Genomic DNA, 72,089 nt, shown 5'->3' on the forward strand with positions numbered 1-72,089 from the left:
CACAATCAACAGTCTGATCAATTCTATGTGAAGGAGATGTCTCGCTGCATGAGGCAAATGGTGGTCACACCAGATACTGACTGGTTTTCTGATCCATCTTTTTTTAAAGGTATCTGTGATCAACAAATGCATATCTGTATTCCCAATCATGTGAAATCCATAGATTAGGGCCTAATTAATTCATTTAAATTGACTAATTTCCTTATATGAACTTTAACTCAGTAACTCAATTGTTGCATTTATTTTTGTTCAGTGTAATACACATCCTAGTGGTCCTCATCAATCACGTTCCTCTCACAATGTACATCCTGGCCATAATGTGTTGGCTTTGGGCTGTGAGGACAGCTTCACCACAGTGAGTGGGGCTAGACTGTGATTTATGCTGATAAAGGCCTGGGAGTCATTTATGTTATCTGGAGAAGTGCTGCCAGCCTCCGGCCAAAACCTCATCCCTTATCAGCAATGCGTTCTCTCACCCCCGGGAGAGGAGGGGCATGGCCCTGGCCTGCACCCTCTTCCACATCTCCTGTAGTTTAAAAAAATATGTATATATTTAACCAGGCAAGTCAGTTAAGGACAAATTCTTATTTACATTGATGGCCAAACCCAGATAACACTGGGCCAATTGTGTGCCGCCCTATGGGACTCCCAATCACGGCCAGATGTGATGCAGCCTGGATTTGAACCAGGTACTGCAGTGACTGACACCTCTTGCACTGAGATGCAGTGTTTTAGACCACTGTGCCACTCGGGAGCCCCGAGAGTTCTGCGAGACTATAATGCAATTATATAGCTGTAACTGCTTATTGCGCAATATTCCCAAGAAGGGATTTCATTTTGATGATGACTATTCCCATAGCCGTAGACCAGCATGAACAATACGTTTTCTGGTCCGAAATGTCTTCTGATCTTCATGAGAAAATAATAATTGTGTAATTAGCTGGAAGTACAATTACACATGTAAACAAAGTTGGATAGCACATTGCTTGGTTAAAGTTGGGTGGAAGTTATCATTCTTTTTGGTATACAATTGAAGCTCTGAATGAATATGCGGTCCTTGACAAATTAGATGTTCCAAGGTTACACAAACAACCTCTTTGGGCCCTGTGACATGTGACATGTGACATGTGACCACAACTCCATATCATAGTTATCTAAATGACATAGTGACATACAGAAGCTGCTGAATGTGTGTGTGTGTGTGGCAGAAGTAGAGGGTGGGCCAGTCCCTGGGGAGGCCTGCCTCTCTTTACAGATGTCTCCTATCCAAATGTTCTGGGTGGAGCACCAAAGAGTGTGTTCAAATGGGGTCAGTGACTGCTTCTTTTACAACACAGAGCCTCTCATAATTCCCATCATTTAAAGGCTTGCTGTATTTCATTGTACTTTACATAGTTTGTTGGCACAGTCTGAGAATGATCCTATATGCGTCATCTGTCTGGGGTGAGAGAACTGTCTACAGCATTGTGGTACGTTAAGCTTATTACCTGCTCTGTTTGACGGTGTAATAAAACTCACAATCACTGCAGTAGAAGACATTTCAACAAGTGTCTGTAGTATTACTGGTGTATCAGTAACAACGTTGTAAATATTTCTTCCCTCCATAGTGGTGCTCTCCCTGCTGGCCTGTCTGTGAGGTGAGGAGGGCAGCCACAGCCACCCTACAGACCCTGGCCCAGGTGGACAGCTCTCCCTTTCACCCCACCATCGACAGGCGGGTGAGGACCACCGAGGAGCATCATCGACCTCATTCCAGCACCATCGCTGACCTCACTCACCTCAGCCAGGTCTCTCTCCCTCTCCCACACTCCATAATTCATATACTGTCCACACACACACACACACATGCACACACACGTGCGCACACACAGTCCATAATTAATATACTGTCATATACTGCCCATAATGTCCATATACATATATATTTATATTCTGGACTCTGACATTACTCGTTCTAATATTTCTTAATTCCTTTCTTTACATTTTTCAGATTGCGCGTATTGTTTTATGAACATTGGCATTTAGCCAAACCCACGAGAACTTCTGCAAAATATGTGTACGCAACCAATAACATTTTTCATTGGATTTTGACACACACACACATAAAACCAACCCATTAGTCACATATAAAAGCCTGGAAGTCAACCTTTATTAATACTTGTTAAAAAAAAACATTGAACACATGAATGTCTTTCCATACTTGTTTCAGTACTCCCATTAATACATGAAAAACAATGGTTAACATGTAAAACAATGGTTAACATGTAAAACAATGGCTAACATTTAGCATCTCAGAGTTTTTTTTTCTCTCAGAACACCACTCCACAAAGGTCCTAATGGTCATTCTGAAGCATAGAGATAAAAAAAAAAAAACGACATAATAATGAGGTGTATATAATGTTGTTGCTTGCTCCTCTAACTAGTATATGTCATTGCTTGAGTGGGGTGATGTACTAATAAAAGCCATCAATCCAGTCAATGAAATGGAGGGCTTTCATCATTGTCAAAAAGCAGAACTTTTATCTTACACTTGGGTGCCTTTTTAGTTTTATTTGTGCTATTGTACCAATAAAAACAAAGTAAATGTATGCACCTCTCAATCATCATCATCATCATCCTCCCGCTTTCAGCAGTGCTACAAGATATCAAAGGAATATAGTAACACAATGGTATTATAGTACATAATCGAATGAAGTACATTATACAAAGAGAGTAGAAAAATCTAAGTACAAAAATCCTGAAAGGTACCGAGTGTAAAACGTTTCTAATTGGTGTTCCTCAACCTTTGTCTGTACCAAGGACTGGCATGCTGTAGTTTTTCCTCCTTTGGGGACTTGATTGAATCGGTGTTGGTTCGTAGAAAAATCCCTCAGATTTCATCATGTTTTAATAGCCTTTTGATAAAGTACAGTTGCACTAAGGAAGCAATATTCCATGACCTAGTGCCGGACTATAGACCAATGGGGTTGAGAAACGCTGTCGTATGAAGTTGCGTGAATAGTTTGTTTACATGCACAGTGTGTCAGTGGACACCTTTGTCGTATTCAAGTACCCTCCTCTAGGTCTGGGGGTTAATAAATTAGAGACGTGGTGAACTGCCCTGCAGTTGCAATGTGATTGTGGTCAAAAACAAAAGGTAAACGATACAAGGTATCAAATTAGTGTAGTTTTGGGAATGTAAAAACATGATGACAGAACAATGACCTCACTTTGGTTGTTTCATTTGAGAGGTTCATGAGTCAAAAGGGATAAAAAACTAAAATAATGCCATATCTGAACTGCATTCAATGTGCACAATTACCAATATTAACTTAGGTAAACCTGGGTTCACTCTCAGATATTGACCAACAAAGTGTTTAAAAATGCCAGATTTTGTCAATACACATCTCCTACGCTATGTATAATTTTCCATTTACTAATCAAAGCAAATATACACATTTTACACGTTCAGTCCATATCAAAAGTATCTCAGTGTCAACTTATGCTTATACGCTTATGGCTTCCGGCAACACTACCAAATGGGAGTAATGAGAATCGGTTTCTCAATGGGAATATGGACTAACTCACATGGGCTAAAACCAGTGGTGTAAAGTCCTTATGTAAAAATACTTTAAAGTACTACTTAAGTAGTTTTCTTTAGGGGTATCTGTACTTTACTTTACTGTTTATATTTTTGACAACTTTTACTTTTACTCCACTACATTCCTTATGAAAATAATGTACTTTTTACTCCATTCATTTTCCCTGTCACCCATAAGTACTAATTACATTTCGAATGCTTAGGAGGACAGAAAAAATGGCCAATTCACACACTTATCAATCCCTACTGTCTCTGATCTGGGACTGACTAAACTCGATTGATTCTTTTGTAAATTATGTTGGAGTGTTGGAGTGTGCCCCTGGCTAGCCGTAAAATAATAAAACAAGAAAATCATCAAAAGTAAAACATTTACTTTTGATACTTAAGTATATTTAAAACCAAATACTTTTAGACTTTTACTCAAGTAGTATTTTACTGGATGACTTTCACTTTTACTTGAGTCATTTTCTATTAAGGTCTCTTTACTTTTACTCAAGTATGACTTCGTTACTTTTTCCACCACTGGCTAAAACTGAGTTTAACTAATTTGGACATCAGAGAAAAAAACATAATCAAGCCCTGTTGTGTCACCCCCTAAACAATTTGCCCTTATGAAATATTCCAATGTACAAAAGAGAGATCTAAAAAGCTATATGTAAATATTCACAAAAGAGAGATGCAAAAAGCTAATCTAGATTGGTTTGACAGCAGGTTACGTCATACTAGAAAAAATCCAATCCTTGTGGTTGAAAGTAAATCGACTCAGTGATAACTAAAGCCACACAAAGGCCTAGTCTACTCTACTGTCACCTTGACACTTACCATCATCGGATACTCAGTAGTTGATAAACAAATTTCACCCATTGTAGTATTTTTCCTCCTATGACTAAATCTTTTGCTGTCCAGCAACAAACCATTACATCTCCTGCTAAATTCACCCCAACTCAAATAAATACTATGTTTATTTTTGGTTGAGGGAGCATCTTTGGCAGCGGGGACTATTGCTTTATTGGAGTGGGGTCCCTAAATCGCTTTCATGGTCTGTTGTTGGGGCACGGTGGGGGGCGCGAGGGAGGGGGGCAGGGGGGCCCTGGGGGGGTGCGGGAGGGGGGTGGCCCCGGGGGTAGCTGGCTGACGGGCGGTGCCCGCGGGGGCGAGCTGGTCTGTGCTGGCGGCGGTGTAGTGGGGCGGATCAGGGGACGGTAGTCTGGAGCAGGGGGACTATGGGCCCGAGGAGGGGCCTTGGCTGCTGCCGCTGCCTCGTCCTTCACCCGGGTGAAGTTGATGCATCGACCCTGGGGGGAAAGAGACCGTAACATCCAATTACATGGTGATCAATGTCCTAAAAGTCAGGAGGAATACAGAACCACATTAAGCTACAGTAAAGACATAACTCAGATTACATTGCAACCCCCTCCCCTCCCCCACATGGTCCAGCTCACCTCCCACGTACAGTACACAGGTGTCTTACCCATCAGCCCCTGCTGTGACCTCTGTACCCTCTCCTCCCAGCCCAATGTCCTGTTCCAATGAAACTGTTCCAATGTTCTGTTACCAATGAAACTGTGGCCGCTTTCCAATAACCCCAAGTTGTTTATAGCACCATATGGAGAATGAGAGAGAGAGAAATGTAGAGACAGAGGGGGGTGGGGGGGTTGCTGTGATTTGAGTCAATTCAAAGCAATACGTTCCTTTTGCAGCATAAACTTTTGCTCCTTATTCTCGTCCACCACAGCTACTTCCCTACATAGTGAGAACCCCTAACTTCGACCACAGTGGTGTCTTACAGTGCACTCTCGCGGTATATGGTCTAACTCAGATTTATGCCCTTAACAGACAGACATCCCAGTGGCCCTTTTTCCATTCCCCACGCAGCTAGGCAGACATGGACTTACTAGGTCATACTGGAGAGCCATTTAACATATGCACGCACGCACGCACGCACGCACGCACGCACACACACACACACACACACACACACACACACACACACACACACACACACACACACACACACACACACACACACACCCCCTGAGTGGCTGCAATGAAAACAACAGAGGACACATTCCATTCATCTTGACTTGTAAATGATATATGAGGGTAGAAAAAATACAGAAATCCTCTGGTAAACAAACTCGGTCTCTGACATTCAATCAAGTCAATAACAGGATGAGAACATGAGAAGGGTCATGGATTCTAATCAAATATTCTTTCATTCTCAGTGCATACGTTCTCTGCAGACCCTTTGAGAGAGGCTCATTTTAGCAACCTTTCTGCGAGTTCATAACATTGAACCACTGTGGTCAAATCAAATCAAGCTTTATTTATACAGCACATTTCAGACATGGAACACAAGCATTTTGCTAAACCCGCAAAAACATCTGCTAAAGATGTGTATGTGACCAATAAAATTTGATTTGATTTGAATGTACTTCACAGGAAAAAATCTAATGAAAACAATAAATAAAAACTGAAATATTTACTACACAACAAACATAAGAGGATAAAAACAAAATAATTACAATAAAACTGAAGGAATAAAAGGCACCCTAAGGAAAAGCAAAAAATGTGTTTTAAGATCTCTTTTAAATATGTCCACAGTTTCAGCCCCCCTCAGGTTCTCTGGCAGGCTGTTCCTGAGGCTGGGGGCATAATAGCTAATGGATGCCTCTCCATGCATCTTGGTCCTAGGCTTTAGGATAATTAAAAGGCCAGTGCCAGAGGACCTGAGGGACCTACTGGGTACATAACTTAAAAACATGTCTGATGTATTGGGGTGCACAAGCATGGATTGATTGAAAAACCAATAGAAGAATCTGGTGCGAGACTTTACAAAGGCAAAACAACGATGCCCCTTCAAACCTCCCTCTTCTAACGTCTACCATTAAAACCCAGAGCTCATAAAACAGACTAGCCTGTGTTACGTCAGAATGGTTGTCATGTGCCCCCCCACTGGTTGAGACGACTCTCGCGGTCATCTCTGCTCGCTATTACATCATGTCGTTTGCATTGCGAACACTCTGTCAGACGTTAAATCAAAGCCTCTAATGTAACCTCAGGAGGCGATCTGCTCGAACACATGATGTTCTATGTAGGAGCTCGCTGAGAAGTTGAGAGTATTTGGAGACATAGCTGTGGTCCTATGTAGCGGTGTGGAGCCAGCGAATTAAGACTAGGGCTGCACAAAGAGAGAGGGATATGACTAAACCAGACTATGCACAGATAATCATACCCTGTAGGGCTGTGCTCACAGTACACAAGCGCACACACACTGCACTATACCACACTCAACCGAAACTAAGCAAACAAGGAGTGTGTCTGGGTGTCCTAAACCAGCACAGAGAATCCCACAGTAAAGCTGGGGAGGAAGTTAGAGAGAGGGAGGGAGGGAGGAAGAGAGGGAGGGAGGGGGGAAGAGAGGGAGGGGGAGAGAGGGGGAGAGAGAGAGGGAGAAAGAGGGAGGGAGAGAGAGAGGGGGGGGGTAGAGAAGGGGAGATCACACTCTACTTGAACAGAGCTATGCTCAATCATGAGGCATCAAAGCCAAAGAAATTGCACAATATTAAGAAATAGTATAGATGGAAGGAAAGTAGTATAGAAATATACCAAAAAATAGTTAGGCAGCAACAAATTCAATCCCTTCTAGACAATTTCCTGGACAAAATGTTTCACTGTAATAGTGAAGGAGTAAACTTGGCAGTAGAAAACCTAACCACTCTCAGCTTCCCTATCAAATCCCAAAATGTCAAGCAGACAACCTAAGGAAATGAACAACAATGACAAATGGTTTGATGAAGAATGCCTAAGAAATAAATTGAGAAACCTACCCAACCAAAAACATAGGGACCCAGAAAACCTGAGCCTACGCCTTCACTATTGTGAATCACTAAAACAATACAGAAATACACTACGGGAAAACAGCACGTCAGAAATCTAACTACTTCTGGGAAAATTGGAAAACTCTAAACAAACAACAACATGAAGGATTATCCATCCAAAATGGAGATTTATGGATAAACCACTTCTCCAATGTTTTTGGCTCTATAACAACGAACAAACTTATACATGATCAAATACGAATCTTAGAATCATCTCTTAAAGACAACCAGAACCCACTGGATTCTCCAATTACATTGAATGAACTACAGGACAAAATACAACCCCCCCAACCTGTGGGGTCGATGGTATCCAAAATTAAATGATAAAATATACAGACCACAAATTCCAATTGGCTATACTTAAACTCTTTAACATCATCTTCAGCTATGGGATCTTTCCCAATATTTGGAACCAAGGACTGATCACCCGAATACACAAAAGTGGAGACAAATTTGATCCCAATAACTACTGGGGGATATGCGTCAACAGCAACCTTGGGAAAATCCTCTGCATTATCAATAACAGTAGATTCGTACATTTCCTCAGCGAAAACAATGTACTGAGCAAATGTCAAATTGGATTTTTACCAAATGACCGTACGACAGACCACGGATTCACCCTGCACACCCTAATTGACAAACAAACAAACCAAAACAAAGGCAAAGTCTTCTCATGCTTTGTTGATTTAAAAAAAGTTTTCACCTCAATTTGGTATCAGGGTCTGCTATACAAATTGATCGAAAGTGGTGTTGGGGTAAAAATATACAACAGTATAAAATACATGTACACAAACAACAAGTGTGCAGTGAAAATTTGCAAAACACACATACATTTCTTTCCACAGGGCCGGGGATGAGACAGGGATGCAGCTTAAGCACCACCCTCTTCAACATATATATCAACAAATTGGCTCAGGCACTAGAATCATCTGCAGCACCCGGCCTCACCTTACTATAATCTGAAGTCAAATGTCTATTGATGATCTGGTGCTTCTGTCCCCAACCAAGGAGTGCCTACAGCAGCCCCTAGATCTTCTGCACAGATTCTGTTAGACCTAGATCTTCTGCACAGAGTCTGTTAGACCTAGATCTTCTGCACAGATTCTGTTAGACCTAGATCTTCTGCACAGATTCTGTTAGACCTAGATTTTCTGCACAGATTCTGTTAGACCTGGTTGGGAGGTCTGGGGTCCGCTCACCAACCAAGAATTCACAAAATGGGACAAACACCAAATTGAGACTCTGCATGTACAATTCTGCAAAAATATAATATGTGTACGACATAAAACAGCAAATAATGCATGCAGAGCAGAATTAAGCCGATACCCACTAATGATCAAAATCCAGAAAATAACTGATAAATTCTACATCCACCTAAAAGGAAGCGATTCCCAAACCTTCCATAACAAAGCCATCACCTACAAAGAAATTAACCTGGAGAGAAGCTGGTCCTGGGGCTCGATTCACAAACACAAACAGACCCCACAGAGCCCCAGGACCGCAACACAATTAGACCCAACCAAATCACGAGAAAACAAAAGATAATTAGACACATTGGAAAGAATTAACAAAAAAACTGAGCAAACTAGAAAGCTGAAAACCTGACCACTGGGACTGACCCAAACTTAAGGAAAGCTTTGACTATGTACACTCAGTGAGCATAGCCTTGCTATTGAGAAAGGCCGCCGAATGCAGACCTGGCTATGGCACACTGCCCACAAAATGAGGTGGAAACTGAGATGCACTTCCTAACCTCCTGCCAAATGTATGACCATATTAGAGAGACACATATTTCCCTCAGATTACACAGACCTTACAAAGAATTCGAAAACAAGTCCATTTTCGATCAACTCCCATATCTATTAGGTGAAATACCACTGTTGTCATCACAGCAACAAGATCTGTGACCTGTTGCCACAAGAAAAGGGCAACCAGTGAAAAACAAACACCATTGTAAATACAACCTATATTTATGTTTATTTATTTTCCCTTGAACTATTTTCACATCATTACAACACTGCATTAATACATAATATGACATTTGAAATGTCTATTCTTTTGGAACCTTTGTGATTGCAATGTTTACTGTTCATTTTCTATTGTTTATTTCACTTTTGTATATTATCTACTTCACTTGCTTTGGCAATGTAAACATATGTTTCCCATGCCAACAAAGCCTCATGAGTTGAAATTGAAAGAAAGAGAGAGCAACAGATGCTGCCTTTCTGTTTTTCAGTAGTCATGGAGTTAGATCAATAGCTACGTGAGTTGTATTCATAGGATGCATAGACTAGGGGACATAGCAGGTCCATTGTAAACTGATGAAATCAAAGGAAACTGGGCTTGATAGATCAGCCTTTCTACTGTGGATACGAGGAGCATTCAGTCGTGTTTTATGGAATTGTACTGGAAAGGCTTTTAGCCAAAGCTTCTCTCAATAGTGCCATTCAGGATACAGGCGTCGTCATAGCAATCTGCGTGGTGATAAAATGCAACATAGCAACAGACTGAAATATGTCTGCCGGGAAACCAGATCTGACCTTGGCCAAATGGATCCAATGGAACACACAAGGCCTGTACATGTTCTGTGAACACCAATATGGCCTGTGTGTGTGTGAGAGTGAAAGAGCTGTGTTACCAACAAGCATGGCCCGGTCTCCTCAGGTAACACTTTACACAGGAAAGAAAAGAGCTCCTCTGCCTTGTATGTGTGTTCATTCCTCCCTGAAGGAAAAAATACATATTACACCAGTACAAGTAGGCCTGCCTCTGAATTTTTGTGCTTCTTCGTAACCGACCGCAAATTACTAAAGTAGGCGACGCCATTACACGGAAAGATGGAAACGATTCCGCTGGAGTAAGCATTGCGTCACGTAACCCTTTGCAGGTGGCGATCGTTAAAAGCTTTCCTGGGTCAAACCCTTTGAACAAAGTATCGACATCTTTTTGTCCGAGAGAAATCTGAAGGACGCTAATCATCATTGTTCCTCTTTGCGGTCGAAAGCTGACTTCCCGTGTCGTTGTTGAGAGCTTGTCTGGCAGTACAGTCATGTCTTCTCAGTTCCTATTTTTGGCCGAGAGAATACTCTTTAAATGTGGAATTCCAGTTAAAAAGGGCTATTGAAGATTTTCTGCAAATAACGCATGATTTTAACTAGGACCTGGAGAGGTGCCATCTCAACAGGCTAGCTGCAGCTCTCAAAGGAAAGAGATCTATGGGATACAGTCCCTCAGATAGTCCAGCCCTCCAAAGTGCATATCTAGAGCAAAACCAACTTCAATCCAAACTCCAATCTCCATTTTGATACTAAGGGTCAGCATTGCAAAGTTAAAACATGTGAAAGTAGAGATTTTAAAACATTAAGAGGAACTTCCTGGAGTGTGTCCACAGTCCTGGTTTATTTCCCTTTTATGGCTGATTTGAAGCAGGTGTTGGGTTCTGCCTGGTCATGAATCTTGGCACTGGTGAGGTGTCGGCCACTGCAGGGGCGTTTTTGGGGGATTGGACTGTCTGATGAGGGATTGGACTAAGGCTGGGCTCCCAGGGTTTTTTAAGGCTTTAGTACTCACATGTTCTCCTGGCTGAGGCCTCATGAGAGAGACCTGGTCGTAACCGCGGCGAAACAGGGCCCAAATGGCGTCCAGTTTACCCTGCCGACAAGAGACAGAGAAACGACTACAGTGAATACTGTCAAAAATACATTCTAGCTAGCAAACTGGTAAGTGTGCATGGCCAATATGTTCTTTCATACTACACAGTACTCTATTATAAAAGTAGCGGTAGTGAGGAAGAGAGTGTACATACTAGTCTTAGAAAGAAACGAAGAAAGGAAAGAGAAGATAAGTGTGTTTCTACCTGTATGGGAGTGTACCACTTCCTATCCGCGGCTGGCTTCCTGTTGTGGGCCTTCTTGGGCTTGGGCTCGTAAGGCTCAAACTCCTGCTCGGGCATTTTCACCACAGCGTTCTTGGGCATCTCCAGTTTAGCCCCCTCCTCCGTTGAACCCTTCCCTCCCCAGCGCACCTGTAGGAGTGGAACACAGCTTATATGACCTACAGTACCCGCAGAAGGGGTTTTACATACTACACACGGGCAGTGATGTAGTCTATAATAAAGTTCCAACTTTGGTGTGTTTGTGAGGAAATATGGAGGATAAAGACTTGACAATTTCAATGTCAAAAGTGGATTAGATCCAACTCGCCTCCATTCTTTTGATTCCTCCGACTCCTCTTCCTCCATAGTAGGATGCATCCACGGTGGGCCACTTCTTCTTGGGCATGCCATCTTCATCATCTGATTCCTTGCGGAGAGAAAATATAGGAGACAGTAGATCTAGCTGGTCTGTCATAGTATAATAGATACAGTAGATCTAGCTGGTCTGTCATAGTATAATAGATACAGTAGATCTAGCTGGTCTGTCATATTATAATAGACACAGTAGATCTAGCCGGTCTGTCATAGTATAATAGATACAGTAGATCTAGCTGGTCTGTCATATTATAATAGAGATCTACTGTCTCTACTGTCTCTGTTCATGTGTTACGATATTATGCATCTTTCCCGTAGTCTTGGCCACGATAGTAAGCGTCTACAAAAAGCTATTTATCTCACTTGCCTTGTATGAAAGCTTATTTCATTCACCAACAAAATAGCTTCACCGAAAGTAAAACAAGAATTCCGCCAAAAAGGAAATAGAATTGAAAGACTCCCAGTGAGAGTAAAATAGAGAATTAGTAAGCGCTTTAGGCCATTCATGCATCAGAGATCAATAGAATATAATGCCTCTGCTTCACGAACAGCTGTGTCACATCCATGGAAAATGTGACAAAGACTTATTATTTGTAATCAACTTCTCTGGCGAAATGCCCTGAAAAGGCCTCATGACTGCATCACTTAACATTTTGTCACCTACTCTTCGATTTTTCATCTGAATACTGCTTTTTCTTGGAACTTCATCTATATTGAGCATAGACCCCACTGAGTTTGATGATGCGTTCCCTGGCTCACTAATAGGCCTGTGCTATGATTGAGACCCTGTGTGTGACTGAGTGTGTGTGTGTGTGTGTATAGTCTATAATGCATGCGTATACTTTCAGAGATTTAAGAGCTGACTTACTGGCTCTGGAGGGGGTGGCGGAGGAGGCTCCTTGATCACCTTGACAGGAAGTTCAGGGGAGAAAGTCACATTAATATCAATTGTTGGATACTAGCTATGTTTCCAGTGATTTTTCTTTTCAACATTTAGAACGTTTGCATAGAAAATAGATTAGACAATCGCCTGCTAGGGTGCGTATCCATTTAACAATCTTGTTTTGATAAAACAGCTGGATGTAATGACATGACACCAGAAAAACTACAGTGTCTAATAAAAATGTAGTGGCTGAAGTGTTTCATTATCCATTGAGGTAAATTGCGCATGAATCAATTGGCTACAGCCTGTATCCCCTCCCACCTATCTGTTTATGTCTCAGGTAGCCCGAGAAAGCCAGAATGGATAGAATTCAATAACTGTCTAATATTTGCCATATTCTAATCATTCCCATGTGCCTGAATGTATCGCCGCGGCGAAAGTTGCACTCCTGTAGATCTGACATAATTGGATGGTCAAACTTGTATCAAGACAACCAGAAAAACAAGGAAAAACAATTCAGCCGTTCTTGAACGTCAGGAAAAGTATCCTGCAAAGAAACATGATTTTTTTTATAGTTGAAAAATAGATTTAGTAGGCAATCATCATTTATTGTCCAAATAAAGAATGTTCAACAAAAGGAAAACCACAGATGTATCATTTATTATCTGAATGAACTGCAAAACTGAAAGAAATTTGTTACAAACGTTTAAAGTAATGTTTTCTGGTAAGTAAAAGCCCTTACAAACAATAACAACATAATTGTCATTAGATTGAACCAGGTTACTTTGTTTATGGTAATTACATAAGTCATTCCAATGAAAATTACTCTGCTATAGGGTCTACTCTATACAGTATACAGATGTAGGACCTTAATTTGAGCCAGTTTGCTACAGCAGGAAAATAATCCTGCAGTAACAGGAAATTTGAATTATTATGTGGATTATAATGAATGGACATTTTTGTAGGGGTTGATACATTTGATATAAAAATCATGTCTGAAATTTCCAAGTGGAAATAACAAACTTCAGAAGCCTTTTCAAGTCACAAATACACCACATGTTTTAAATGTCATACATTGCAGGAAAGTTCTCCTGCAACCGGGTGATCAAATTAAAATCCTACACCTGTAAAATAACACATGGCCCATAATCGGCATCATATTGAACCAACTGTTAATGGAGGGTTACACTAACCACAGTGCAGCAGAGGGGCCAGAACCACCACATGAACAGCACGGCCATTAACAGGAACAGAACCAGGAGGGTGATGAGAAGGATGGTGCCATCAAACTGCCAGGGAAGATAAAAGACAGAGTTAAGACAGGGTTACGACTAACATTAGGAGGAGGAGGAAGCAGAAATAAAAAACAGAACACGATTCAGATAGAAGAAACAAACCAAAGATTCAATGCAAAATCACGGAAATTGGATAATTGTTTCCCAACATTTGACAATTTCTAGTAAGTTTTGAGTAGTAGTTGTAATGTGTTTGGTAGAGCATACTTACACACTCTGTGGTGGTGATGTGTACAGAGCTAGTGATGAACGACAGGCCTTCATTCATGCTCACTTGTAGATAAACAACCCTGAAACACAAAAACAGACAAATTAGGCTAGTTAAGACCTGCTTGCCCAAGACCACTGAATGGCAAAAGAGCACAGTTGTCCAGTGCCAAGGTGCCACACAAAGAGAGCTTTGCAAACAAAACTATTAATGCGCAGACATGTTATTACATGTCTGAGACTAAGTAGGGCACTGGTATCAAAGTTGGTTTAACCCTTTTTCAGCCAAGAGAGGTTTTTACCTTGCCCGATCAAAAACAGTTGATGCCCACATTTCTTCATATCTCCAAAAACTACTGCAAGTACCTTTCTCTTCTGGGTGCAAAACAATTATTCACATGTGACCTCAGGGAGCCTGGAAAACTTCTCAAACTTTGGTGATAAAAAGCCTAATTTGGAATTCCCTGCATTTTCTAGGGTTGCAACGCACGCAGACTGATCAACAGGATATGCGAACTAGGGCATTTGGACTGATAAGCATTATTTGGTTTGGCTGTCTGGAGTCCGTGGGTTAAATTCAGTGCCAGCAAACGGCTGTGTAGACTCCACTCTTATCCCTGAAAGAAGTAACGATCAAGGGAAAAAAATATGGTCAGTTGGACTTGGGCCATGTTCACATTTTGTGGAGATGTGAGTATGCGTGTGCATGTGTGTGAGGGGAGAATGATCAATTTGACCATGGGGTGCTAACTGCTAGATGACTCTACAGAATAAAAGAAGATGAAAGACGAGGAGAAAAAGATGGTGAAAAACAATGGGAGAGAGGGTAGGAGGAGGGAAGGAGGAGGGAGTTAACTAGAGAAACTGGATGTTCAGGAATAAAATACCAGACAGAGAGGAAGACAGGAAGTGCCAGTCTTGGCTGTGTGGTGTTAGACATCTGTTAAACAAGCAGATGAAAGGGCAGGGTCTGCACAAGGCAGACGTTCTGCTGCTTTGATCAGAGCTGTTAGTGAGAGAGAGAGAGAGAGAGAGAGAGAGAGAGAGAGAGAGAGGTGGCAGGGTGAGGGTAGAAGAGAAAGCTGGAGGTAGAGGGGAGAGGCAGGCAGGGGAAGGGGGTGAGGGCTGGTGGGGTAGAGGAAAGAGTAAGGCAGGCAGGGGAAGAGGGTGAGGGCTGGAGGGGTAGAGGAGAGAGTAAGGCAGGCAAGGGAATGGGGTGTGGGCTGGAGGGAGACGAGAGAGGAATAGAGGAGTGGAGAGTAACAGGGTTTTGAGTCTGGGGGAACACAAATAGTGGGTGGGAGAGAGAGTTTGTGGGCTGGAAAGTACGTCATGTACTTTTGTTTAATGTCTCCCTTAAACTGTCTCGTCCAAGGTCAAAAGAGCCCTCAGAGTCTTAAGTCTTTTACCATTGCTGTCTAATTCCTCAATTTATGATCTGATCCAATAAGTTCTTAAAAATGGGGTTCTGAAGTGGTTTGTTGATGTTGGAGATTCTGAGGCCTACATTAGAAACGAGGCAGCCTGATGATGGATGTATCTGTTATTGGATTATGGAGCACACAGGAGGCTGCTGAGGGGAGGAGGGCTCATAGTAAGGGCTGGAATGGAGTAAATGGAATGGTATCAAACACATGGAAACCACATTCGATACCATTCCATTAATTCCGTTCCAGCCATGAGCCCTCCTCCCCAATTAAGGTTCCACCAGCCACCTGTGATGGGGCAACCATAACACTGTCCTCATTATGAAAACACAGGGCTCTAACCAATGAGGCTCTACCTGAATGAACTCATTGGCCTATAGAGAGAGAGAATAGAGGAGGAGTGGAATTTGGCCCTGACAGGGTCCGTTAAGACAACCTAATGAATAGCAGGCTTCTTCTGGTAGTGTGTTTATGTGGGAGGGCTTGGGGGGTGATCGGCTAGAAATGCGAGGGAACACACACTCATCCTACAGTGCTTAAAAACAGTGATAGCTCTGACCATCTTAAAACGGATTTAAAAATTAAAAAATATGATTTTTTTAAAAAGGTACTCACTGCCCAACTTCATCTATAACCGGAGCCGTACACAGCAGGAACGTGTCTTCGATTTCCACAGGCTTCTTATCTATGGAGAGAGCCAAACACTCGGTTTACTTAAATACGTTTTGTTTCTTCAATCGACTGTAGTTCTTCATGCATGTTACAGCTGGAAACACACATGGGTATGAAACACCTGGTTCCGCCTACAGTAGATGAAGTGTAAATGGAAGCAGGTACTCACTAATGGTGAGGGTGTCGTTGAGTCTAAAGCTGCACAACACCTGCTCTATGTTCCTGGCGTGAAGGAAACCGTTTCCTCTCACCACTACCTGGAAGCTCTCTGGAAATAAGACACACCCTGAGTTTAGAAAAATACTACATACATGTAATATGATCATAGGCTATCAGACTTTGCACAATTATGTTGGGTAGCATACAAGAGTAGCTAGACTGACTTGTCAACATCGGTTAAATAAAATACAGAAAACATCATGCTCGGGGTACACAGGTCTTATGGGACTTTTTAGTCATTTATCAAATTGACTTCCATTTGGCAGGCCAGCATAAATGAAACATGGACATTCCATTTAGAGACCCTTTCATTACAAGATTCCCAATACACTACCCTCCATTAACCCCAATGGGGATTCCTCTCTGTTGGGGTCATTCGAGTGATCAGGGTCCCATTCATTAGGTACCAAATGGCCAAAAAAACAACAGAATTTTCCAATAAGAAACACATTTTAGTTTTAGTAGATGCTCTTATCCAGAGCAACTAGGGTTAAGTGCCTTGCTCAAGAGCACATTTTTCACCTAGTCGGCTCAGGGATTCAAACCAGTGACCTTCGGTTATTGGCCCAACGCTCTTAACCGCGAGGCTACCTGCCGTTTTCCATTTCAAAATGTTTTTCTATGTTTTGCTACAGTGTGCCATAATGAATACGAGCTAGCTGAGCCCCAGTCAGAGGGAAGGGCACCAGCCTGGCCCCTTAATGAAATGAACACAGCACTTAGGCAATGACAGGGAACTAGCGCTGCTCTGCTTTGATCCTTTAGGGACCTCACCTCCTGCACAAACACTGGAGGGCTCTGCAGCTAGGATCTCAATACAGGACTTCTTGATGATCTGGAGAAGGAGAAAATGATTGAGTTGACAAGGTTAAAGAAGCTAAAGGTGACTCATATCTTGTGAAGATTCTGTATCGAAATAAGAGACAGGTTCTTCAAATTTGAGACACTCAGTAGCTAAAGGCTACATTTACAACAGTCTATTTTGACCTTTCAACTTTATTTGATCTTTCTCTGAAGGTACTGTATGTTTCGTGAAACAGGTCTAAGTCTCTCCTTCCTGGCCAGTGTGTATTTACCGAGTCGATCACTCCTCGCAGGGCTACGAATCCGCCCATCACAGGAAACACATGCTCGATGGTGTCTGCTATGGTGGCCAGCTACAGGGGGATGGAGAGAACAGGTTTAATTTACACAGACCCAGTGCTCAGGAACCAGAGACACACACATCATGACCCATTCACCTTCGGTGAAGAGTTCAATGAACACTTGATTTAAGACGAAATAACCATATAATTATATTGTATGGTGATTGTACCTTCATCTCTCTCTACATGCATGACCAGGTTAGGGGGGAAATAACAGTACAATGATAGGGACACTACGTACAATCCTGATGAACAATGGACATTGGACAGAGGCCTAAACAACCTTGATGAAGGGAAAAGTACAGTATGTTATATCCAGACATTTAGTGAAAGTCAATCTGGGAGGTAGAACGATGCATACAAAATCAGGTTAAAACACTGCATGACTCTGAAGCTTGCTTCCTTAGCTAATATGGTAATCGTTTGCATGCAAGTCAAAACGCCCAATTTCATTACTGCTCAGCCTGGCGTATAAGTAGCCCTGTAAACCTCACAAGCAAACTCTGGTTCAAGATGTGTAGGTAGATGCAATTATGGGATACATAGTCTACAAATGGGTTACTAAATATAAATAGCACATATTGTAATCATTGTTGTGAAATAATATTGAGTGCGTAGTATTACTAGATGTAATTACAGTATTTAATTTTCTGTTAACAACAGGTTCCTAAATGTGTTTTGACAGGGGAGTAGGACATGCACGTTTTACTGCAAACTAAACCCTTGCCTGTGTCTCGTTAAAGTCCTTTACTCCAACACAGTACACCATAGCTCCTAGAGACCGGCTTCTCTCTGCCTGTTTGTTGGGGGAGGAAACCAAGAATCAGCACCAGAGAACATTGTTTTAACATTGTCTTTCCTTTACATCAACAGGAAGGTGAATGTTATATCAATCCAATTTGCCTACCTCCTGTTGTGCAGTGACGAGTTGGTGTTCGTTCAGCTCCCCATCAGTCAAGGCAATGATAACACTTGCTGTCCCTGTAACGGAGAGGTCAATCAATTGTATGACCCCAACATTGCCAAGTATGGAGTGATCTTTGCTATGTCTAACCCTAATGCCATTGGAAGCTCACCAAAGTTTTCATGGTGTATCTGCTCATTTGCCTGAAAGGAGAAGACAATGTTATTCTTCTCATTATGTTAAATAAAAAAATGAAAAAAGTTAAACAGGTGTATAACACGATAAAGTTAGACCATGTCAGGAGCAGATAAATACCCTTTCCAAGCCCAGGTGCATAAAGGTGTCTCCACCAGGTATCTCTTTTCTCAGCACATTCAATCCTTTTCTTATCTCCACCCTGACAAACAACACAAATCACACGTCATAATTTTTTTTTGTCTTGGTCTGATGTCTAAATGTCATTACCGAGTAAAATAGTCATCACCACTTCTATTCCCCATTCAAGAAAAACAGATGCATCCCAAAATGCACCCTATAAACTGAATAAGGTGGCATTTGGGATGCATTTAACCAATATTTTCAGTGTACCTGTTTTCTGTCAGCTTCATGAGAGTGGTTCCTCTGGATGAGAAGACAATGAAGGACATTCTCAACATTGGGCTGTAAAACAACACAGCACACAAACAACGGTTAGATACTATGGTGGTCCTGAACCGTTCAACAATTCCTTTTGTCAAGCCTCAAAGAGGCCATACTATGTTAGAACTCAACACATAAACAAACAAACTAAAAATCGGGACCACACAATGGACACACTCTCCAAATCATGTATTTCATGTATTTATTGTGACATGCAAACACATGGATCTCACATGGAAACATGTCCATGCATTCAAGCATAAATCACTGAATTCTCTGTGGTTAGTTCTATCCTATTGTTTGTTTATGGGCCATGTTCACAAGGACTCTGGACCCAATTTGGTGGATTCATATGTTGTTTTTGAGACTATTGTGATGGGGAAAAACAATACCACCCAATCGGAGGAAGCTTACTAGCTATTGACGTTAAGGGAATAGCTAGCTGACATCGCTGTGCACTCTGGTCATGTATGTCTTTGTCCTCCAGCTTGAAGCTCTCGAGCTGCCATTATGTTCATGACACATGCCATTACCGCGGTTGGTTGGTAAGTGAATGAGCACATGGACAGTCTGTGCTCCATTGGGGAAATAATTTTTTTTTGCTGGGGGAGGGGGTTATGTGTTGTCGAGTGCTGTTTCTCTTAAAGCTCGTTGGATGGATCCTGCAACTACAGGCCAAGCAGCAATGAAGATATTTTTCCTATTAATAAATAAATGCTTTTACAGAATTCCATGCTGATGGCGATTGAGGGCTATTTTCCGGCATGCGTGTTGTTTATTTCTCTGGCTGACGCCGCAGAGTCTGGCTGTCACCCACCCTCACATGAGAGATCGCTATCACCTCCAGCTTGTGGCCTCAGCCAATCAGACAGTCCCGATTCAACTCACCTCTGTGCAGGAACTAGCCATGCTGCCTCTTCAGGCCCTGATTGACAACAAAATATCTTTGTGATGTTCCCTTACCTGATGAACTTTTCAGCTAGATGCTCCACAAAGGAGTAGATTTCTATCCAGTGGTGTTTGACACTGCCAGATCTTATAAAGAAAGAAAACAGAGGAATAGTTATATCCTACAACCTAACCTTGTTTAAACCCACATGTGACACATTTCCTAAATGTTTATCCAACATCTCCTAGTACAGGAACTGTTTGTACTATTGCGACATACAAAGTCAACACAAAATCCTAACAGAGAGGTTATCAGTAAGCTGATTGGCCAAACAATATGTCATGGAAAACACAAGCCATTTGAACATTAGCAGAAGAATCTCTATTGACACAAACTAACCCCATTTATTAGGGAAAAGGAGGAAAGTGAGTTAGGACACATCTGAGGACCAAGTCTGTAACTTAGCAACCTAGTAGCAGTAATAGTCCCTATAAAATAGTCCCTATGAAAGCTGAATGCTCTCCACAGAGAAGAGCTTCATTTCCTCTTAGTTCGGAAGGGAAGGGACCTGGCTGGGGGTTGTGGCGGTGACTCGTTACTGAAGAATACTACACATGGGAAATGATCTAATTTATTGAACTGAACCAAACCGCTGTTAGCGGATGGATGAAGCAGTAGCCTGAAATGCGACAACGCTGCTGACGAAGCCTCACATGGATGTCTGATGTAATAGTTACAATCTGGGCACCAGACATAACATGAACTTGTTTTCCCATTTTAGTCTCCGCACTGGTTTTCTTGGTGTATATTTGTGTCGTTAATGTGTTGGATAAACAGGCATGACATACTGTGCAGCTAGAGTTGAGTATATTCTTTAGAAGCCTTACAAACATTGCATTCAACAGAGTCAAAGCACCTTGTGAGGACAATACTTGTCAAAGTAAACAAACCTCAACCAAATAGAACTTGTGGAGGAGGCCGGCGAGCGTCACACTTGGATGTGCAACAAATGTGCTGAATAAACAGTGTTCATCTGAAGAGGCTTGAACAGACACAGTCGGACTGCTCTGATCCGAGGGAAGAGCCAATCTGTCAGGCATGCAGTTCCTTCCATTACTACGGGGGAAATACTACACCTCAAAATGGCTTCTTTCATGTACAGTACAGCCATATAGGGATAGTGTTTCAGTGATTTTCTAAGAGGAGTGAAGCTAAGGACTCCCCCACCTTGGAGATTATTATTTTTTTTGCATCACAATGGATATTATTTGTGTTGGACAAGAATGTTTTCTGAGGTACCAGGCAGTCGTGGGATTGGAGTCTAGCTTGCAGTTTTCTCACCTGTATAAACAGCATTAGGAAAGGAAGTGGGCTATTGTCTTGTGAGATCCTTGAAGAAAAATGTTGTGGTACTTCTTCTTTGATACAATATTAATAGACTGAGTCAAACCATCACAGTTCAAAAGTTTTGGAAGTTGTTATTGCAAGCTTCAACAGCTTTGTTGAATGACTGAGCTCTTGATGACAGGAGTTTGAGATTATATCATATCAAAAAGAGTGCACGTTTCCTTTGTCTAGTGTTATATAATTGATAAATCCTCTGACTATACGTACATGATAAACCGGCACATGTCGGGCCATATGAAACTCATTTTGAAACTGATGGAACCCCATAGCCAAGAGAGAGAGTGAGCGGGGTAACATTCGGATGACTGGGATAATTAAAACCACGCGTTGGCTCTTTAATGTCTCTGCTGCTGGGGGAAACAGAAAAGATCCACCATGGATCTCCAACAACAAGTCAATTTTTTTGTCTTTCAGCCCACACAGTCCAAATATATCAGGATTGGTGAGGGCTGTGCTCTAACCAACCCACTGAAATCTGTCCTGGGGAATAACAGACCAACGAGCACAACAGACAACTGACATAAGACGAATGGCAGGCTATGGCCTCAGGGCCATAAACAACAGCTATTTAGTTTACTACAGTGTTTGATCGGACGGCTGTAGCTGTATTGTTTCCAAACACCTTTGGACACTCAGGACTGTGCTAGATGTCTGAGAGGGAGAGAATTTCTTACTTTAAACAAGAAAGCCCAGGGTCATTTATATATATATATATATATATATATATATATATATATATATATATATATATATATATATATATATATATATATATTTTTTTTTTTTTTTTTTAATCAAGCCTTTATTTCCGCTGACTGTGTGAAAACTCACCACTACAATGAGCAAAATGAAGTGAGTGAGGGAGAGAAAGAGACAGACAGAGAGAGTGTTCATTCGGTCTAGGCCAGGGATGTCAGAAAACAAGTGGGGGGGAAAAGGCTCTGTCAGACCCAGGTGTTCAGTAAACGGCTCTGCTCTCACGCTTCTGAGTGTTGAGAGGAAAATACAACACCATGAAGCTGTAGGGTCCCTTTCCAGTTGGGCCTGCTGCATGTTAAGAACCACCCCAGTCTGCGAAGCAATGATCTTACTCCAATTTAACTGACTATGCACATGGATTTGTACGGAGAGGCCATTAACCTACTTTTAGCTTGAGGCCTACTTGCTGTGTCTAGGCTTCCAACTGCAATCTTTCTTTACTCTCACTCCCTTTTTGATTTTTTTTCTTTTTTTCCCTCTCTTTCTTCTTCTCACCCTCTTTCTCTGGGTGCAATATTATTTTCTCTAAATAGACTCACGTATAAATGTGAGTTATCCATCTGCCATTCTTGTTGAAAGCAAGTCTAAGAAGCGGTAGATCTGTTCTATGTGCATTAATTCTATGGCTCCCGTTCTTTTTGCATCTTTTACTTGCGGCTTTGAACAATACAAAAATACAATACTTTGGCTTATGGAAAATATATTTCACAGCGGTTTAGATGGTACAATGATTCTCTACACCAGGGATCATCATCTTGATTCAGCCGCGGGCCAATTATTTTCTTGATGATGGTCAGGGGTTCGGAACATAATTACTAATAATTTGTAAACGGCAAATTGACCAAACGGACACAAGATTGAACTAAAACAGAATAATTTCAAACCTTGCTGACATTTGTATACGATCACTTACTGTATATCTGTCTATTATGCGTGGGAATACTTTGGAACAGATTTCCAAAATGAAAATCATTTGGAGCTGATTTGCTGGCATGTTTACAGTCTTTTATGTCCAACAATAAAATAATAATTTTAAAAAACTTGGGGGCCAAATAAAATCGCCCGCTGGCAAATTTTGGCCCGCGGGCCGCCAGTTGGGTAACCCTGCTCTATACTATACTTGCTTGTTTTGTCACATAAACTGAAATTAGGTTATCTTTTAGAATTTTAGCAACCAGGAAATGGCGGCGCGATTTCTTCATAGTGCATCACCTTTAACAAGGCATTTATTCCTGCAAAACACACGTGCCAAAGGCTTCTTCTGATGCGTTATGGAGGCCAGAGCAGCACCATGGTCCAGGAGAGAGAAAAACAACACATTCCACAGTGAGAAAGTCTTGACATGTTTACATTATTTATAGACTCCAGATGTAGTTCGGGTTGGCTTGGATTTTAAAAATGATCACAACTTAACGCCCAACTTCAATGTTGGCCTGTGGAAAAAAAACATTTTAGCAATGATTAACATTCTTGTGAAGAATGATGTAGACTTGAAAAGGAAGAACAAATGGCTGCTACATGCAGCTTCTATTGGGAAAACACAGGTGCCAAATATAATTGTTTCCTATTGTCCCATAGCTGATCAGAAAACAATTATATCAAGGCCAAGCGGGTCAAGACACACAGTATGGCTGTAGGAATCTGCTAGGGCATCAGAGCTTCTAGCATTATTATCTTGTCTATTTTACGTCCTACAAGAGGTAAATGCAGGTGGCAGTAGCTAGGTTTCCATCCGAATAGCGACAGATTTTCATGCAAATATTCCCCAAAATCTGCATTAAGAAAATATGCGAATTTTCCCACCAGTTTCCACCAAACAGACTTGTTGCGGGAAAAACTCTGTGCGTGATGACGAATTGCACACAAAATGTACCTTTTCACTTAAGTGTTCAAGGACCGAATAAAAATCAAATGTTCAATGTGTTTCCATAGCTTTTTCAACTCTACCTATAGTTATGTCACAAATACTGTTGCGTTAAATAGCAAATGTGCCTAGTCTGGTCTTGACACATGTGCTCTAGACAACAGCAGATACAGTGCGGGTAGGCTCTGCGGGTAGGCTCTGCGGGTAGGTTAGTCCACCTTGCACTTTCACCACACTGTGAAGTTCATCAAAACTTATTTCATCTGTAGCCTAATAAACTGCATGCTTTTCCGAGTCGTATTGTGAGGACCACACAACAAATTATCGCGTGACTCCAAGTTTACTTTGATATTATGGTTATTATATCAATAATTGCGCTTGAAGGTGTTTCCACTGCCATGTCTCGTATAATTAATGTTACCGACACAAAAAGATGCCACCATGTCGAACGAACAAATGATCTGTTGGCATGTACCCGAAACTTCCTGTTTCCATCACAGCTGATGTGATTCTTTTTTATACAGTATGACTTTACTCACATAAAAACTGTGGATGGAAATGTGTTTTTTATTTTATTTTTATTTAACCTTTATTTAACTAGGCAAGTGAGTTAAGAACAAATTCTTATTTACAATGACGGCCTTCCAAAAGGCAAAAGGTCTCATGCGGAGATGGGGACCTGGGATAAAAAAATAAAATACAAAAATATATAAATATAGGACAAAACACACATCACGTCAAGAGAGACAACACTACATAAAGAGAGACCTAAGACAACAACATAGCAAGGCAGCAAGAAGGTAGCGACAACAATACATCACGCAAAGCAGCCACAACTGTCAGTAACAGTGTCCATGATTGAGTCTTCGAATGAAGAGATGGAGATAAAACTGTCCAGTTAGAGTGTTTGTTGCAGGCTGCAGTGAACTGGTTATAGATAAGGAAGTAAGGGCAAGGAAGTGATGTCAGCAGACCAAAAGTAAAACTAGGGTGTTTTCCCATAACATCTGATGAGCATTAGCTACAGTGGTAGGGAGTGAGTTTTGATGATTTTTATTATGCAGAACATTTGGCATCAGTACTGGTCTGCAGTGATAGAAACATGCCCTAAAACAATACATTTAGTTGTGTTCCTTATAAAACAGCGGGATAGGGCCTACCAGTCTGATTAAGCTCAAAGTCATACCCATAGAGATCTTATTAAATTACTAATTATATGGTCATACTTCAGTAGGCCTATAGAACTCCACAACATAGGGATAACTTTAGCTTGGTTCTCTTTGATCCACTACCCATTTGGACCTTAACAGTAATGATTCATGATATCCACATGGTCCGATTTTCTTTATTCGGTGACCACTTGGCTGAGGGAGATTTTTCCATAAACTAGTCGTGAAATTTACAGGATTTATATTCAAAGAAACTCGAGACCAAAGTGTTGACTCCAGCCACTCCAGTGTTCGGCGCATGTGACAAATACAATTTGATTTGATTTGTATCCTAGTTCTAGCCCTATGCAGTGTGACAAGAGCCGGACCCGGAGGAAAAACCTCCTGGTCCTATGGGATGCAACTAAGGCCCAGAGTTTTTCCTGTTCAGGTCTGGTCAGGAACCCAATGCCCTTAATCTACATCTCAACCAGAATATGGTCTGTGCTAGTGTTGTCACGATACCAGTATTGCAATACTATGACACCAGATTCTTCTTGGCAAAAAAGAAAACATGAAGCAGAGTCAACTTTATGGTCCATTAAAACATACTTTTGCAAAATAGGGTGTGCTATAGCTTGCAAAAAAAAACTAATGTGACTCTGGGTGACAACACAAGACAGTTTTTTCCACCAACATTAGGACTTGAGTCTGCTTCATGTTTTGTTTCCTTTGCTTCCTTACTTCCTAGTATTGCGATACTGGTGTTGTAAAAACACTTGCCTGTGCATCTCATAAACAACTCAGGCCTGAGGGATGGGGGGATGTCACTAACGAGCATCCGGTTGTTTGAAGTCAGGAACTTCGCTTAGTAGCACCAACATCCTCATCATCAGGGCCACACAAGTTTGCACATATAGAAATCTATCAACATTGAATCATACATCTTCTACGAGTTGTGTTACCAGATGAGAACTTATCTAAAATATGTCCAAATTAGATCAGATATATTACATAAGGTCAGAGAACTGGCAATGTGGTGCCAGGACAACAACCTATCCCTCAACGTGAGCAAGACAAAGGAGCTGATCATGGGCTACAGGAAATGGCGGGCCGAACAGGCTAGAGGTCGACCGATTAATCGGAATGGCCGATTAATTAGGGCCGATTTCAAGTTTTCATAACAATCAGAAATCTCTATTTTTGGACACCGATTTGGCCGATTTTACCTTTATTTATCCTTTATTTAACTAGGCAGGAACACATTCTTATTTTCAATGACGGCCTAGGAACGGTGGGTTAACTGCCTTGTTCAGGGGCAGAATGACAGATTTTTACCTTGTCAGCTCGGGGATTCAATCTCGCAACCTTACAGTTAACTAGTCCAACGCTCTAACCACCTGATTACATTGCACTCCACGAGTAGCCTGTCTGTTACGCGAATGCAGTAAGAAGCCAAGGTAAGTTGCTAGCTAGCATTAAACTTATCGTATAAAAAACAATCAATCAATCATAATCACTAGTTAACTACACATGATTGATGATATTACTAGTTTATCTAGAGTGTCCTGCGTTTCATATGATCGATGTGGTGCGTATTCGCGAAAAAGGACTGTCTTGCTCCAATGTGAACCTAACCATAAACATCAATGCCTTTCTTAAAATCAATACACAAGTATATATTTTTTAACCTGCATATTTACTTAATATTGCCTGCTAACCTGGCTCGTTGCGAACTCTGTGAAGACTATTTCTTCCTAACAAAGACAGCCAACTTCGCCAAACGGGGGATGACTTAACAAAAGCGCATTTGCGAAAAAAGCACAATCTGTACCTAACCATAAAAATCAATGCCTTTCTTAAAATCAATACACAGAAGTATATATTTTTAAACCTGCATATTTTGCTAAAAGATATCCAGGTTAGCAGGCAATATTAACCAGGTGAAATTGTGTCAGTTCTCTTGCGTTCATTGCACGCAGTCAGTGTATATGCAACAGTTTGGGCCGCCTAATTTGCCAGAATTTTACGTAATTGTCACGTTCTGACCTTAGTTCCTTTGTTGTGTCTTTGTTTTAGTTTGGTCAGGGCGTGAGTTGGGGTGGGTAGTCTATGTTATTTTTTCTATGTTGTGTTTATGTGTTTGGCCTGGTATGGTTCTCAATCAGAGGCAGGTGTTGTTCGTTGTCTCTGATTGAGAATCATACTTAGGTAGCCTTTTCCCACCTGTGTTTTGTGGGTGATTATTTTCTGTCTAGTTTTTTCTGCACCTTTCAGGACTGTTTCGGTTTTCGTTTATTTCACGTTGTTATTTTGTATTTTCAGTGTTCAGTCAATAAACATCATGAACACATAACACGCTGCGCATTGGTCCGACATTTCTTACTCCTCGTCAGAGGAGGACGAAGAATTCCGGTACAGTAATTATGACATAACATTGAAGGTTGTGCAATGTAACAGGAAAATTTAGACTTATGGATGCCACCCGTTAGATAAAATATGGAACGGTTCCGTATTTCACTGAAAGAATAAACGTCTTGTTTTCGAGATGATAGTTTCCGGATTCGACCATATTAATGACCTAATAATTAAGTCTATGATTTGATAGAGCAGTCTGACTGAGCGATGGTAGACACCAGCAGGCTCGTAAGCATTCATTCAAACAGCACTTTTGTGCGTTTTGCCAACAGCTCGTCGCTGTGCTTCAAGAATTTAGCTGTTTATGACTTCAAGCCTATCAACTCCCGAGATTAGGCTGGTGTAACCGATGTGAAATGGCTAGCTAGTTAGCGGGGTGCGCGCTAATAGCGTTTCAAACGTCACTCGCTCTGAGACTTGGAGTGGTTGTTCCCCTTGCTGCGGCTTTTGTGGAGCGATGGGTAAAGCTGCTTCGAGGGTGGCTGTTGTCAATGTGTTCCTGGTTCGAGCCCAGGTATGGGCGAGGAGAGAGACGGAAGCTATACTGTTACACTGGCAATACTATAGTGCCTATAAAAACATCCAATAGTTAAAGGTATATGAAATACAAATCGTATAGAGAGGAATTGTCCTATAATTCCTATAATAACTACAACCTAAAACGTCTTACCTGTGAATATTGAAGACTCCTGTTAAAAGGAACCACCAGCTTTCATATGTTCTCATGTTCTGAGCAAGGAACTTAAACGCTAGCTTTTTTACATGGCACATATTGCACTTTTACTTTCTTCTCCAACACTTTGTTTTTGGATTATTTAAATCAAATTGAACATGTTTAATTTTATTTGAGGCTAAATTGATTTTATTGATGTATTATATTAAGTTAAAATAAGTGTTCGTTCAGTATTGTTGTAATTTTCATTATTACAAATACATTTTTTTTAAATCGGCCGATTAATCGTTATCTGCTTTTTTGGTCCTCCAATAATCGGTATCGGCGTTGAAAAATCATAATCGGTCGACCTCTAGAACAGGCCGCCATTAACATCGACTGGGCTCTAGTGGAGCGGGTCGAGAGTTTCAAGTTACTTGGTGTCCACATCACCAAAAACCTATCATGGTCCAAACACACCAAGACAGTCGTGAAGAGGGCACGACAAAACCTTTTCCTCCTCAGGAGACTGAAAAGATTTGGCATGGGTCCCCAGATCCTCAAAAAGTTCTACAGCTGCACCATCGAGAGTTGATTCACTGCCTGGTATGGCAACTGCTCGGCATCTGACCGTAGTGCCTACGGCCCAGTACATCACTGGGGCCAAGCTTCCTGCCATCCAGGACCTATATAATAGGCTGTGTCAGAGGAAAGCCCATAAAAGTGTCAGAGACTCCAGTCACCCAAGTCATAGACTGTTTCTCTTCTACCGCACAGCAAGCGGTACTGGAGTGCCAAGTCTAGGACCAAAAGGCTCATTAACAGATTCTACCCCCAAGCCATAAGACTGCTGAACAATCATTCAAATGGCCAATGGACTATTTACATTGACCCCCTCCCCCCCCCCCCCCCCCCCCCCCCCCCCAATTATTTAGTACACTGCTGCTACTCACTGTTTATTATCTATGCATAACCACCTCTACCTACATGTACAAATTACTTAAACTAACCTGTACCAGTACCGGTACCCCCTGTATATACGGTACCCACTGTATATAGCCTCGTTATTTTATTGTGTTACTTTTTATTTTATTTTATCACTTTAGTTTATCTGGTAAATATTTTATTAACTCTTCTTGAACTGCACTGTTGGTTAAGGGCTTGTAAGTAAGCATTTCACGGTAAGGTCTACACTTGTATTCGGCGCATGTGATTTGATTTGACATTCTGACTCCAAATTGACACAATGCATTATATACAATTAATTTCTATTGGGCACAAAATATTCTGAAACACAACCAAAACAAACAGCAAATGCATCCAACAAATGTGTAGAGTCAGAAGCTTGATGTAGTCATTGCGTGCTATGGAACCAAATACTTAACTTTTTACTACTTTAATACACATATAACTGAATTTGTCCCAATACTATTGGTTACCTAAAATGGAGGGACTATGTACAAAAAGTGCTGCAATTTCACCCGATATGGATGAAAATACCCTTAATTGAAAGCTGATAGACTGCACTTTAACCCCATAGTCATTGTATCATTTAAAATCCAAAGTGATGAAGTAGAGAGCCAAAACAACAAAAAACGTGTCACTGTCCTAAACATTTTGGAGCTCACTGTACACTATCTGTTTAGTAATGACTTAATACGGTGTAACGAGCGAGGCTTGGCATCTCAACAAAACGGCTCCCTGGGTTTATTATGCAGTATAATAATAAATATGCCATTTAGACAGTTACTTACTTGTCAAGCACAAAATACAAGTCAAAAGCCCCCTGACATGTACTTTCCTCCCCTTCTTCTTCTTCTACTTCTTGCTCTGGTTCAGCATTTACAGATGCTAAAGTAAACATTAAAAATCCAAGGAAAAGTAGGGCAAGAGACACTTTTCTCCAAAACCTCGCCATCTTTCCCCCGCAAAAAACTCAAAATACTCCAAAACCTCAATGGAACTAAGTCAATGCTGTCTCACATCCACAAAGTCTTGAAATTACTTATCTAGGCAGAGATGCATAATCGACAAAAAAAGACGGTCAAGGCTGCGCCATAGAAAACCGATGCTCTCAGTTTCCAAACAATACAGACCGTGTGCCTCTGACAAATATTGGATGGGCGGTGAAGGCGAATATACCATACCAAAACTTGCTGCACTTTATTATCCTTTGAAAACGTAGAAAATAATTTGTTCAGAGATTTTACTCTCCGATATCATCCTGTCATATTCGCATGATAAAACAATCGTGGAGTATTTGAGTAACAAATCTAAAATGTTTCAACGTGTTAGAATATATGTGGATAATTCACAAAAAGACAAGTTTCTTGTGAAAAGTGTCAAAATAATTTTGGTAAAAAAAGCTAAATGGAGACGTGCAATGTTAAGACTGGGAGCTCGGGAACAAACATGGCAGAAATGAACCAGGTTTCATATTTCTGCCTAGAGAAAAAAAACGAAAAAAGGTCGAGATTTCATCTTGCACCTCCCTCTCAAGAAGCTAACTTTGGAGAAACATATGCATGCCTATAAAACAACGAAGAAATGATGAGCTGCAGCATCCACTCACATCTTAACACCAAAATCCCATCTGTCCAGAATGTTATTGTAGGCTAATAGAGTACCACAGTATGAGTCATTATACCCAGAAAACCTAGCAGTCAAACAAGGAAATTGTTCAATTTTTTTTTACACCATCCATTTTCCCATAGAGGATTTTAGAAACACTTAAAATAAGGGCTGAGTTTCTTGTAGGCTTACCCTGGCAAGACATTTTGATTTAAATCTCTATAGGACAACGTGACTTTTATCAATATATTTGCCTGTATTTATCCCCCCACCCATTAAATGCTAATTAGCTGCTAATGTGGCTATCATAAAGAACTCCAAATGCCATGATGATCTGGACGAAACTGCCAAATCGAGGCAAAGGTAAGAATCTCTGGATTAATTATCTAATGTTGGGTACATTTAATAATTAATAAATTGGCCACATTTTTTTCAATTGATAATTCTGTGAACTGTTGTGTGCACGTTTTCAATTGACAATCCCTATTAGCAAAGGTCTCAGCTAGAGATGACGTGCAGGGGCTTGCAGGGATTTGTAGTCTTGCATGATGTCTACTTTGATGCTAATTAGCATTTTAGAATCTGGGAGTAAATACAGCTAAATGTGTTGATTAAAGTCAACTTGTCCGAGAGAGATTTACATGATTATCGAAATGTAACGCCAGGATATTCATACACAAAACACAGTTTTAGGTGTTTTGAAAATTCTCTATGGGAAAAATGAATGGTGGAAAAATTATTAGGAACCACCATGGGCTCCAGAGTGGCACAGCGGTCTGAGGCACTGCATCTCAGTGCAAGAGGCGTCACTACAGTCTCTGGTTCGATTCCAGACTGTATCACACCTGCCTGTGATTGGGAGTCCCATATGGTGGCGCACAATTTGCCCAGCGTTGGCTGGGGTAGGCCGTCATTGTAAATAAGAATTTGTTCTTAACTGATTTACCTAGTTAAATAAAAAAAATCCCTGTTTGACTGCTAGGTGTTATGGTATTATGACACATCTGCTGTTGGGCTCTATTGAGTATGGTATGAGTCATAAGGATAAAATAATAGCCAATCAACATTGAGCTGAACTGAGTGAGCTCAACCGTGAATGGTCCTGGAGCACCAAAAAAAATGTAATGGGAAGCTAGTTTGGATTTGGCTTCACTCCAATCACATCACAACGAAACAACTAGAATTGTTGCATCTCGTTGTGTTATGTCCCCCGGTGGCTAGCTAGCTAAAATTGTCCATTTCCTAAATTAGCCATGGATGAAGATTGACTCGTTGTTTTACTTAATTCTCTGTACTGGCCAATGATTATAACAGCGATTCTGATCCAACCATAAATTCATACATTGTGCCCCTGGCCTGAGATGATGGACGTTCAATATGTAGCAATATTAGATTTTGCTAATATTGCACATGAAAGGAATTTAAGCTGGCGAGCAAACATTTTAGCCAAGTAGCCTAGGACAACAAAAATGTAAGTGTGTACTGTATGACGGCATCACAGAATGTTTAATCAACATGAAAGAGAGGAGGATGGCATTGGTGTTTCTCTTCAAGTAGGATGAGTCAACATCTACTTGCATGAACGCACACAAGTGGAAAGAAATCACAGAAATCACCTGACAGAGGTTGCTCTCCAGTTTTGTGATGAAACAAATATGTGGTTGAATTTATTCTGCCACTGTGTCTTCTTATTGTCTCGGCCTTAGGCTTATATATCATGTTTGCAAGGTATATAAACTAACAGGTTATAGAGCAAACAATGCAATTATCACAATACACACTGCAGGTTGTAATATGGCTTTTCTCTCTGGCTTGACTTCCCCAGTGATTTTACCCACTCACCGTTACTGTGCATATTACTAGCCTTTTCACAGCCCATCCCAGCATAAGACTAGTCTGATTAATCAGACTGTAATACACAATGAATTTGTATAGACAGCCTGAAACTAATGGCTGAACAATCCTATAACTGTTCTTTACAAGAATGTTTAATAAAATTACATTTAAAGGTGCACTATGCAGGAAGCGCGTCGTCATTTCCTGTTTGCAAAAATGTGAATAGTTCGCCTAATTTCAGTTTATGTGTCAAAACAAGCAAGTATAGTGTGGAGATGCTAAAACGGGGAAGCATATAAATACTGCTGTTGGTCATGTCGCCCAACAAGTTACATATTACAGCTTTAAACTCTACCAGTTGTCTGTGCGGTTTGTTGTTCAGCTGCTCAAAATGTTAAAAAAAACGGAAAGTATTGTTTACCCAACTTTTTAGAGAACCGGCAGGCATAGGCTATGGTTCGGTTCGGCACCATGGTAAAGTTAGTTTTATATTGTATATACGGGTTTCTCTCATCAATAGCTATTGAAAATAAGAAAATTATATAAAATAAAATAAAATTGTATTTGTCACATACACTTGGTTAGCAGATGTTAATGCGAGTGTAGCTAAATGCTTGTGCTCATAGTTCCGACCATGCAGTAATATCTAACAAGTAATCTACCCTAACAATTTCACAACTACTACCTTATACACACAAGTGTAAAGGAATGAATAAGAATATGTACAATATATGAATGAGCGATGGCCGAACGGCAGAGGCAAGATGCAGTAGATGGTATAGAGTACCGTATATACATATGAGATGAGTAATGTAGGGCATGTAAACATTATATAAGTGGCATTGTTTAAAGTAGCTAGTGATACATTTATTGCATACATTTTTCCATTATTAAAGTGGCTAGAGATGAGTCAGTAAGTTGGCAGCAGCCACTCAATGTTAGTGATGGCTGTTTATTACCAGTCTGATGGCCTTGAGATAGAAGCTGTTTTTCAGTCTCTCGGTCCCCGCTTTGATCCACCTGTACTGACCTCGCCTTCTGGATGATAGCGGCGTGAACAGGCAGTGGCACAGGTGGTTGTTGTTCTTGATGATCTTTTTGACCTTCCTGTGACATCGGGTGGTGTAGGTGTTCTGGAGGGCAGTTCTGGTGATGCGTTGTGCAGACCTCACTAACCTCTGGAGAGCCTTACGGTTGTGGGCGGAGCAGTTGCCGTACGATGCGGTGATACAGCCCGACAGGATGCTCTTGATTGTGCATCTGTAAACGATTGTGAGTGTTTTTGGTGACAAGCCGAATTGAGGTCTCCTGAGGTTGAAGAGGCGCTGCTGCGCCTTCTTCACCACGCTGTCTGTGTGGGTGGACCATTTCAGTTTGTCCGTGATGTGTACACCGAGGAACTTAAAACTTTCCACCTTCTCCTCTACTGTCCCGTCAATGTGGATAGGGGGCTGCTCCCTCTGCTGTTTCCTGAAGTCCACAATCATCTCCTTTGTTTTGTTGACATTGAGTGTGAGGTTATTTTCCTGACATCACACTCCGAGGGCCCTCACCTCCTCCACCCTGTAGGCCGTCTCGTCGTTGTTGGTAATCAAGCCTACCACTGTAGTGTCATCTACAAACTTGATGATTGAGTTGGAGGCATGCATGGCCACTCAGTCATGGGTGGACAGGGAGTACAGGAGATGGCTGAGAACGCACCCTTGTGGGGCCCCAGTGTTGAGGATCAGCAGGGTGGAGATGTTGTTACCTACCCTCACCACCTGGGGGCGGCCCGTCAGGAAGTCCAAGACCCTGTCAGGAGGTCCAGGACAGGGCGGGGTCGAGACCCAGGGTCTCGAGCTTAATGACGAGTTTGGAGGGTACTATGGTGTTAAATGCTGAGCTGTAGTCGAAGAACAGCATTCTTACATAGGTATTCCTCTTGTCCAGATAGGTTAGGACAGTGTACAGTGTGATTGCGATTGCGTCGTCTGTGGACCTATTGGGCCGGTAAGCAAATTGGAGTGGGTCTAAGGTGTCAGGTAGGGTGGAGGTGATATGGTCCTTGACTAGTCTCTCAAAGCACTTCATGATGACGGAAGTGAGTGCTACGGGGCGATAGTCATTTAGCTCAGTTATTTCGCTTTTTTGGGAACAGGAACAATGGTGGCCCTCTTGAAACATGTGGGAACAGCAGACTGGGATAAGGATTGATGGAATATGTCCGTAAACACACCAGCCAGCTGGTCTGCGCATGCTCTGAGGACGCGGCTGGGGATGCCGTCTGGGCCAGCAGCCTTGTGAGGGTTAACACATTTAAATGTTTTACTCACGTTGGCTGCAGTGAAGGAGAGCCCACAGGTTTTGGTAGCGGGCCGTGTCAGTGGCACTGTGTTGTCCTCAAAGCTAGCAAAGAAGTTGTTTAGATTATCTGGAAGCAAGACATCGTGGTCTGTGACGGGGCTGGTTTTCATTTTATAGTCCGTGATTGACTGTAGACCCTGCCACATACCTCTCGTGTCTGAGCCGTTGAATTGCGACTCTACTTTGTCTCTATACTGATGCTTAGATTGTTTGATTGCCTTGCGAAGGGAATAGGTACACAGTTTGTAGTCGGTCATGTTTCCGGTCACCTTGCCCTCATTAAAAGCTGTGGTTCGCGCTTTCAGTTGTGCGCGAATGCTGCCATCAATCCACGGTTTCTGGTTGGGGAATGCTTTAATAGACGCTGTGGGTACAACATCACCGATGCACTTGCTAATAAACTCGCTCATCGAATCAGCATATTCATCAATGTTACTGTCCGACGCCATGCGGAACATATCCCAGTCCACGTGATCGAAGCAATCTTGAAGCATGGAATCGGATTGGTCGGACAGCTTTGAACAGATCTGAGCACGGGTGATTCCTGTTTTAGTTTCTGTCTATAGGCTGGGAGCAACAAAATGGAGTCGTGGTCAGATTTTACGAAAGGAGGGCGGGGGAGGGCTTTATATGCGTTGCGGAAGTTATAATAACAATGATCCAGGGTTTTGCCAGCCCGGGTCGCGCATTCAATATTCTGATCAAATTTAGGGAGCCTTTGTTTTCAGATTAGCCTTGTTAAAATCCCCAGCTACAATAAATGCAGCCTCAGGATATGTGGTTTCCAGTTTACATAGAGTCAAATGAAGTTCTTTCAGGGCCGTCGAGGTGTCTGCTTGGAGCGGGATATACTCGACTGTAATTATAATCGAAGAGAATTCTCTTAGTAGATAATGCGGTCTGCATTTGATTGTAAGGAATTCTAGGTCAGGTGAACAAAAGGACTTGAGTTCCTGTATGTTGTTATGATCACACCACGTCTCGTCAATCATAAGGCATACACCCCTGGTTCTTCTTACCAGAGAGATGTTTGTTTCTGTATTGGGCTGTTACGTTTTCCCACCTTGTTGGGCTTACACACGGATGACATGTAAGGCCTATTGTCTAATCAAGAAATCCCAAAATATCCCTTTAAGAGATAAACATGGTAATGCTTTCACTGATTGCACATAAAGGAAGATAGTTCCTAAATGATAGTGTGCTTGCTTTGTTATTGTCACGTCCTGACCTTAGTTCCTTTTTTTATGTCTCTATTTTGGTTTGGTCAGGGCGCGAGTTGGGGTGGGCATTCTATGTTTTTCATTTTTTTCAGTTTTGTTCTGTGTGTTGTATTTCTATGTGTTTGGCCTTGTATGGTTCCCAATCAGAGGCAGCTGTCAATCGTTGTCTCTGATTGAGAACCATACTTAGGTAGCCTGTTCCCACCTGTGTTGGTGGGTAGTTGTTTTCTGTTTTTGTATTCTGTACCAGACAGAACTGTTTCGGTTTCGTTCATTCTCTTTTGTTGTTTTTCCATTCAGTGTTCAATTCATAATAAAAGATGAACACTTACCACGCTGCACCTTGGTCCTCACCTTCTTCAACCCACGACAGCCGTTACAGTTATCCAACTGATTTTGTTTCCTTTCTGTCATCCTGTGAACCCCGTTCATTGCTGCTTGCAGCTATATGTATTGTTTCTGTATACTTTTCTAGACAAACAAAGTTAATAGATTTATTCAAAATAAAATCTCACCTCTTGTAGGTTACCACTGACTTGTAACCTACCTTAACCCTTGTTTACTGGGCTGGCCCTTCCAGTTAATTAGCACTGTGGAATGATGTGACTATGTAATTGTCATGTAATTAGCCTACACATTTATAATGACATGCAATTACTGGGACTGTAATGAACACATGTTGATTGGCACATTCTCATCCTCTCTCAGAGGCTGAATGTTGAAGAGCCAAGTAGGCAGAAGCTGTAGTGATGTCCACAGTATTTAATCCATAGCCAGCAAGCTGCTGCAGGTACCACATGAGTCAGCTGTAAAGCAAATTTACGCCTCCAGAGACAAGTGAAGTAAGAATTATCAAATGAATGTGATGACTACAGGAAAACCGGACGTCTGTCTTAACATGTATTTCTCCATTGATAATTTTTCCCATTACTCTATCTACTTTTTCACACAATGAAAACATATAGTACAATACAGTACAGTGCATACAGTACATGAAATACAGAACACACACACACACACACACATACTGTACACACACACACACACACACACACACACACACACACACACACATACACAGCTAAACTTTAGCTACTGTATGTGGTCTGTGATTAGCTTAATTCATTAGCTTCATTCATCTCTTCATTCAAAGACTCAATCATGGACACTCTTGCTGACAGTTGTGGCTGCTTTGCATGATGAATTGTTGTCTCTACCTTCTTGCCCTTTGTGCCTTTGTCTGTGCCCTATAATGTTTGTACCATGTTTCGTGCTGCTACCATGTTGTGTTGCTACCATGTTGTTGTCATGTTGTGTTGCTACCATGCTGTGTTGTCATGTGTTGCTGCCTGGCTGTTTAGTTGTCTTAGGTCTCTCTTTAGGTAGTGTGTTGTCTCTCTTGTCCCTCGGCTCTGCACGTGTTTATGTACGGTGGTATTCCCTGCATAACGTATCCTGTTAAATCCTTGTGTTTTGAAAATGTGCTCGCCAAAAGCTGGTCGGTTCTCACTCTCTCACTGATCAGTATCTGTGTGTGTTACAGCTGCACTGCCATCTCCTGGGTGGAATGGATTTGCATCCCAGTGGTTGAATAGAATGGTGTAGATTGAAAAGAGACAAAGGGAGTACATTTAATTATATTGGCTGATTTAATATATCCTCTAACAGAGTACTAATAAACCGTGTTTGTGTATTACAGACCAAATTGAAACTGCAGAAAGCAACTAGAATGGGTAAGTGTGACTTGAATTGACAGACTGATAATTGTTCTCAGGTTTTAAATTCTCACCTGAATGAGTAGTTTTTGTAAAATGATTTAGCTTCTTAGAGCTGAAACACAGTTTATCTCAGGCATAATCTCACTAATTTGTTGGTTTGGATTATTACAAGAGGCTGTAACGGAAAGTTGTGTAACAATGGCTGGGATTGATTCCATTTTGTTGGTGTGTTTAATTGCCATCGGGAGAAAATCTGGTAGGAATTGTAGTAATTATAATGTGTTTGGTGTTATATGATATAAAAAGCTGCTTGGTTTTCTTGATCAACTCCTAACCTCTGTTATAAAACAATACACATATGTATTATTGTGTTTCCATTGCCTTTATTGTGTCCCACCATTGGAATTGATACAACCCAAACGTCTTCACATGGCAAGTCACTATGTATGGACACAACACTACTTCCCATACACAGCAAAAAGACCCTGCATCAAATTTAAGAATGCTCCCCCAACAGACAGGACAATTTGTTTGTAAAGGTCCTAACAATGTTACTTGAAATTATATAAGAATATCATAGGAAAAGCAAATATGTCATTACAAATATTTCAGCGTTTGATCCAACGCTGCTTTTTAAACTAGTTTCAGCTTTCCTGCTCTCGCACAATTTACAATTCACATTATTTTTGACAGCCAAAGATCGAAGCTGCTTTGACAAATCATTGCCACAAAGGCTAGTGGATCAGTAACTCAAACACAAACATAGTTTCTGAACCACTTCTTTAAGAGTCACATTTCAGTATAACATTGAAAATCACTCACACTTTCTTAAATCATTCTGCAATCACAGTAGTTTTCAGAAGTAAAAACTATAAGTAAAAACAGACCACAAACTGGTTCAGAACCTCTCACATTTTCTTGCAAAACGAGAACAGGCTACAGAAAGAAGGCTTAGGTGCAGAGGCTGGTTGCCTAAATTTGGTCAATTACATATAACGGTACCCTACACACTTCTCTCCTCTGAGAACATAAGATCCTAAACGCCTTTGGCTGCCAACATCCACAGTTGGAGACTTCACTTCTTTGCACCGGCGAAGTGCTTGTTGAGGATGCCCTTGGCGGTGTCCAGGGCTGCGTCGGCGGGCACGGGGATGTGAGGGGTGACCCCGGCACCCTCCCAGGCGGGGCCCTGGGCTGTGTCTGAATGGGTGGTGGGGATGCTCAGGAACACATCACTGTCGCCCACGCGGAAGGTCTCAGGGGGGTGTGAGGCACCGTTGGTGGTCTCGCCCACGATCATGGCCCGACCATGCTTCTTCATGATGTAGACAAACTCCTCGGCGGCGCCGGCCGTGGCTCTGCTGGTCAAGATGATCAGGCTCTTCTTAGAGCCATACCTCGCACCTGAGAGAGAAGATGAGAGTCATTTTCATCTGCTGACAGCGCACAGTTGTGTTCTGCTTAATCCAAATCGATAAACTCATTATACAGTGCACATTATGAAACTTTTGAGTTTTTTTAACCTGTGAGCTCATTTAGAGTCCACAGCTCCTTAGTGGTGCCAGACGGTCTGTCGTACAGTTTGTCCAGCAAGACCTGCTTGTCTGCATCAAAGAAGTACGAGCAGAAGCCCGCAATGGCAGTAGTGGCCCCGCCAACGTTGTTTCTGCAAAATCAATTATACAAACTCATTCAATATAAAAGATGAACATGTTGTAAATAAAAACTTTCCCTATGGTGCAACTGTCCCCATTTAACCCAACGAAATGGTAAGCCACTCTGTAACTCTGTTCATCTTGGTGAACATAAATATGTTCCTCTAGTTGCTATGCTCGTAATTTGAGCTTTGATTTTCACTATAAAGAGAAGTCCTACAGATGTAGCATCTTCATTTGAGCCAGTTTGCCACAGCAGGAAAATAATCATGCAGCAACAGTAAATGTGAATTATTATGGGGATTATAATTAATGAACATTTTTGTAAGGGTTGATACATTTTTCATAAGGGAAAATCAAGTCTGAAATTTCAAAGTGGAAATTACAAACTTCAGAAGCCTTTTTATACCTAATACACACAACTAGTTTTACATTTCCTGCATTGCAGGAAAGTTCTTCTGCAACGGTGTGATCAAATTATGATCCTACATCTGTACCTGAGATCAACAATCAGAGCGTCAGTGTTAACAACTTTGTTCCACACATGCTCCACGATGATCTGGGCAATGGCCTGAACCTCCTCGAAGTTACCAAACATGTCAAAGCGCAGGTAGCCAATGTTGTTCTCAAAAAGATCCGTGTGGAAGGAGACCTTGATCAGCTCAATGAACATCTCTGGAGATGGGTTCTGAAATCAACATAAATGTCTCAAAATTGTCCCCCTAATTAATACTGAAATTCAATATATATTTTTTTCAGGCAAATATTCATTAAAAAGTTGCTCTCTGGATTCACATAAAAGTATTCTCTATAGATAAATGTATCACATAGGCTAGAAATACAATACAACATCAAATGTGTCTTACCATTGGTGGCAGGGGTGGGGTGTTGTGTGTGGTCTTCAGGCACTTGTCTCCAGACAGTGTCATGAGGTCAGCGGAGAGTTTAGTCTCCAGATCCACCTTTGAAGAGATCAAGTTGTAGTCACCGCTCGCTGCTGCCAGCTTCTCTGCAACGTCCGCTCCGACATTCTCAAAGGCGTAGTTGTCGGCCACCAGAGTGCCAGTTGCCTCGAGAATGGCAGGGATCTCGGCACGGAGGTTAATGATCTTAATGGCAACAGCCAGGGCATCTTCAGCATCGACCTCAACATCGGGCATCACGCCGGTGACCTCCCAAGACTTCCCTGTGATGGGGTTGATGGACTTAGCCGAGGGCACTGTGACATAGAAGTCTGTGTCCCCAATCTTGATCTTGTCAATTTTCACGGACCCGCCAGCAGTTTTCTCCCCAACGATTGTGGCCCTCTTGAGGTTCTTCAGACAGTAGGCGACATCCTCTGCAATTCCCTTGGTGTTTGCACTAGTCAGGATGATGAGGGATTTCTTGGTTCCGTACCTCTCGCCCAGCAGTGTGGGCATGGACCACATCTCGGTGGTGGTGTCGGAGGGACGGTCGTACACGCTGTCGATGTGAATCAGAGGCTCGGCGTCGGTGAAATAAGACACAATGTATGGGATGCCAGACAGATCCCCGCTGCCTGTGTAGCGGAGGTCAAAGATCAGAGCGGACGTGGGCAGAATCTTTTTCCAGACCAGCTCTAGGAGGAGGGTGCCGATCTTGTCGGCCAACTCCTCCCCGATGATGTGGTCGATCCTCAGGTAGCCGATGTTGCCCTCTAAGACCTCCAGCTTAATGGAGCTCTGGAGCACGCCGATAAGCTGGTCCGGTGGCAGGGGTGGCAGGGCAGGGGCCACCGCAGGGACATAGTTGGGCTCATTGGAGATGACCAGTCGGGGGTCGTTGATGGTACTCTGGACCCCACCGGTCAGGACAGAGGCGAGAGTGTCGGGGTCAGGGATGCTGAGGATCTCTGTATTGCTGCTCGCAGCGTCGATGGCCTCCTGCATGCCAGCCAGCTTCTCCGGAGAGCAGTAGTTGTCCAGGAGAATTTTAGCCATGTCTACAATCAGGTCGGGTGCAAAAGCGCTGTGGATGGCAACATTGCCGAAGACCACCACCGATGCCAACAAGAGGAGAGACTTTGCCATCTTGTCGGGTTGCTAGATTGCAGTAAACCACAGTAGTAGCTGCTCTGCGGTGGAACGTACGTCTGCAAAGAGGTCCTTGGTCAAATGAGACTCTTTCTCCTGAAAGTTTCTGTTAACACACACAAGGCTTTTCCTCACAATAAACCTTTAATCGTATTATCCTGAGTACTTGGGTAAGACAATAACAAGCTAACAATGTAGGTGCAACATGTTGCCCAAGATGTAGATGTTAAAAATATGTTTGCTGCTGTGCATGTGAGGTAAGATTTGACTAGACACAAATATCTGCTGTGATTATACTTGGTGGAAATATTCACATTACTGTATACATATGTGAATATTTTTCATTTGAAGAAAACATCTCACTGATTGAACATCAATGTTAACTAGATATAACTAGATATAAATAAATAAATAAATATATATATATATATTGTACCTTATAATTAGGCCTTCTGTTGGTCAGTAAGTTGATCTTAAGTGTAATATTACCTGTCCTCATACCATATTTAGGAGTCTAATCTCACACTCAGCATTATCCTTAGAACATAGAATTTATACTTAGGACATATAACTTATACTTAGAATATAGAATTTATACTTAGAACATAGAATTTATACTTAGGACATATAACTTATACTTAGAATATAGAATTTATACTTAGAACATAGAATTTATACTTAGGACATTTAACTTATACTTAGAATATATAATTTATACTTAGAATATAGAATTTATACTTAGAACATAGAATTTATACTTAGGACATATAACTTATACTTAGAATATATAATTTATACTTAGAACATAGAATTTATACTTAGAATTTATACTTAAAACTTAGAACATAATATAGTCAAGTCGTCCAACCCCCCTTTCTTAATTTCCCATTGGCTGACTAAATATTATGGTCTGTAAATATGGCATTGAGCTCTGAACAGTTCATCTCAGGTAATCAAAAACTCACAAGTTTATTTAACAGTTTAGTGTTGATTAAAAATCAAATGAAACTTACCAGGAACCAACAACATTTGCTCTACAGTTCTATTCAACCTCTATACTTCTATACCAGCGTAAAAGAGAACGTTTGTGTTTTCTCTTCTAAGCTACAGTATATGGCCTCCGTTTGGTCATGACACTATTCATCATTTCATGTGGACAGACTACGTAAACATAAATGGTACCGCAGATCTGTCATGATAAAAAGGGATGCTCTTCGTTCCGGTTCCGATCCTTGTTCTATAGTCTTTTCTCCTAACATGTATGAGCCCAGAACTTAATCAAGCATTTGACCAATTACGTGAAACTAGGTTAACCGATATTACACTATTCATAATGAGTTCATGTGGTTATCGTTGATGCTAATACACAGTAGGAGAACTGAGTACAGTAGTTCACTGCAGGTTTGTATAGGAAATGCTCCCTCTACTGACTGGCTAAAGACTCCTCTACATTGCATGACTTAACAAATGAATACAAGGACAAATAACAAATGCATTTAGAAGCAGATTAATATAGTAGTATAAAGTATTTGCGATAATCAAATGAAGTCCGTGATAGTACAATGAAATGAAATATCAACCCTGTTTCCTCGCCCATATTTAGGCCAACACAAATGTAGCCCAAAGAGTTACATCAAAGAGATTAAAAATACTTGTAGATATTCATAACATATAAACAAGAGGATTTACTTCTAAATCTAATCCAATTTCTCAAACAAAATGACGCACAGAGGGGTTGGTCAAATTCATCGAAGGCAACTCATTTCATCCCCGTGCTGCGGCAGTTATTGATCTGTATATTTTCAGGTGCAAAAATAACGCTTTCATAAGGTGCCTAAATAATAATGTGCAATCTACTATTTTAAGATTTCGAATAAGAGAACCAAAATAGCTTTCCTTGGGGTGGATATATTATACCACAGATACATTATGTCAGGTTACAGAAAAATGACGATAATAAATGACATTTCTGTTAGAAATTACACAGGAAAAATAACATAATTCCAAATACAGGACAAACAAAGTAAGCATTTAAAGGAAAGAGAAATTAAAACATGACCACTATTTCCCTTTATCTTGCTTTAAAAGCTTGGCTGCAATGATTCTCTGTGCAACACTCAGAGCATCATTTGCCTGGGCAGCAACGTGTGGCTCGACCCCAGAGACACTCCACACCTTCCCAGTAACAGCACTCAGGACCACCTGGTTAGGTATGGAAGCATACAGGATACTATTCCCGATCTGGTAGGTGCCGCTGGACAGGGACCCTCCGATGGTCGGCTCCCCAATCACCTTCACTCTGTTCAGGTCCTTCATGGCCCGCGTGAACACTTCGGCAGCTGACCCTGTCATTTGACTAGTGAGGATGTAGATATCCTTGGTGGAGCCGTACCTCTGACCCTGGATCTGAGGCAGGGTCATGACCTCGGTCATGGTGGTTGTAGAGCGGTCAAAGACGGTGTAAAGATGCCTCAGGGGCTCAGCATCGAAGAAGTAGGTACAGAGGAGCGGTATGGCTGTGGAGTAACCACCTGTGTTGTATCTCATGTCAATGATCATTGTGTCCGTGTTCACCAGCTTGCTCCACACCAGTTTGATCAACTGAGGGCCGATGGCTCTCATCACTTCTATGTCTGCCATCATATCGAACCTCAGATAGCCCACGTTCCCAGGCATCACCTCGATCTTGAACAGCGTGTCAATGATGTAACCCACCTCCTGAGCTGTTGGAATTTTTGGCATGTCATGCAGAGACTCGGGTTCGATGTCGCAGTAGAATATGTGCAGCCGGTGGTCGCCTGACGTCTCCTGGAGGTCAGCTGTTAGCTGGGATGCCAGAGACTCATAGTCGACCACTGATCGATATGAGCCCTCGGCCCATTTGGTGAGCAGCACTCTACTGACCTTGGTAGCGACCTCAGGGATGGCATAGTGTACTTCCAAGAGCTCCCCTGTTCCCTCCACCAGTGACAGAACCTCCTTGTGAAACTCTATTATCTCATGGGCGTGGTTCACGGCCTCCTCAGCAAGCACTATGGCATCGGGGACCACGCCTCCACCTAGCCAGCACTCCCCGTTGTTGTCTATGAAGTTTATGAAGGGGACGGTGATGACAATGTCTGTGTCTTCCACCTGGAATGACTTGGAGTGCATCAGGGTCCCAGATGTGATTTCCCCGATGAGGGTGCCACGGTGCAGCGACTGCATCAGATAAGCAAATTCCTCCCCTGCACTGGCGGTATAGTGACTAGTCAGGATGTACACTCCACGTTTAGACCCGTAGGGTGGGCCTAGGAGGCCGGAAAGCGTGTTAAACTCAGTGGTGGTGTTCTGGATCCTGTCGTATATGGTGAAGAAGTGGAACTGTTGTGACGGGTCTTGAAGGAAGGAGAGCAGGATGCCCATGGAAGCTGAGGACCCGCCTGTGTTGTATCGCAGGTCGATGATGAGGTTCTCTGTGTCTTTGAGGGCCTCCCAGATTTTTTGGGCAATCTGCTCTCCTAATTTGGCCATCACTGACACGTCTCCAAACTTGTCGAAGCGGAGATAACCAGTGTTTCCAGTTAGGATGCGTACTTTGAAGACTGTGTCCACCAAGTTCCTGAGAAATGCTGGATCACCTGGTATGTTCTCAGGTTCAAAGTCTTCCTCAATGATAACCGGGTGATCTTGGGTCAGTTTGATCATCAGACGAGGGTCCTCTGACACAGACTGCAGTTCATTGTTGAGTTTATTCGCCAGGTCCTCCTCTGAAATGACAGAGAAGAAATCAGTGGATTCCAGATGTTGAAGGAAAGCCGGTACTCTGTCTGTGAATGAGTAGTACTGCCTGATGATGTCAGAGACGCTCTGGATGGCCCTTGGAATGGCACTCCTGACCGCCAGTAGATTTTGGGCGTTAGCAACAGCCTCCTTGGCATTGATATTTACAGAGGGAGATACTCCACTCACTTCCCAGCTTTGGCCTGTTATTGGGTTCACTGACCTGGCCACTGGAATTGTGATGTAGAAACCAGAATCTCCTATTCTTATCTTCTCCACTTTCACTGACCCCCCGGCTGACCTCTCTCCAACAATGTTCGCCCTCTTCAAATGCTTCAGAGTGTAGGCGACTGCCTCAGCCGCACCCATAGTACGCTTACTGGTTAATACGATGAGGTCTTTTCGCTTTCCGTACCGCTCTCCCATGATAGATGACATAGTCCACAGCTCCTTAGTGGTGTTGGAGGGTCGATCGAACACAGTGTCAATGTGAATGAGAGGTTCTGGGTCGGAGAAGTAGGAGATGATGAACGGGACTCCGGACAGCTCCCCAGCTGTGCTGTAGCGCAGGTCAAAGATTAACGAGGAGGTGTTGGCAACCTTGTTCCAGACGTTGTCCCGGAGCAGCGGGCCAAGCTTGGCGGCCGTCTCCTCCCCTATGATCTGGTCGATCCTCAGGTAACCCACGTTATTCTCCAGGACCTCCAGCTTCACAGAGTTCCTGACCAGACGGATGAGCTGCTCAGTGGGGAGAGAAGGGAGGGCGGGCGGCATCACTGGGACAAAGTTTGGCTCGAAGGACACAGTTAGTCGAGGGTCATTGAGTGCACCCTGCACGCCAACTGTCAGCACAGATGCCAAGGTCTTGCGGTCAGATATTTTGAGGATTTCTCCACTGTTGATGGCTTGCTGAATGGCCTCCTGCATGCCGACCAGATTCTCAGGGAAGCAGTAGTTGTCGAGTAGAATTTTTGCCATGTCCAGCACCAGAGCCGGCTGGAAGGAAGAGCTGCCAAAGAGAACATGGCAAAGAAGCACCAGCAGTGCTGGTGAGAACCGACCTCCTGCCATTACTGCGGAGAATGTTATATTTTATCTGTGTTGTCCTGCTTTTTTTCTCCATTCATTCAGAGGGGCGGTCTTTTGTTAAGAGAGAATGTTTTAACCACCAGGTTTCGGACAGCAACAATGACGTAAGAGGCTTTTGTTCCCAATAAACCTTTAATCGTATTATCTGAGGTGCATCCGCCAGACAGTAACAGATGAAAATGTTTAACTGGAGATGTTACATCAAAGGTATTATAATGTACATATTTGGCCACAGGATTATTGGAGTTTCCCTTTCTTCCACTTGCTTTATTTCATTTGTTTTATTACTGTGAATGTTTCTGTGTGGATGTACAGTATTTCGTTTTAGGCATCAAATACGAAACCTTTGCATTCCATATTATTTTTGGGGAATTTCTATGATTTGCACTATCATGTCATACTCATTTTCTTGAAAAAAAAGGGATGAGATATGACAAGAGATTAGGTCAGATTAAAGAAGTGAAAGACAACCGGATTAGTGTGAAAGCCCCATGTGAAAGTCACAATCACTTATGAAAGCATTGTGGTTTGGCCAGATGGAGAATAGGGCCATGCTTTGTGAGGCCATGTCTGGGGCGCGGAGTGGATGACACGATTACACAGTTTGTGTTCACGTGTGTATTCCTGATACGCTGCCTTAAACACAGAATGCAGGATGGAAACTGAAGATTCAACAGCAATGATTATAAAAATGAACATGAATTACCATTTGTTTGAAAATACTTATATATTCACTATTTACAATGCATGTTTGCATCCAGATTTTCACTCACTGCACTCACTGTTAATTTGTCAAGGCTGAATAGAATTTAGGGTTGAGTGAGTTCAAAACTGAAATTTATCACTTGGAATTTGTACAACACAGAATTACGCAACTACATATTGTCTAATGCTGCAGCACGGTGTGTACCGTTAATCTTGCCTTAACTTCTAATACCCATTCTTACATAAGCCCGTCTGGCGATTCCTCATGACCAATCAGGACCTGGAATCTCATTTTAAGACTCTGGTACATTGTTCACTGTGTCATTTGGGAGGGTTAGTGTTATCCGTGATCCTTGGGATGTCCCTATCCTAAACCCTAACCTTAATCCCTACCCATAACCATTACCTAAGCCTAACCTTAACCCTAACCATTTTAATGGGGTAGGGACGTCCCAAGGATCCAGAAAGCAAGGACCCTTTTTGGAGGGTATGCTTGGCGCTAAAATGGATAGTGAGGAGGTCATCAGGGGGAGGAACTAATTTAGGCAATTGTGGACTCTGTTAACTAGGCTAAAATCAGATGTCACATCGTTTTTGAATGTAAAGGTGACCTCAACCCCAAAAGTGTTCGATGGGGTTGAGGTCAGGGCTCTGTGCAGGCCAGTCAACTTCTTTCACACTGATCTCAACAAACCATTTCTGTATGGACCTCACTTTGTGCACAGTGGCATTGCCATGCTGAAACAGGATAGGGCCTTCCCCAAACTGTTGCCACAAAGTTGGAAGCACAGAATTGTCTAGAATGTCATTGTATTCTGTAGCGTTAAGATTTCCCTACACTGGAACTAAGGGGCCTAGTCCGAACCATGAAAAACAGCCCCATCCGCCAAAACCAGATTCGTCCATCAGACTGCCAGATGGTGAAGCGTGATTCATCACTCCATAGAAGGCGTTTCCACTGCTCCAGAGTCCAATGGCGGCGATCTTTACACCACTCCAGCCAACGCTTGGCATTGTGCATGGTGATCTTGTGTGCGGCTGCTCGGCCATTGAAACCCGTTTCATGAAGCTCCCGACGAACAGTTCTTATGCTGCTTCCAGAGGCAGTTTGGAACTCGGTAGTGAATGTTGCAACCGAGGACAGATGATTTATACACGCTACACACTTCAGCACTCAGCAGTCCCGTTCTGTGAGCTTGTGTGGCCTACCACCTCGCGGCTGAGCTGTTGTTGCTCCTAGATGTTTCGACTTCACTATAACAGCAGGGCAGACCGGGGCAGCTCTAGTATCCTATGACGATACCACATTGAAAGTCACTGAGCTCTTCAGTAATGCCATTCTACTGCCAATGTTTTACTATGGAGATTGCATGGCTGTGTGCTCAATTTTATACACCTGTTAGCAACAGGTGTGGCTGAAATAGCCGAATCCACTCATTTGAAGGGGTTTCCACATTTTGTATATATAGTGTATATTAAGACTGGGCTATATTTGTTTTTACTGTGAAGCGGTGATGTAAGTGTCTACATCTAGGCTTCCTCATCCCCTGACAAACATTTGCTTCATTGGGACGGGAACTATCACCTCTGATTAGAATACATTGATGTGTATTGACTATTGTGCATTGACTAATGTTCACAACGGAAGTATGTCGGGATCAACGCGTACTTAATATTTAGATATGTGTTCAATATTTTAGTTGAATAATTACAAAAACAGTCAAAAGAAAATGTAAGGCATGAATGAAGGAGTAAGATATATACATAAAAAATAGTTTATTGTCCACCATTAGAGGGCACTCTGTACACATTATTCAAAGAAGAAATTCATCCCCAAAAGTTGAACTTTAGAAATTCAAAATGAATATTAATTTATACAGTAGAACATATTTAGCGGAGAAATACACTGCTATGCTATAGAGAAGTTTCTGCCTCTAATATGAAACTAATGAGAACACTACATGTTTAATTCAAATGAATAATTTAGAAGTCATAATCATCATTTTCATTTAACCTTTATTTAACTAGGCAAGTCAGTTAAGAACAAATTCTTATTTACAATGACGGCCTATCCCGGCCAAACTCGGACGATGCTGGGACAATTGTGCACGCCCTGTGGGACTCCCCATCACGGGCGGATGTGATACAGCCTGGATTCGAACCAGGCACTGTAGTGACGCCTCTTGCGTACACTACAGAAATGCCCTGTTATAAAAAATACTTTCAAAATCTACTCTTTTCGATTATGATAATTTCTTTATAGATATCAAACAATTGATGAACACTGACTTCATAATAGATTCAATTTATCATCTCTTTTGTTTTCTAAAACCATTACAATAATGATACATAGTTAATAAATACTGAATTTCAGGTTTTATTGATATATTTTCTGAGCGTATACTAAATAAAATAAGTCAAAAGCATCTTACAACAGGAATGTACAGATTTACAGTAAAGGATAAAGGGAACCACCATGGATGTTACCTCTTACTACCTACATCCACACTCTGCCACCTTCATCTCCTCATACATCTGTCGCAAGGTGATGACACCATTCTCCTGGTACATGACCGGGATTGGGGCCAGTTTTGTGGGAACGCAACATGCCATGTTGGCTTTTTTGGGGTTCTTGAGATTGACCAGGGTTTGGATGAGGGCGTGTTTGGAAGGGGTCATGTCCTCAGTCAGGGGGTAGTAACACACCCCTCTACACTCAAAGGCGTCATACTCAGGGGGCGCCACGATCCACTGGTCCCAGCCGATATCTTTGAATTTGACGCGCATGGAGGTCCGTCGGCAGTAGCTGGTGTCCCCCTGCCTCTTCCGCCTGGGGTGTAGGTCCACGGGGATCTCATTGAAGTCGGGCCCTTGCCAGTCGCTCCCTGAGAAGACCGTCTCTTCCTCATGGACTATCTCCTCCTTCAGCTCCTTCTTGGCCTCTCTCTTCCTGCTCCCCAGGTCATCAGAGAAGACAATCAAAGCAGCTGACTGGTTATCCCCCGCACCCACGCTCACGTCAAAACCTCCGCCTTTGAAAGGCCCACAGTCCCACCTGTCGACCACCACCTCAAATGCACTGGCCCCACGGCCTGATTTGACCCAACTCTGGATGGCGGTGGTCACATCGAAAGCTTCCCAAGAGTGATGGGCCCCAACGACCTCTTTCCCATTCACAAAGTGGGCTGTGACATTGTTTCCTTTATACTGCACTTCATAGACCTTTATGGAAGCCCCGATCTGATTGGAGGAGGTTGAGTGCGAGGTCGCCCTATTATCCAGCAGGGTGAATAGCCTGAGTTCCGCCATGGTGACCTCTTCGTGATTTGGGACAGTTACATTGAACAGCAGTCTGTGTTTTGACTTTGTTCCATTTTTTGTAGAGTGACTAACATCTGCGAAAGTAGGCAACAGGCATACGGAGTTTCATATTTGATGTCACATATTTGAATCAATAGCCATAGAGGCACAAAGGCTTGCTTAATAAGCATACAGTACTAACATAATGCCTTCAGAAGTATTCACACCTCTTGACTTTTTCCACATTTTGTTGTGTTACAGCCTGACTTGTGTATTGTTAAAATTGAGATGTTATGTCACTGATCTATACACAATAGCCCATAATGTCAAAGTGGATTTTTGTTTGAAGAAAAAAAATGATAAAAAAAATAAATAATGATAAGCTGAAATGTCTTCAGTCAATAAGCATTCAACCCCTTTGTTATGGCAAGCCTTTGTTATGGTAGTCACTACAAATATACACGCATCAATCCTAATTCAGTTGCCAGAGAGGAAGGAAACTGCTCAGGACTTTCACCATGAGCCAATGGTGATTTTAAAACAGTTACACAGTTTAATGGTTGTGATACTGTATGACAAAACTGAGGATGGGATCAACAACATTGTAGTTACTCCACAAAACTAATCTAAATGACAGAGTGGAAAGAAGGAAGCCTGTACAGAACAAAATATTACAAAACATGCATCATGTTTGCAACAAGGTATGTAAGTAATACTATAAAGAATGTGGCAGAGAAATACATGTTTTGTCCTGAATACAAAGTGTTTAGGACATATCCAACACAACGCATTACTGAGTACCACTCTTCATATTTTCAAGCATGGTGGTGGCTGCATCATGTTATGGGTATGCTTGTCATCGGCAAGGACTAGGGGAGTTTTTGGGGATAAAAAGATACGGAACACAGCTAAGCACAGGCAAAGCCCTAGAGGAAAACCTGGTTCAGTCTTCTTTCCAACAGACACTGGGAGACAAATGTATCTTTCAGCTGGACAATAACCTAAAACACAAGGCCAAATCTACTCTGGAGTTGCTTACCAAGACGACATTGAATTTTCCTGAGGGGCTTAGTTACAGTTTTGACTTAAATCAGCTTGAAAATCTATGGCAAGACTTGAAAATGGCTTTCTGACAATGATCAACAACCAACTTGACAGAGATTGAAGAATTTAAAAAAGAATAATGGGCAAATGCTGTACAATCCAGGTGTGCAAAGCTCTTAGAGACTTACTCAAAAAGACTCACAGCTGTAATCGCTGCCAAAGGTGTTTCTAACATGTATTGTCTCAGGGGGGTGAATACTTACCTAGTCAAGATATATTAGTGTTGTAGTTTTCCTAAATTTTTCATCAAGGTTAGAATTTTTCTTCCACGTTAACATAACAGAGTACTTTGTGTAGATCGTTGACCAAAAATGACAATTAAATCCATTTTAATCCCACTGTGTAACACAACAAATTGTCCAAAAAGTCAAGGGGTGTGAATATTTTTGAATACTTTCTGAAGCCACTGTATGTATGTAAATGTTGTGATAACTGATTTAAAAAAAACCCTGTGGCATAAGTCTTGCCCCCAATATTCCTGTTTGACTTGCCTACGTACATACCTTGAACGGCGAAGCTGCGAATGACATCAGAACGAGGCATCGCGGACTTGTCGGAGGCATACTTGTTGTACAGTTCAATCATGAACGGCGGTGGGTATATCTTGCTGTGCTCTTGTGGGACATCTGATAAGTTGAGTTCTCTCAGAAACCCTTCCTTCATGTTTTCCAGAAAGCTCTGTAACCTGCTGTCCATTTCCTCCTTTTCAACAAAGTCCTGCTTGGAAGTCTCAGTGAAGCCCTCAGGATCTTCACTTTGGAGGACATCGTTCAGTGACTTGCATCTACAGGACCCCGTGGACACCAGCAAACTCAGACACATCTGGAAGAAGAAACGCCTTGAGCATTGCATCTTCAGAGCAAATCCTTCCCAATCAACACACTTTACCTTCCCAGTTCCCACTATGTATTTAACATGGACTTTGGGTGACGATCTGTTGAAATTGAGCTTCTTCTATGCTAGAGCTAGGATCCGCTCCCATGTTCTAGAGTAAACAGTAGCCTCGTTTCAACCAAAATAGTAGCACAGCCATTCTTATCTCGACCATTGATACTGTATCTTCATTTGGGCCTTGTTATCATTAGGGCGCTTGCCGTTAATGAATATTCTGTAAACATGTGACAGACACACTGCGATAATGAGCGAGGCGCTGGAAATTGCGAGACTACTGACAAACACTTTGCTAAATTCTTCCCACTTGCTTCCCACTAACGGGTCATAGTTTGAGGCCGACGGAAATCACCATAAGTTAGGAGAGGCAAAAAAAGACATAGTGAGAACTTCCCCATATTGATACAGGACATGTTTTCTTCAGAGTCTTTCAGATACATAAGCAATAAAGATGTCAAACTAACACATTTGCTTAGAAATGTTAGTTACAGGTTAAATTGGCAGCACTCAATATTCCAAGGGGAATTATTTGTGTAGAACACCTTCTTCATCACCAGTAAACATTGTGGCTAGGATCCAGTGACATCCGAGGCCAATGTGTCTGAGGACATTGGCCTGAGTCCTGGCACTTTCCAACAGTGTGTTTGTCTCTCTCACACATTCAGGCAGAACCCCCCCCCCCCCCCCCCCACTCTGTGGGATATCTTTATGAGTAAAGGCCAGTTAAATATCCTCTGACATGCATTTTCCATAGAGAAGAATGCACCAGATAAACAAGTGATTTGGTGATTAAGGTACTTTCTTTATTTGAGTCTGAAATGAGTAACGCATTCCTATTCCCTAAACATTCCTGTAATTCTAATATTAGCTGCTTGGCTAATACTGTAAATATGTAGGATGCTCTTTTTTTCCACTGATTGTTTTTTTGACCAATCACATCAGAGTTTTTCACATCCGATCTTTTTCAGTGCTGATCTGATTGGTCAAAAGACCAACAAGTGAAAAAAAGATCAGAATTGGGCAGCCTGTGTAAACGCAGCCTATGACGACTCAGGACAAGGTCATCATAAAATAAAACAACCCCAACCAATCTCCCAGGGTTCTCATTATTCATGTACTCCACTTTATAGAGCATTCAGTTTATTTCCATTTAAGTTTTGAGTCAATCTAGGCCATATTTGGGCAATTAAAGCACACATGATCAAAACCAGACAAAGCCTAAACAAAAGATAAATGCACAATTCACAATGTTGGAATAGAAATTACATGGCACAATATTCTCAAGACTTTTGTGGTAGTTTGACGTTAATCAACTACAGTCTGATGCTGACAATTTTGAATGTAATGACTTTGCACTAGTGGTCTATAAGTAATTAAGCTCTCCCGATCTTTCCGTCAATAAGATCAAAACAATCAATATCAGGTCTACCTCTTCAAATGGCCATTTTTTGAAAACTATTTTCTATTTCAAAACAGCAGGTGGCAGGAATGTGCTGTCTATCTCCATTTTCTTCGCTGAAAATGACGACAATGGATTCCTGATTCAAATTTATGCAAACATGACATGTCAGAAAACAACATGGGATTATTTATTATAACAGTACATTCACTCATGTATTAACCATTTATGTTGACAGATTAATTCAAACTGCACAACTAGTGAACACTACAGGCAAAACATAGTTTAAGATCCCAGCAATTATTTACAGAAATAAGTCTTATTTAGTTGTATTAGTTACATTATTATTTACAGAGGTTCCACTTTTGAGTGTTGTACCGTACGAAGACATCACATCTAAAGCTCACCTGAGTCCAATAGTCTAAGTGCAGCAGTGGAGGCTGGTGGGAGGAGCTATAGGAGTAGGGGCTCATTGCAATGGCTGAGTAAATGGAACTGAGTCGTACATGTCGTTTCCATGTGTTTGATAGCATTCCATCTATTCCATTCAAGCCATTGCAAGGAGCCCGCCCTCCTGTAGCTACTCCCACCAGCCTCCACCGAAGTCCAGTACATGGCAATAGGGTCCATCATTTGAGTTACTTTGGAATCCGTGTATACATCAAGAGCTCTGGATGGCTGAAGACTTGGAACTGACAGTGATACAGGCCCAAATTCAACTACAGTTGAGCTGCTGAATGACAAGGAAATGTCTGTGTGAATCACACTAATCTGATGGTCAGACACGGCGTTCTCTGCATCTCGCCACCCTTATCTATAATCCAGAAACCCTTATCTATAATCCAGAAACCCTTATCTATAATCCAGAAACCCTTATCTATAATCCAGAAACTCTTATCTATAATCCAGATCTCCCTCCATGGTGGGTTTATCCATTGCAGCCTCATCCAAAGATTTCTGTCTTTTTTACTGTACTGACTGAATGTCTCTTCTGCTCCACTCTGTCTGATTCATTGTACTCTGGCTCATGCATTATGCATTGAGGCTCCTTCCGGGTGGTTCTACTGGCAGGCGCAGGTCTCCACAGACATGTTGGGGTAAACCTTCAACACCATGTTCCGGCTGGGGTCCAGGAAGAGAACACTCAGAGAGCTCATCCTGTCCGGAACACAGCAGGGCTCCGGAATGCCGGGAACGATTCCCACCGCCCTCACAATGCTTTGGATGGTGGCGTGGTTCGAGGGCCGGGCAACCTGGGAGCCAGAGAGGGAAAGAAGCTGGAGTTAAAAGGGATTCTCTTTCACAAGGGAGTATGATGATGACATCACGTTTGTTAGGCATGTACACTATATATACAAAAGATGTAGACACTCCTTCAAATGAGTGGATTGGTTATTTCAGCCACAACCGTTGCTAACAGGTGTATAAAATCTAGCATACCGCCATGCAATCTCCATAGACAAACATTGGCAGTAGAATGGCCTTACTGAAGAGCTCAGTGACTTTCAATGTAGCACTGTCATAGCATGCCACCTTTCCAACAAGTCAGTTCCTCACATTTCTGCCCTGCTAGAGCTGCCCCGGTCAACTATAAGTGCTGTTATTGTGAAGTGGAAATGTCTAAGAGCAACAACAGCTCAGCCGCGAAGTGGTAGGCCACACAAGCTCACAGAAAGGGGCCGCAGAGTGCTGAAGCACGTACATATCATCTGTTCTCAGTTGCAACACTCACTATCGAGTTCCAAACTGCCTCTGGAAGCAACGTCAGCATAAAAACTGTTCGTTGGGAGCTTCATGAAATGGGTTCCCATGGCCGAGCAGCCACAAACAAGCCTAAGATCACAATGCACAATGCCAATTGCCAGCTGGATTGATGTAAAGCTCGCCTCCATTGGACTCTGGAGCAGTGGAAACGCCATCTCTGGAGTGATGAATCACGCTTCACCATCTGGCAGTTTGACGGACGAATCTGGGTTTGGCGGATGCCAGGAGAACACTACTTGCCCCAATGCATAGTGCCAACTGTAAAGTTTGGTGGAGGAGGAATAATGGGCTTGGGCTAATTTCATGGTTCAGGCCCCTGAGTTCCAGTGAAGGGAAAACTTTGTGGCACAGTTTAGGGAAGGCCCTTTCCTGTTTCAGCATGACAATGGTCTGGTGCACAAATCGAGGTCCATACAGAAATGGTTTGTCGAGATCGGTGTGGAAGAAGTTGACTGGCCTGCAACAGAGCCCTGATCTCAACCCCATTGAACATCTTTGGGATGAATTGGAACGCAGACTGCGAGCCAGGCCTAATAGCCCAACATCAGTGCCCGACCTCACTAACGCTCTTGTGAATGGAAGCAAGTCCCTGCAGCAATGTTCCAACATCTAGTGGAAAGCCTTCCCAGAAGAGTAGAGGCTGTTATAGCACCAAAGGGGGGACCAACTCCATATTATTGCCCATGATTTTGGAATGAGATGTTCGATGAGCAGGTGTCTACATACTTTTGGTCATGTAGTGTATTTTATACAGCATGCCCTTCGTCATCTGATCAATTAAAGCAATTCCAAACATATTTTCAAAACAATGGAACATTTTATTTACTAAATAAATACTACATGACACACTGAAGTAAAACACTACGCTAAATTACCTTAGGAATAGGAAATCCGCAGGTGCCTGCACAGTAGTAGGCATCAAAGGCTTTCGGGGCTAGCACCCACTCGCTCCAGCCGATGTCTGCAAAATCCACTCTCAGGTAGCGTCGGGCGCAGACCCTGGGTTCACTCCACTGTCTCCTGCGAGCCTTCTTCATCGTCCTCTCATCAAAGCTCAGCACCTGGGGCTTATTCAACCCCTCACTGCTCTCCTGGCCATGCTTTTGCCCATCTTTCATTGAGGGCTTGATCTTGGGAACCAAATAAGTGCTCTCCCATAGCTCATGGCTCTTCAGGGTGTTGAACTGGACCTCAGGCAGGTCATTGTCCAGTATTTGGTCCAGGGGGGACAATGCTTCTCTTTTCAGCCTAGAGGCTGGAGGAGATTCGTTGGATGACCGGGTGGGCTCCTCGCCCGAAGGGAAAGGCCCGTACCTCTGCAGGGTCATGGCCACACTGTTGGGCTCAGATATGGCCATGTCGTTGGCATACGCCAGGACGTACGGTAGGATGGCTGGAGAAAGGCGTTCCTGGTTCCTCTGGGGCCTCATCCCGAAGTCAAACTCAGCGGTAATGAGGAAGACTCCCAGGATGCTGGCCTCTTTGACTACAGCGGAGACATCACTTGTCTGCCAGGACCCTCTCCTGGGAGGGGGCAGGGTGACGTTGCCCAGCAGGGAGGCAAAGGCAGAGTTTGGGGACGTTCCTCGGAAGAGGAGCTGGGATGGGGGATGCCACTGAAGGCGACAGGAAGCGCTTCGGGAGCGCCGGCAGATCCAGGGTCGGTGGCGGGGACGCTGGTCCAGGAAGTGGAATGTGGCGGACAGGATGTCCTCCGACTCCTGGATGGACGACAGGTTGAAATGGAACCACACACTGTTCTTGGAGACTCCTGCAAAAAAAAGACAAGACAATGGAAAGACATGTGGTGACAGCATTTTCAATTCTAAACGTTATTTTTCAATGTAGCTTACTTTCAACAGTTTTTTCTTCTAACTATAATGTCATAAAAACAATGAATGATTAGCTCTGGGTGAAATAGCATCACATACAGCAGGTTATAGTGTATGCTACCACATGACATGATAACGATCTGATTGCAATACACAACATTTGGATTACAATAAACAATCATCTTAATTTGATCCCTTGACTCCCACTGCTGTTTGAAAGATAAACATTGCCCCTGAAAAGGTCTCAGACATGTGGAAATGCTTAGGAGCGAACGAGAAGAATTTTCCATGTGCCTCTATTGGCGTCATAATCGGCTTTGGTCTAATATGTCGTGGATACTAACAGTAGCCTATACTCTCACATTGAGCTTGTATCAAGTAGTGACAGGGCATGGGGGGTGCTTATATTAAACACATTCAGTAGCTGAACTTTATTTATGATTTATTATTTACGTTTTGCTCTTGCAAAATTATATGTATGTCACTGTACGGTTCCAACTGATATAGGCTACTGTAGCTGCTGTATCCTACCTACAGCAGCCCGCCACTTCATATTAGGTTATGTGACATTACAGTGTCATGCAGTAACATATGCACATATAATAATAATGCATTTTATGTAGCAGACGGCTTTCGGGACACTCAATGACATCTTACATTAAAAAGGCCTACATAAAATCTACTGCCGTGCATAGGGCAGGAGAACACTCACCTGGAATAGCCTTAAAACTTCTGACGGTATTTTCGTCTCGATGGCGTTGTGGTTCCTTACTGTACTTTTCATAGACTTTAAACATATTGATGGAGACCATGTCCCACCGTGCGCTTTCGCGCGAGGAGGTGCCATCGGTAGTTTCGTGGATATCGCTGTCCTGCTGCGTAATTTCGAATGGCTCCTCTGATAAAACTTCCCCGATTCCGGAATGAAAAAATAACATCAAATGCACCAGATGTAATAATATCTTCGTCATATTTTCGATGCAAAACGAATTATTCCATCAAGTACCGTCTTTCTTTAGTGTTTGAATGTGCCAAAATGTGAGAAAAATCATCCACAGCTCTCGGCAGTGCAATTCCAGGACGCGCTTGATTAGTTGTTTTTCTTTTTACTCATATGTAGATTTGAGGTCAACATTTAAATCGGTAAGTCGTATGGCAAACTTCACAGCGTTTTGCTCCACACTGTTTTCTTACTGACAGAGAGACCAGGGGGTAGACTACTGCTTTAGCAGTGACAGATGGTGACGCTTTGCAGCGCCCAGCCAACGAGAGAGTCAAGTCCGCAGATCTCCCACATTGTAGAATAACTGTATGTGCTGGCTGCTGTTAAATTTACAGTACTTTAGATATTGCAACTATGAAAACAGGAATTATATTATATTACTATTAAAGGTTTTCATACATCATTTAAAAAAAGCATTTACACTCTAAACCTCACTAATTAAATTCATTTTGACTGTTTGAACTATAATGTCTATTCCATTCCATTCTGGATAAACATAGGCATGATGATCACATAATGACTGGGGCACAGGGCACTCCCTTGTAGTGAAGAGTTGCATGAAGAATTGATGTTTCGGTGGCATGCCGATATGTAAAGACATATCTCCCTTCCTGGTCTCTCCAGCCAACCATGTGATGTTAAGACCTTTTGTGAGGTGCTCTTGTTTTTCTTCCATTTCATTCTTTTGTGGCCCCTCGGTCAGAGGGGCCTGCTGGAGCCTCCTGCGTTTCTGGGGTCTTGATGTCTAGTTAACAGCAGCACAATGCGGACCCTGTGAGAGAGGTGGTGACAGCCTGGCTACTGGGGTCAGTGAGCCATTAAAATACCTTCTACTGGCCCGACGGGAATCACTGAGGCCTTTCACACCACGCTTTACATGTCCTGCAACAGCACTAAAAGGCCCCTGCTCCTGAAGCACTCACTAAAGCAAGGATTGTCTTAAGGTTTTCACTACATAGCCCAAGCAAGATCATATCAGCCTCAGCTGTCATCATGTGTCGCGATCATGGTAGACCCTTCCCATTAGAGCTACCCATAATTTCCTTTGTAACAATGAGGTTGGAATAATACTGTGAACTTGTGAAAATTGTGTTAATGCCCTTTTAGTGTAAGAGCTGTTTGAAAAGACCACCTGGTGATGTCACCAGGCGGTAAATTAGTTAATAGACCAATAAGAAAGCGAGTTCCAAACCTCTCTGCCAATAACAGCTAGTTTTCAGTTTTCCCTTCCCCACCCAGACCAATCAAAAACAGTCCTAGAAAAAATATAGCTTGAGAAATATTTCTTAGCTAAGAAACTATTTTTGTTTCTTCTGGACCATTTTAATTGAAAACAATCACAGTAAGGTACTTAATTGTTACCCAGAAAGGAAATTAATATTGAGAAAGAAATTCATATTGAGATAAAAATGGCTGCATTGGACCTTTAACTGTTCATCATTTCATATTTTTTTAATCGGTACGGCAGACACTGGCCAAGACAATGGCCCCTCACACATAAGACCATTTAAAAAATGGCATTCCGTATGACATCATGCATGCATGAATCACCTCTGGTAGAGAGATGAAGTAGGGGGACAGAAGAAAATGCTTTGATTCACAGAATATCTGCCTGGGGCGTTCATCAAGGAGTGAAAGACAGTGAGTCCGCCATGTTGCTTTTGGCTGGACACCAATCTCCCCTCGACTTGTTTTCTTACTGCTGGCTAGGACTAAATGACCGCTCTGACTGATTTGGTCATGGATGTCCAAAGGCCATGAAAACCCCTCCATTACTCATCTGATCCCTGCCAAGATGTCCATGTGTGATCACACAGACCCTCACCAGACTGGGTCCTCTGCCATACCTCCCTCATGGACACTCAGAGAGAAGAGTTCACATCAATGTCCTCCTTCTGAGAAAAACAGACAGCAAGACAGACAGCCTTCCTCTCCCAGAGAGATATCCGGAACAGCTCCTGCATTTGCATAGCAGCACATTTAGCGATCAACGCCAACAGAAGATGGAATGCCTCCTGGAAAGGATTTGTTATGACAAATGTATGGCCCAAATCTCAGCAAATTGCAGGGTTTACTGTGTATAGATGACATCCGAGTGGGACTGGAGTAGTTTATCCCCCCCCCACACACCACCTGGGCTGCTTGCTGACAGAATGATCACATCAGGGTGTATTTCTGCAGGCCTTGTCTCGTCCAACGGGCCGCTCAGACGTCTGATTTCTGAATAAAGGCCTGACCCAGTGCCATGGCCTGTCGGAGCTCCGCATAAAAAGTGAGTGATTTATCATTGGGGTTCAGACATTTGGGTTCAGTAACAAAGGTAAAGAGCTGCTCTCAGCAGTGCGAGCAGCGCTAGCTGAGCGGTGCAGCTCCTCTCCTGAGACCCACTACATCTGCAGAAACTCAACCCACGGACAGAGCCAGCAATCAACATGATGGATTTCACCTCCAACGTTCGCTTCATGTGACCCAATTACAAAAATACTTTTGTGTGTTATTATTACTGCAAGAAATCATTATAGATACAAAATTAGACTTGAGGTATATTCTCTGACCACTTATGAATACACCAAAGTTATCTTTGCCTCAGTAAGGAGCGCTGGAGTTTTTCCCTTCAACTCAGGAATAATTGGCTGTAGATAGGGGAAATCCCTTAGCACTTAGGCAGAGAAAGAAACCATATAGTATTGAATCAAAGTTACATCCACTCATTAGATGGTTTTATTTCTTCAGCTCATTTTCTTCAAATCCCAGAGTAATCTTTAAGCCTCTGTATACCGTCTGCAGTATATCTGCCAAGACACTTACAACTAATACAGTAAAGCACAGTCACTTACACAATTGACCGTATGAACTCTTACCATTGCACTCACGCACACAATCTACTGAGATGGACCATTCTCTATCTCTTATGACGCTATGTCAAGTTATTATCAGTTGATGATCACTTTCCAGAACGTGAACTCATTGCTTTGATTACTTAAAGCAAGTTTTAATTGAATTGTTGGTCATTCTTAATGCGAGATGCCTATCTGAAAACAAGCAAGCCTGATGTGTTTGGGCACTTTTGAAAAATGGACAAAGCTATTGAGTTACAACCATTATTCACTGTTGGAGGCTTCTGTTTGGACGACACAGTGAGTTTGGCTGAGAAACAGCTGTATCTGCTTCAGGCAGGGGGAATGGGCCACGCCAATGGTCCAGTCGCTCTATGGCCCCTCTTTTGTTTATGCCTACGATGAGTTGGGGAAAGCGTGATTGGTCATAGAGCGTTGTATTCAATCCACATGGTAATCAATCACTTCAAGGGCTCCCAAACAGGGAGGCCATTTTCCCATCATCATTCAGTCAGTGAGACCATTACACTTCACTTTAATGCAGCAAATGGACTGACGACTGGCACTGCTCTCTCCCCTCCCATCCACACCGTTTCGTTTGACTGTCTATAAATCACTCCGTAATGCTGTGACTTTGGCCCTGCGCAACTGTAATGGATGAGATTTGCCCTTAAGCCATTTTTGAATCTAGTCTATGTGTGATATATCAGTGCTCGGACGCAAATTATTTGAATGAAGTGTGTAATTTACCAGCCAGTTTTGAAGTTGTGCCCCCCTCCTATTCCCTCCAGCCCATTTTTTCATGAGAGAGAATGGAACTAGCTTGGTGTATTTCAGACAGACTTTTCTGGCCAAGCACATTGTTTCTCTTGGCCTCACACAGTAAGTCTGGCATTATGGGATTTTTTTGTGCCTTTAAATATATTTTTTTCATTGATCCATTTGGGAATGCTTGATTTTAAGCAGGATTTAAGACGATGCTATACTCTGTTAGGGGCCTGGATTTGCATCCGTATTCTCATAGTGCTTTGATGAAATACTCAGTAATATCGATAATCATGATAATAGTAGATGTTTTAGGATCTCCTAACGAATTGTACTATTGAGTGCGTTTTTTCGCGTTATTTGTAACTTATTCTGTACTTAATGTTTCTGCCACTGTGTCTTATGACCGAAAAGGGCTTCTAGATATCAGGACGGTGATTACTCACCCCGTACTGGAGGAATACTTTTTCTTTAACGAGTCGGACGGGAAGGATTTACTTCAGACGCCCGACAAGGCCCTCATCCCTGACATTCGCAGGAGGAAGAGACGGAGATATCGGGGACGAAGGTTTGGGTGCCTGGTAAGGATCTGACGACGAGTGGGTAATCTGCCTTTACCATCAGTCCTAATAGCCAATGTACAATCATTGGATTGTTTCTCATCCAGCACCCATACCAACCAGTCATCTAGCAGCCACCTACACCAGCCAGTCATCTAGCACCTATACCAACCAGTCGTCTAGCACCCATACCAACCAGTCATCTAGCACCACACCAACCAGTCATCTAGCAGCCACCTACACCAACCAGCCAGTCCTCTGAAAACCAAACCAACCAGTCATCTAGTAGCCACCTACACTATTCAGTCATCTACACCCACACCAACCAGACATCTAGCAGCAACCTACACCAACCAGTCTTCTAGCACCTATACCAACCAGTAAACTTGCAGCCACTTACACCAAACAGTCATCTAGCACCCACACCAACCAGTAATCTAGCACACATACCAACCAGTCATCTAGTACCCACATCAACCAGTTATCTAGCAGCCACCTACACCAACCAGTCATCTAGCACCCACACCAACCAGCCAGTCATCTAACACCCACACCAACCAGTCATCTAGTACCCACACCAACCAGTTATCTAGCAGCTACCTACACCAACCAGTCATCTAGCACCCACACCAACCAGCCAGTCATCTAGCACCCACACCAACCGGTCATCTAGCAGCCACCTACACCAACCAGTCATCTAGCACCCACACCAACCAGACAGTCATCTAGCACCTACACCAACCGGTCATCTAGCAGCCACCTACACCAACCAGTCATCTAGCACCCACACCAAACAGTCATTTAGCACCCACACTACCAGTCATATAGCAGCTACCTACACAAACCAGTCACCTAGCACCCACACAAACCAGTCATCTACCAGACACACCAGCCAGCCATCTAGCACCCACACCAACCAGTCATCTACACCCACACCAACCACCCATAGCAACCAGCCAGTCATCTAGCACACACACCAACAAGTCAGCTAGCAGCCACCTACACCAACCAGTCATCTACACCCACACCAACCACCCACAGCAACCAACCAGTCATCTAGCACCCACACCAACCAGTCTTCTAGCTCCCACACCAACCGGTGATCTAGCAGCCACCTACACCAACCAGTCATCTAGCAGCCACACCAACCGGTGATCTAGCAGACACCTACACCAACCAGTCATCTAGCACCCACACCAACCAGCCAGTCATCTAACACCCACACCAACCAGTCATCTAGCACTCACACCAACCACCCACACCAACCAGCCAGTCTTCTAGCTCCCACACCAACCAGTTATCTAGCAGCCACCTACACCAACCAGTCATCTAGCACCCACAGCAACCAGCCAGTCATCTAGCACCCACACCAACAAGTCAGCTAGCAGCCACCTACACCAACCGGTCATTTAGCAACCATACAAACCAGTCATCTAGCATCCACCTACACCAACCAGTCATCTGGCAGCCACCTACACCAACCACTCATCTAGCACCTACACCAACCAGTCATTTAGCACCCACACCAACCACCCACACCAACCAGCCAGTCATCTTGCACCCACACCAACCAGTCATCTAGCAGCCACCTACACCAACCAGTCATCTAGCACCCACACCAACCAGCCATCTAGCACCCACACCAACCAGTCATCTAGCACCCACCTACACCAACCAGGCATCTAGCACCCACACCAACCAGTCATCTAGCAGCCACCTACACCAACCGGTCATTTAGCACCCATACAAACCAGTCATCTAGCAGCCACCTACACCAACCAGTCATTTAGCACCCACACTAACCAGTCATCTAGCAGCTACCTACACCAACCAGTCACCTAGCACCCACACAAACCAGTCATCTACCAGACACACCAGCCAGCCATCTAGCACCCACACCAACCAGTCATCTACACCCACACCAACCACCCAAAGCAACCAGCCAGTCATCTAGCACCCACACCAACAAGTCAGCTAGCAGCCACCTACACCAACCAGTCATCTAGCACCCACACCAACCAGCCAGTCATCTAACACCTACACCAACCAGTCATTTAGCACCCACACCAACCACCCACACCAACCAGCCAGTCATCTTGCACCCACACCAACCAGTCATCTAGCAGCCACCTACACCAACCAGTCATCTAGCACCCACACCAACCAGCCATCTAGCACCCACACCAACCAGTCATCTAGCAGCCACCTACACCAACCAGGCATCTAGCACCCACACCAACCAGTCATCTAGCAGCCACCTACACCAACCGGTCATTTAGCACCCATACAAACCAGTCATCTAGCAGCCACCTACACCAACCAGTCATCTAGCAGCCACCAACAACAACCAGTCATCTAGCACCTACACCAACCAGTCATCTAGCACCCACACCAACCACCCACACCAACCAGCCAGTCATCTTGCACCCACACCAACCAGTCATCTAGCAGCCACCTACACCAACCAGGCATCTAGCACCCACACCAACCAGTCATCTAGCAGCCACCTACACCAACCAGTCATCTAGCAGCCACCTACACCAACCAGTCATCTAACACCCACACCAACCAGTCATCTAGCACTCACACCAACCACCCACACCAACCAGCCAGTCATCTAGCACCCACACAAACCAGTCTTCTAGCTCCCACACCAACCAGTTATCTAGCAGCCACCTACACCAACCAGTCATCTAGCACCCACACCAACCAGTCATCTAACACCCACACCAACCAGTCATCTAGCCGCCACCTACACCAACCAGTCATCTAGCACCCACACCAACAAGTAATCTAGCAACCACACCAACCAGTCATCTAGCAGCCACCTGCACCAACCAGTCATCTACCAGACACACCAGCCAGCCATCTAGCACCCACACCAACCAGTCATCTACACCCACACCAACCACCCAAAGCAACCAGCCAGTCATCTAGCACCCACACCAACAAGTCAGCTAGCAGCCACCTACACCAACCAGTCATCTAGCACCCACACCAACCAGCCAGTCATCTAACACCTACACCAACCAGTCATTTAGCACCCACACCAACCACCCACACCAACCAGCCAGTCATCTTGCACCCACACCAACCAGTCATCTAGCAGCCACCTACACCAACCAGTCATCTAGCACCCACACCAACCAGCCATCTAGCACCCACACCAACCAGTCATCTAGCAGCCACCTACACCAACCAGGCATCTAGCACCCACACCAACCAGTCATCTAGCAGCCACCTACACCAACCGGTCATTTAGCACCCATACAAACCAGTCATCTAGCAGCCACCTACACCAACCAGTCATCTAGCAGCCACCAACAACAACCAGTCATCTAGCACCTACACCAACCAGTCATCTAGCACCCACACCAACCACCCACACCAACCAGCCAGTCATCTTGCACCCACACCAACCAGTCATCTAGCAGCCACCTACACCAACCAGGCATCTAGCACCCACACCAACCAGTCATCTAGCAGCCACCTACACCAACCAGTCATCTAGCAGCCACCTACACCAACCAGTCATCTAACACCCACACCAACCAGTCATCTAGCACTCACACCAACCACCCACACCAACCAGCCAGTCATCTAGCACCCACACAAACCAGTCTTCTAGCTCCCACACCAACCAGTTATCTAGCAGCCACCTACACCAACCAGTCATCTAGCACCCACACCAACCAGTCATCTAACACCCACACCAACCAGTCATCTAGCCGCCACCTACACCAACCAGTCATCTAGCACCCACACCAACAAGTAATCTAGCAACCACACCAACCAGTCATCTAGCAGCCACCTGCACCAACCAGTCATCTAGCACCCACACCAAACAGTCATCCAGCAGCCACCTACACCAACCAGCCAGTCCTCTGAAAGCCAAACCAACCAGTCATCTAGTAGCCACCTACACTATTCAGTCATCTACACCCACACCAACCAGACATCTAGCAGCAACCTACACCAACCAGTCTTCTAGCACCTATACCAACCAGTAAACATGCAGCCACTTACAACAAACAGTCATCTAGCACCCACACCAACCAGTCATCTAACACACATACCAACCAGTCATCTAGCACCCACACCAACCACCCACACCAACCAGCCAGTCTTCTAGCACCCACACCAACCAGTCTTCTAGCTCCCACATCAACCAGTTATCTAGCAGCCACCTACACCAACCAGTCATCTAGCACCCACACCAACCAGCCAGTCATCTAACACCCACACCAACCAGTCATCTAGTACCCACACCAACCAGTTATCTAGCAGCTACCTACACCAACCAGTCATCTAGCACCCACACCAACCAGCCAGTCATCTAGCACCCACACCAACCGGTCATCTAGCAGCCACCTACACCAACCAGTCATCTAGCACCCACACCAACCAGTCATTTAGCACCCACACTAACCAGTCATCTAGCAGCTACCTACACCAACCAGTCACCTAGCACCCACACAAACCAGTCATCTACCAGACACACCAGCCAGCCATCTAGCACCCACACCAACCAGTCATCTACACCCACACCAACCACCCAAAGCAACCAGCCAGTCATCTAGCACCCACACCAACAAGTCAGCTAGCAGCCACCTACACCAACCAGTCATCTAGCACCCACACCAACCAGCCAGTCATCTAACACCTACACCAACCAGTCATTTAGCACCCACACCAACCACCCACACCAACCAGCCAGTCATCTTGCACCCACACCAACCAGTCATCTAGCAGCCACCTACACCAACCAGTCATCTAGCACCCACACCAACCAGCCATCTAGCACCCACACCAACCAGTCATCTAGCAGCCACCTACACCAACCAGGCATCTAGCACCCACACCAACCAGTCATCTAGCAGCCACCTACACCAACCGGTCATTTAGCACCCATACAAACCAGTCATCTAGCAGCCACCTACACCAACCAGTCATCTAGCAGCCACCAACAACAACCAGTCATCTAGCACCTACACCAACCAGTCATCTAGCACCCACACCAACCACCCACACCAACCAGCCAGTCATCTTGCACCCACACCAACCAGTCATCTAGCAGCCACCTACACCAACCAGGCATCTAGCACCCACACCAACCAGTCATCTAGCAGCCACCTACACCAACCAGTCATCTAGCAGCCACCTACACCAACCAGTCATCTAACACCCACACCAACCAGTCATCTAGCACTCACACCAACCACCCACACCAACCAGCCAGTCATCTAGCACCCACACAAACCAGTCTTCTAGCTCCCACACCAACCAGTTATCTAGCAGCCACCTACACCAACCAGTCATCTAGCACCCACACCAACCAGTCATCTAACACCCACACCAACCAGTCATCTAGCCGCCACCTACACCAACCAGTCATCTAGCACCCACACCAACAAGTAATCTAGCAACCACACCAACCAGTCATCTAGCAGCCACCTGCACCAACCAGTCATCTAGCACCCACACCAAACAGTCATCCAGCAGCCACCTACACCAACCAGCCAGTCCTCTGAAAGCCAAACCAACCAGTCATCTAGTAGCCACCTACACTATTCAGTCATCTACACCCACACCAACCAGACATCTAGCAGCAACCTACACCAACCAGTCTTCTAGCACCTATACCAACCAGTAAACATGCAGCCACTTACAACAAACAGTCATCTAGCACCCACACCAACCAGTCATCTAACACACATACCAACCAGTCATCTAGCACCCACACCAACCACCCACACCAACCAGCCAGTCTTCTAGCACCCACACCAACCAGTCTTCTAGCTCCCACATCAACCAGTTATCTAGCAGCCACCTACACCAACCAGTCATCTAGCACCCACACCAACCAGCCAGTCATCTAACACCCACACCAACCAGTCATCTAGTACCCACACCAACCAGTTATCTAGCAGCTACCTACACCAACCAGTCATCTAGCACCCACACCAACCAGCCAGTCATCTAGCACCCACACCAACCGGTCATCTAGCAGCCACCTACACCAACCAGTCATCTAGCACCCACACCAACCAGTCATTTAGCACCCACACTAACCAGTCATCTAGCAGCTACCTACACCAACCAGTCACCTAGCACCCACACAAACCAGTCATCTACCAGACACACCAGCCAGCCATCTAGCACCCACACCAACCAGTCATCTACACCCACACCAACCACCCAAAGCAACCAGCCAGTCATCTAGCACCCACACCAACAAGTCAGCTAGCAGCCACCTACACCAACCAGTCATCTAGCACCCACACCAACCAGCCAGTCATCTAGCACCCACACCAACCGGTGATCTAGCAGCCACCTACACCAACCAGTCATCTAGCACCCACACCAACCAGCCAGTCATCTAACACCCACACCAATCAGTCATCTAGCACTCACACCAACCACCCAAACCAACCAGCCAGTCATCTAGCACCCACACCATCCAGTCTTCTAGCTCCCACACCAACCAGTTATCTAGCAGCCACCTACACCAACCAGTCATCTAGCACCCACAGCAACCAGACAGTCATCTAGCACCCACACCAACAAGTCAGCTAGCAGCCACCTACACCAACCGGTCATTTAGCACCCATACAAACCAGTCATCTAGCATCCACCTAAACCGACCAGTCATCTGGCAGCCACCTACACCAACCACTCATCTAGCACCTACACCAACCAGTCATCTAGCACCCACACCAACCACCCACACCAACCAGCCAGTCAGCTTGCACCCACACCAACCAGTCATCTAGCAGCCACCTACACTAACCAGTCATCTAGCACCCACAGCAACCAGCCAGTCATCTAGCACCCACACCAACAAGTCAGCTAGCAGCCACCTACACCAACCGGTCATTTAGCACCCATACAAACCAGTCATCTAGCATCCACCTACACCAACCAGTCATCTGGCAGCCACCTACACCAACCAGTCATCTAGCACATACACCAACCTGTCATCTAGCACCCACACCAACCACCCACACCAACCAGCCAGTAATCTTGCACCCACACCAACCAGTCATCTAGCAGCCATCTACACCAACCAGTCATCTAGCACCCACACCAACCAGCCATCTAGCACCCACACCAACCAGTCATCTAGCAGCCACCTACACCAACCAGGCATCTAGCACCCACACCAACCAGTCATCTAGCAGCCACCTACACCAACTAGTCATCTAGCAGCCACCTACACCAACCAGTCATCTAGCACCTACACCAACCAGTCATCTAGCACCCACACCAACCACCCACACCAACCAGCCAGTCATCTTGCACCCACACCAACCAGTCATCTAGCAGCCACCTACACCAACCAGGCATCTAGCACCCACACCAACCAGTCATCTAGCAGCCACCTACACAAACCAGTCATCTAGCAGCCACCTACACCAACCAGTCATCTAGCAGCCACCTACACCAACCAGTCATCTAGCACCCACACCAACCAGTCTTCTAGCTCCCACACCAACCAGTTATCTAGCAGCCACCTACACCAACCAGTCATCTAGCACCCACACCAACCAGCCAGTCATCTAACACCCACACCAACCAGTCATCTAATAACCACACCAACCAGTCATCTAGCCGCCACCTACACCAACCAGTCATCTAGCACCCACACCAACAAGTAATCTAGCACCCACACCAACCAGGCATCTAGCACCCACACCAACCAGTCATCTAGTAGCCACCTACACCAACCAGTCATCTAGCACCTACACCAACCAGTCATCCAGCACCCACACCAACCACCCACACCAACCAGCCAGTCATCTTGCACCCACACCAACCAGTCATCTAGCAACCACCTACACCAACCAGGCATCTAGCACCCACACCAACCAGTCATCTAGCAGCCACCTACACCAACCAGTCATCTAGCACCCACACCAGCCAGTCATCTAGCAGCCACCTACACCAACCAGTAATCTAGCACCCACACCAACCAGTCATCTAGCACCCACACCAACCAGTCATCTAGCGGTCACCTACACCAACCAGTCATCTAGCACCCACACCAACCAGTCATCTAGCAGCCACCTACACCAACCAGTCATCTAGCAACCACCTACACCAACCAGGCATCTAGCACCCACACCAACCAGTCATCTAGCAGCCACCTACACCAACCAGTCATCTAGCAGCCACCTACACCAACCAGGCATCTAGCACCCACACCAACCAGTCATCTAGTAGCCACCTACACCAACCGGTCATTTAGCACCCATACAAACCAGTCATCTAGCAGCCACCTACACCAACCAGTCATCTAGCAGCCACCTACACAAACCAGTCATCTAGCACCTACACCAACCAGTCATCTAGCACCCACACCAACCACCCACAACAACCAGCCAGTCATCTAGCACCCACACCAACCAGTCATCTAGCAGCCACCTACACCAACCAGGCATCTAGCACCCACACCAACAAGTCATCTAGCAGCCACCTACACCAACCAGTCATCTAGCCGCCACCTACACCAACCAGTCATCTAGCACCCACACCAACAAGTAATCTAGCAACCACACCAACCAGTCATCTAGCAGCCACCTGCACCAACCAGTCATCTAGCACCCACACCAAACAGTCATCCAGCAGCCACCTACACCAACCAGCCAGTCCTCTGAAAACCAAACCAACCAGTCATCTAGTAGCCACCTACACTATTCAGTCATCTACACCCACACAAACCAGACATCTAGCAGCAACCTACACCAACCAGTCTTCTAGCACGTATACCAACCAGTAAACTTGCAGCCACTTACACCAAACAGTCATCTAGCACCCACACCAACCAGTCATCTAGCACACATACCAACCAGTCATCTAGCACCCACACCAACCACCTACACCAACCAGCCAGTCATCTAGCACCCACACCAACCAGTCTTCTAGCTCCCACACCAACCAGTTATCTAGCAGCCACCTACACCAACCAGTCATCTAGCACCCACACCAACCAGCCAGTCATCTAACACCCACAACAACCAGTCATCTAGTACCCACACCAACCAGTTATCTAGCAGCTACCTACACCAACCAGTCATCTGGCACCCACACCAACCAGCCATCTAGCACCCACACCAACCAGTCATCTAGCAGCCACCTACACCAACCAGGCAACTAGCACCCACACCAACCAGTCATCTAGTACCCACACAAACCAGTTATCTAGCAGCTACCTACACCAACCAGTCATCTGGCACCCACACCAACCAGCCATCTAGCACCCACACCAACCAGTCATCTAGCAGCCACCTACACCAACCAGTCATCTAGCACCCACACCAACCAGTCATCTAGTAGCCACCTACACCAACCAGTCATCTAGCACCCACACCAACCACCCACACCAACCAGCCAGTCATCTTGCACCCACACCAACCAGTCATCTAGCAGCCACCTACACC

The 72,089-nt window shown here is 43.7% G+C and overlaps 4 protein-coding genes across 4 annotated transcripts; all 4 read right to left on the bottom strand.

Annotated features, from left to right (window-relative positions):
* Window positions 1–2,120: 2,120 nt before the first annotated feature.
* LOC110491434 (anthrax toxin receptor 1) lies at window positions 2,121–30,839 on the bottom strand. The gene is made up of 18 exons (XM_021564884.2): window positions 29,993–30,839; window positions 20,065–20,136; window positions 19,051–19,122; window positions 18,778–18,859; window positions 18,635–18,665; window positions 18,466–18,539; window positions 18,286–18,354; window positions 17,490–17,570; window positions 17,188–17,248; window positions 16,364–16,462; window positions 16,138–16,207; window positions 14,100–14,178; window positions 13,787–13,882; window positions 12,579–12,617; window positions 11,664–11,762; window positions 11,318–11,485; window positions 11,032–11,112; window positions 2,121–4,875 (listed from the first exon to the last, which is right to left on the bottom strand). Exons 1-18 carry the CDS (start codon window positions 30,154–30,156, stop codon window positions 4,615–4,617), a joined length of 1,698 nt encoding a protein of 565 aa, XP_021420559.1. The 5' UTR covers window positions 30,157–30,839; the 3' UTR covers window positions 2,121–4,614.
* A 7,463-nt stretch (window positions 30,840–38,302) lies between these two features.
* On the bottom strand, window positions 38,303–46,525 carry LOC110491435 (retinol-binding protein 3-like). The gene is made up of 5 exons (XM_021564885.2): window positions 43,814–46,525; window positions 40,451–40,765; window positions 40,082–40,272; window positions 39,453–39,595; window positions 38,303–39,333 (listed from the first exon to the last, which is right to left on the bottom strand). The coding sequence occupies exons 1-5, from the start codon at window positions 46,469–46,471 to the stop codon at window positions 39,005–39,007; spliced, it is 3,636 nt and encodes a 1,211-aa protein (XP_021420560.2). The 5' UTR covers window positions 46,472–46,525; the 3' UTR covers window positions 38,303–39,004.
* Window positions 46,526–48,982: 2,457 nt separating this feature from the next.
* On the bottom strand, window positions 48,983–52,450 carry LOC110491436 (growth/differentiation factor 2-like). Its single transcript, XM_021564886.2, has 2 exons — window positions 52,102–52,450; window positions 48,983–50,589 (listed from the first exon to the last, which is right to left on the bottom strand). The coding sequence occupies exons 1-2, from the start codon at window positions 52,448–52,450 to the stop codon at window positions 49,688–49,690; spliced, it is 1,251 nt and encodes a 416-aa protein (XP_021420561.2). The 3' UTR covers window positions 48,983–49,687.
* An 820-nt stretch (window positions 52,451–53,270) lies between these two features.
* Window positions 53,271–59,472, bottom strand: LOC110491438 (growth/differentiation factor 10). Its single transcript, XM_021564888.2, has 3 exons — window positions 58,197–59,472; window positions 56,528–57,423; window positions 53,271–55,141 (listed from the first exon to the last, which is right to left on the bottom strand). The coding sequence occupies exons 1-3, from the start codon at window positions 58,453–58,455 to the stop codon at window positions 54,950–54,952; spliced, it is 1,347 nt and encodes a 448-aa protein (XP_021420563.1). The 5' UTR covers window positions 58,456–59,472; the 3' UTR covers window positions 53,271–54,949.
* Window positions 59,473–72,089: the final 12,617 nt, after the last annotated feature.

Source organism: Oncorhynchus mykiss, chromosome 16 (assembly GCF_013265735.2).
Source record: "Oncorhynchus mykiss isolate Arlee chromosome 16, USDA_OmykA_1.1, whole genome shotgun sequence".
Taxonomy (NCBI): domain Eukaryota; kingdom Metazoa; phylum Chordata; class Actinopteri; order Salmoniformes; family Salmonidae; genus Oncorhynchus; species Oncorhynchus mykiss.

What these genes read in the sequence shown, in the direction of transcription:
- LOC110491436 (XM_021564886.2), bottom strand. Translation starts at nt 52,450, where the DNA reads ATGCAATGCTCAAGGCGTTTCTTCTTCCAGATGTGTCTGAGTTTGCTG. An exon ending in TCGCAGCTTCGCCGTTCAAG is followed by an intron (nt 50,590 to 52,101) that starts GTATGTACGTAG and finishes CTACTTTCGCAG; the next exon opens with ATGTTAGTCACTCTACAAAA.
- LOC110491438 (XM_021564888.2), bottom strand. Translation starts at nt 58,455, where the DNA reads ATGACGAAGATATTATTACATCTGGTGCATTTGATGTTATTTTTTCAT. An exon ending in AAGTTTTAAGGCTATTCCAG is followed by an intron (nt 57,424 to 58,196) that starts GTGAGTGTTCTC and finishes TTTTTTTTGCAG; the next exon opens with GAGTCTCCAAGAACAGTGTG. An exon ending in GCGGATTTCCTATTCCTAAG is followed by an intron (nt 55,142 to 56,527) that starts GTAATTTAGCGT and finishes TCTGGCTCCCAG; the next exon opens with GTTGCCCGGCCCTCGAACCA.
- LOC110491434 (XM_021564884.2), bottom strand. Translation starts at nt 30,156, where the DNA reads ATGGCGAGGTTTTGGAGAAAAGTGTCTCTTGCCCTACTTTTCCTTGGA. An exon ending in TTGTATTTTGTGCTTGACAA is followed by an intron (nt 20,137 to 29,992) that starts GTAAGTAACTGT and finishes TTTCTTTATAAG; the next exon opens with ATCTGGCAGTGTCAAACACC. An exon ending in AGTGGTACACTCCCATACAG is followed by an intron (nt 11,113 to 11,317) that starts GTAGAAACACAC and finishes TCTTGTCGGCAG; the next exon opens with GGTAAACTGGACGCCATTTG.
- LOC110491435 (XM_021564885.2), bottom strand. Translation starts at nt 46,471, where the DNA reads ATGGCAGGAGGTCGGTTCTCACCAGCACTGCTGGTGCTTCTTTGCCAT. An exon ending in CCCCACCCCTGCCACCAATG is followed by an intron (nt 40,273 to 40,450) that starts GTAAGACACATT and finishes TGTTGATTTCAG; the next exon opens with AACCCATCTCCAGAGATGTT. An exon ending in GACTCTAAATGAGCTCACAG is followed by an intron (nt 39,334 to 39,452) that starts GTTAAAAAAACT and finishes CTTCTCTCTCAG; the next exon opens with GTGCGAGGTATGGCTCTAAG.